The 72,089-nt window shown below is 38.4% G+C and overlaps 4 protein-coding genes, 1 long non-coding RNA gene and 1 other non-coding gene across 12 annotated transcripts in view; 4 read left to right on the plus strand and 2 right to left on the minus strand.

Moving 5' to 3' along the window:
• Nucleotides 1–4,822: 4,822 nt before the first annotated feature.
• Nucleotides 4,823–15,347, plus strand: LOC115218557 (nocturnin). 2 transcript variants are annotated; one of them, XM_036508411.1, is made up of 4 exons: nt 5,015–5,175; nt 12,130–12,316; nt 14,058–14,911; nt 14,954–15,347. In XM_036508411.1, the coding sequence occupies exons 1-3, from the start codon at nt 5,074–5,076 to the stop codon at nt 14,885–14,887; spliced, it is 1,119 nt and encodes a 372-aa protein (XP_036364304.1). In that variant the 5' UTR covers nt 5,015–5,073; the 3' UTR covers nt 14,888–14,911; nt 14,954–15,347. The 2 variants fall into 2 exon arrangements, with proteins under 2 accessions (XP_029644305.1, XP_036364304.1); XM_029788445.2 differs by lacking the exon at nt 5,015–5,175 and adding an exon at nt 4,823–4,977 and having other exon boundaries at nt 14,058–15,347.
• A 3,152-nt stretch (nt 15,348–18,499) lies between these two features.
• Nucleotides 18,500–30,066, minus strand: LOC115218665 (putative uncharacterized protein DDB_G0272516). The gene is made up of 5 exons (XM_029788592.2): nt 29,223–30,066; nt 26,562–27,003; nt 23,527–23,648; nt 21,619–21,754; nt 18,500–19,324 (listed from the first exon to the last, which is right to left on the minus strand). Exons 1-5 carry the CDS (start codon nt 29,828–29,830, stop codon nt 19,157–19,159), a joined length of 1,476 nt encoding a protein of 491 aa, XP_029644452.1. The 5' UTR covers nt 29,831–30,066; the 3' UTR covers nt 18,500–19,156.
• Nucleotides 30,067–35,328: 5,262 nt separating this feature from the next.
• Nucleotides 35,329–52,170, plus strand: LOC115218649 (polyadenylate-binding protein 1-A). 5 transcript variants are annotated; one of them, XM_029788566.2, is made up of 7 exons: nt 35,329–35,469; nt 39,657–39,749; nt 43,155–43,243; nt 44,772–44,878; nt 47,618–47,689; nt 49,383–49,518; nt 51,343–52,170. In XM_029788566.2, the coding sequence occupies exons 1-7, from the start codon at nt 35,455–35,457 to the stop codon at nt 51,431–51,433; spliced, it is 603 nt and encodes a 200-aa protein (XP_029644426.1). In that variant the 5' UTR covers nt 35,329–35,454; the 3' UTR covers nt 51,434–52,170. The 5 variants fall into 5 exon arrangements, with proteins under 5 accessions (XP_029644426.1, XP_029644427.1, XP_029644430.1 ...); XM_029788567.2 differs by having other exon boundaries at nt 47,621–47,689; XM_029788570.2 differs by having other exon boundaries at nt 35,361–35,586.
• On the plus strand, nt 36,134–36,855 carry LOC118765828. The gene is made up of 2 exons (XR_005001712.1): nt 36,134–36,462; nt 36,500–36,855. It is a non-coding gene; the product is annotated as an uncharacterized LOC118765828 (long non-coding RNA).
• A 3,200-nt stretch (nt 52,171–55,370) lies between the features above and the next one.
• The window catches only part of LOC115218619 (protein tumorous imaginal discs, mitochondrial), a 27,420-nt gene continuing 10,701 nt past the window's right edge, over nt 55,371–72,089 (minus strand). Inside the window, exons 3-13 of one of the 2 annotated variants that reach the window (XM_029788521.2) lie at nt 70,665–70,748; nt 69,340–69,448; nt 66,704–66,843; nt 65,037–65,189; nt 64,205–64,352; nt 62,295–62,359; nt 61,379–61,507; nt 59,865–59,980; nt 58,479–58,576; nt 57,245–57,409; nt 55,371–55,754 (exon numbers count right to left, since the gene is read on the minus strand). In XM_029788521.2, the coding sequence (XP_029644381.1) occupies nt 57,279–57,409; nt 58,479–58,576; nt 59,865–59,980; nt 61,379–61,507; nt 62,295–62,359; nt 64,205–64,352; nt 65,037–65,189; nt 66,704–66,843; nt 69,340–69,448; nt 70,665–70,748 (1,173 nt within the window). In that variant the 3' untranslated portion in view covers nt 55,371–55,754; nt 57,245–57,278. The remainder of the gene's footprint in view (nt 55,755–57,244; nt 57,410–58,478; nt 58,577–59,864; nt 59,981–61,378; nt 61,508–62,294; nt 62,360–64,204; nt 64,353–65,036; nt 65,190–66,703; nt 66,844–69,339; nt 69,449–70,664; nt 70,749–72,089) is intronic. The other variant, XM_029788523.2, reaches the window with a different exon arrangement.
• LOC115218710 lies at nt 67,303–67,503 on the plus strand. Its single transcript, XR_003882256.1, has one exon. It is a non-coding gene; the product is annotated as a U2 spliceosomal RNA (small nuclear RNA).

A 72,089-nucleotide genomic window follows, 5' to 3' on the forward strand; every position in this document is an offset into this window, starting at 1 on the left:
TTATCAAATGTAGCAGTGTAATGTTTTTTTTTTTTTAATTGTTATCCATGTCGAGCTTTCACAGTTTCGTCAGTGTTGTTCTAATGTCTTCTTAATCCTTCTTGCCCCTTGTGGAGAATAAGGCCTCAACAGTTGTTTTCCACTTTTTGCAGTCATTGGTGTGTTTCTTGGCTGCTTCGCATGTCAGGCCGGTGGTTCTGAGCTCATCCAAAATGCTCCGCTTCCATGTCTGCTTCGGGCGTCCTCGCTTCCTTTTTCCCCTGCCGGTGCCAGTCAAGTGCTTGTCGTGTCACATTTGAGGGTTCTTTCCGATCCATCTCCATTTCCTTCGTCTAATCTGAACATGTATGGGCTCCTGGTTGGCCCTTTCCCATAGGTCGGCGTTTGGCACTCTGTCGAACCACTTCAGATGGAGGATCTGCCGGAGACATTTGTTGACGAAGGTCTGGATCTTCTTGTAGTTGCTGCAGGTGGCTCTCCATGTTTCAGAGCCATACAAAAGCACAGTAGTTCTAATGTACGCGAAGCAATTGCTCAACAGTATAATTTTGTGGCGACTGTTTGACTTGCAGTGTTTGCGAGGAAAGATTTGCAGAGATATAAAGCATAGCACCTGGTAGGTCACCCCATTGCTGTACATTCTTCATAATCAAACAATATGTGTCCCGTACTGGATTGCATAGTTCGATTATCGTGCAGGGGCCGCCAATTGTAGCGGGTCTGCGTAGTTCGTTTCGTTCTGAGGGCACCATGGCGAGACATAGATAGGCTGGACTCAGAGGTGTAGCAGGTTCTAAGATTAGGAGCAGCGAAACAATTTTAAAAAAGGCGCTGTGACACATACCAAACGATTTTTAACCCATTTCCTTTACATTATGCGAAATATTTCATTAGTTACAATATACGTAATTGTATTCTATATTCATTAATTTCCTCTTTCAGTAACAATGTCAATACGTATGAAACTTACAACTACTGATATAGGTGTGACGTGAAAGAAAAGATGGAACTCCATGGGATCGTCCAGTGTCGAGTGGTTATGACGTCATGGTTTGTTTTGGTTCTTCAGATGTCAGCAGCCACCAACACATCACAAGGGATTGAGCAAACGGTTCAATAACACGGGAGGTTAGTCAAATAAAGTATGAGTCCATAAAGTTCTGAGTTCAAATTCCACCGAGGTCGACTTTGCCTTTCATCCTTTCGGGGTCGATTAAATAAGTACCAGTTACGCACTGGAGTCTATATAATCGACTTAATCCGTTTGCCTGTCCTTGCTTGTCCTCTCTGTGTTTAGCCCCTTGTGAGTAATAAAGAAACAGGTATCTCGTCTGTCTTTAAGTTCTGAGTTTAATTCCGCCGAGATCGACTTTGCATTTCATCCTTTCGCGGTCGATAAATTAAGTACCAGTTGCGTACTCAGGTCGATCTAATCGACTGGCCCCCTCCACTAAAATTTCGGGCATTGTGCCTAGAGTAGAAAAGAATATTTAACAGACGTAACAGAATGATTCAAGGTCCGAGAGTTTCTTGCGTTGGCACTTATCAAACTGGTCGAAGGCCCGTGAGTTTATATATCCAGAACTATATAAATACATAGGCCTTCGACCTGTGGCTAGGTTGACAAGTGCCAACGCACGAAACTGTCGGACCTTGAGTCACTCTGTTACTTCTGCTAAATATTAATAAAAACATACATCTACTAATATTCTCAGTTCCACTGCGTGGCACCTTGGGCAGGTGTCTTCTACTATAGCCTCGTGCCGACCAAAATCTTGTGAGTGGATCTGGTAGACGGAAACTGAAAGAAGCCCGTAGTGTATATATATATATATATAAATGCGGAGTAGACGAAACAGGGACAACTGAAGAAGGGGAATATTCCTTGTGTTGTATGTCTTGTACTTTGTTTTTTCGTTGTTTGAAGATAAGTTCGTTTCCATGTTTTGTTTTTATGTTTTCGTTTCTCATTGTGTTCACCCCCTTTTTTTATGTCCTGTACCCACATATACATGTACATATACATATAGATGTAGGTATGTACATATATGTATGTATATATGCGTATATTTATATATATTTTATATATATATATATATACTCGCTCTGATACTGAGTTGAGTTGGTGCCTTCTGGTATCTCAAAATTCAATATATAATCATTTATGATTATAGTATTCTACGCTGAAGAGAAAAGAAGTTTCGGTAAGATAGAATTATTTAATATTAATATTTAATTCTTATGCTTTCCTAAAAACTTGATTTCGAAACGTACGTCCGTGGATAACTAAAAAAATGTATGATAGATTGCAGTCAATTCATTCTCTCTTACTGTTTGTGTCTGCCTTCCAAATGCTGTTTTTACTGAGATCTCCCTTTTTAGTAGAAGAAATAGCTATAACCCTTTGACTGCTATTTCTAAATTCGGTATGTGGTAAGGCAATTCGTTGCTAAACCCTTATTGCTTAGTATATATATATATATATATATATATATATAATATATATATATATATATATAATATATTATAATATATATATATATATATACAAAATGAGAAAATGGAGAAACAAACCTAAATCAATCATCAACCATCAGATAATACCCAATCAATACTTTATTAAACCATTACATAACAGAAATGACATTATACATAATATATTGCAAATATAACTAGACATGGAAATAAATAGAAAACAAATAACAACAAATAGTGGTTCACTCACTACAGCTGTTTCAGACGTGTTTTTTTATAGATGAATTGAGTTATTACATGATGTGAACAAGAAAAACAAGACCTTTTCATCAGATGAATATACGCAGAAATTAGATATTTAAAAAAACAAAACATTCCAACGAATCCTATTCATCTGATGGAAATGTTTTTCTTTTTTCACATGATGTAATAACTCTTTTCATCAATAAAAAACTTTTTATAAACACGTCTGAACAGTGAGTGAACCACTATCCATCTGTTATGTTATTTGCTTATTACTTACCTTACTCGGAAACCTACAATTAGCGTGGGTCTAGAGTCTATTGAATGCAGTGTGGTGTGCCGCCTGGAGCGGCTCTTCCGTTTGCCGGCCCCAGACCCCACAAAAAACACATACTGCTTACAGCAGTCCTAAAAAATGGTGCTCCTTTAAAAGTGCTGTCCGAGGCGGACCGCCCCTACTATTGTTTAAAGGGGCACCACTATAATAGAAAATATAACGAGATGAGTGTAAACCACACCGATTGACTTTGTTTCCTCATAGCTTCTGAAAAATTATATATATATATATATATATATATATATATATTAATATATATATATATATATGTTTCGAGTTCAGTCCCACTGCATGTCACCTTGGGCAAATGTTTTCTACTATGGATTCGGGCCATGTGAGTGGATTTGGTAGACAGAAATTGAAAGAAGTCCGTCGCAAATATGTATGTATGTATGTATGTATGTGTGTGAGAGAGAGAGAGAGAGAGAGTGTGAGTGTGTTAGTCCCCTCCCCAACATCGCTTGACAACCGATGCTGGTGTGTTTACGTCGCCATAACTTAGCGGTTCCGCAAAGAGATCGATAGAATAAGTACTAGGCTTACAAAATTCGATTTGTTCGACTGAAGGCGGTGCTCCAGCATGGCCGTAGTCAAATGACTGAAACAAGAATACAAGAATACACACACACACACACATGTAGCTTTAAATTTTTCAGAAAGTTATGAGGAAACAAAGCCGGTCGGTGCGGTGTACACTCATGTAGGTATATTTTTTAAATTATATTTTACTCAGTAAATGAGAATTAAAAAAGAAAAAAAACTATTAAAAGAACTTTATTTGTTCCACACTACATCTGAAACAACACAATTACATTACCGATGTAATTATCATAGTATTAATCAAAAATATATATAAAATAAAATAATAATGAAATTATTGTATACAGTGCTCAGGTGCACCACAACTTGTCATATATATACAGTAACAATATCATAAATCTCGGAATTGTAGGAAAAATAGATTGTGCAACATTTAACACTTTCACTGTACAAAAAACCTTCCTGGTTTGCAAGAAGCGAGATTGGGATGGACCTGATCGCCCAACCGTCACTTCCACAACTTAAGGTTCGGCCCTAAACACAAAGGACAGTTTTAACTAACAATAACACATTAAAAATATTTTCTCGGAAAGCGCCGTGTTTTTTTACATATACATCTATATATATATAGTATATATAACACCATAACACAACAGTAAATCGAAGAAACCTGAATACATCCATACGTACACAAGCCCGCTGTCTCAATCTCTCTCTCTCACACACACACGCGCGCATGCACATACATTAACAGTTATATTTATGTCGTGTATAAAACGCAATTTCACATTAAACTGAGAGATTACCTCATACTTTTTAGTAGAGTGAATATTTAACTAACTTTTACAAGGAGAGGATTGACAGGCTTCGAGGAAGTTTTAGCCGAAACTACGAAGTCAACCGTGTTAAAGTTTTTTTTTTATATACAATCTCATCCTCTCTCTTTCTTTCTCCTCTCTCTCTATATATATATATATAACTATTGATTGATCTGAAGCGACTCTGATATAATCATTATAAAGTGGTCGAATTTTTTTCTTTTTACAAGAAGAGAGAGAGAAACTAACAAAAACTGGTAATAATAATGAGTGGGAGGAGGATCACGATGATGATGATGATGATGATGGTGAACAAATAACGCACTTCCTCCTCCGTCGTCGTTGTTTCCGAAACTGAAGCTGTGGATAGAAGAATTGATTCAACCATACGAAAACTGCAGCAATTGCTAAGGACGCCAGAGCTGACCTCCACGTCACTACCATCACCACCACAAGCACCACCACCGCCACCACCACCATCAGTGACGTTGTTAGTTCACCTCTACATCGCTGACACCACTTCTACGCCGACGCTGCTTCTAAAGCTTTGCCGACGACCTTGAGGTTTGTTTGTTTTTTCTTTTCGTCTTCCTCATTGCTTTATTTGTCTATCCCTCTGATGTACACCGAAAGCCGTTTATTATAATCACGGATAACGCTATGAACCGATTATTGCTATCAAAATTAGTGGGATCCTCACTCTATTTCCATAATGTTATTAAGCAGTTAATATCGAAAAGTCTTCGTTCCATACTGATCACAGTAAGCGGCTTCCACTCTCTCTGTATAATATACATATCTATCTTTCTATCTATCTATCTTTCTATCTATCTTTCTTTCTATCTATCTATCTATCTATCTATCTATCTATCTATCTATCTATCTATGATGTTCCCTCCGTTGTTGTTTAGTCCCAGGGCATCCCTGACTAAGCAAATATACAATCATCAAAGACCTTACAAGAGTGACCAGGTCATCTTTCTTTTAGGGTATTGTCCTTTGTGAACAACTAGTATACCTCTACCTTTTCAAGAGAGGTTAGGTTGTAATTTGAGAAAGATTTGGCTGCTATTTCTGCTTCATTCTATCTTTGTCTCTCATGAATGCTGGCCGCTGTTCGCCAATCTGCATCGTAGATTAAAGCAGATAGCAAATATATTTACTAGAGAGCCCGTCACTATAAAAATTAATATTGAATCACCGAAACCATAATTCTATACTATAAAGTATATATATATATGTATGTATGTATGTATAAAAAACAGTGAAATGTTTTATATACTTTGTCGTTGAAAACAGTCATTCTTATATTCAATGAATTTCGTAATATATGATGAGACCATAATATTTATTTGGATAGTTCCGTTGTTCCTGTCTTGGCTATTCGCGATCCATCAAGGGTGCCTGTACATCTCTCGACCGATTACAAATAGTAGCCATATCACACACCACCGTAATTGATATTCTGGTTTTCTTTCGTTTAAATATAGGATGATCACGACTGGATTGCCTTTGATCAGTACTGGCCAGCGCATAAACAGCTTTGCTATCCACATTATTGTTTGTCCCTTTCTTCCCCCCCCCCTCTGTCTCTATATCTATCTATCTATCTATCTATCTATCTATCTATCTATCTAACTATCTATCCATCTATGTAACTATCTAACTATCTATCTGTCTGTCTATCTATCTATCTATCCACCTATCTATCTATCTATCTATCTATCGATTTGTCCGTCTATCTGTCTATCTTTCGGCCGATTGATCTATTTATTAATCGGTCGATTTCTCCATCTAACTTTTTATCTGTCTGTCTTTCTTTCGGTTCTGTTCCCCTCTCTCTCTCTCTCCGTTTCTATTTATCTCCATTGTCCATCACAGTTTACATGTCTCCTCTATTCTGTTGTTATGTCCATTTGTTTCTAATCTGGGTTTTGTTGTTTAGCCCGGGGTCAGTTCTTATAGAACAGTCCTGTGCTACATACATACATACATACACGTAGGTAGTCGGCCGGTCTATGAGGCAAGACATACGGACCCATCTTCTCAGTTATACCACCATATCTCTGCCAAGCCGAGGACCATGTGCTGACTCCGACATGCCTTGAGGAATCGTATGGGACGCAGTGTGACTCTCTGGGACACCATACTACACTCTCTCTATTGTCAAGTTTATTTCTGTACGCTCGTTGAACCCCTGTTCTGACCACAATGGAAACCGGGCGTAGGGGACTCAGACTATGGCAATTCCTTTGTACTTATTGTTTGTGGTGGGCATCCTACTACAGTGTTTGGCACCATTGAAACAATATTGCGGCAATTTCTCTCTGTGTGTGTGGTTGTTTGTCCTGGTTAATTGGGAAAGATTGTGCGCAATCTTTCGTCTCTAGTAGACCTTTCCGTCGATTTCCGTAAAAAAATTTTTTTTTTACATATGGGCTTGCGGGAACTTTTGAAGTAATGAGAGCGAAAGAGACTAAGAGGAAGCGATTGTATGACGAGGAAAGTTCTTTTTAAGTTACCGTGCATGGAAAGCATTGATGTATATGTGTGTGTGTGTGTGTTTGATGGGGTGTGTGAGACAGAAAGTATGTTGTGTAAGTGAAGTGTGTGTGAAGAGACAGAGTAATGTGTGAAAGAAAGAAAAAGATAACTAAAATTTTTTACTCGGTGTATGTGTATATGTATGTATATTACTTCAAAAGTTCCCGCAAGCCCATATGTAAAAAAAAAATTTTTTTACGGAAATCGACGGAAAGGTCTACTAGAGACGAAAGATCGCCAGATTGTGTTTTTAATTCCGTAGTAAAATACTGAAATCATTCGTATTGTTTACTATTTCATTTTCTGAAATGAAAAAGTTAATGCGTTTCGTATTACTGAGGTTTAGTTTTTTTTCTCTTTCACTTTCTCATTCCAAATGACCAAATACAGAAATATAATCGGAAAATTAAACATTTGCTTACGGAATGATGACATTTTCATCTTTGAAATTATTAAAGACAACATATTTAAAATTCTACGGAAACGTTCTACTTTTTTTTTTTTTTTTGTCCCAGAACGTTTTCTCAATAATTTCAATTCAAATGATGGACCAGGTACAGAAATATAAATGTATAAATGTAAAAAAAAATAATTGTGATTACATTTTCAGCATTAAAAAATAAAGAACTAACAAACAAACAAACAAAAAACTCCCAGAAAATTAAAACAGCTTTTCACTTCTTCCGAAAGTAAAAAGTACAAGACTTATTAATGCATTCGTGTGCCGGTTTGCATATCACCTTCGTTATGTTGTTCAAGTATTCTGTTTTGTGGGTGTTGTATATGTTTTTGTGTGAGTGTGTAGCTCGTTTTCCGTGAAGCGACCGAGAGGTGGAAGATTGTTACGACAGCAAACTTTGCCCTCACATGTTCAAGAAGTCTAACATTTTTAGTACTTTTATTGGGCGGAATTCTGGTATAAGCGCACCTTTAAACCCCCTCTTTTACTCTTTTGTTTCAGTCATTTGACTGTGGCCATGCTGGAACACCGCCTTTAGTCGAGTAAATCGATCCCAGGACTTATTCCTTGTAAGCCTAGTACTTATTCTATCGGGTCTCTTTTTGCCGACCCGCTAAGTTACAGGGACGTAAACACACCAGCATCTGTTGTCAAGCGATGTTGGGGGAGGGGACAAACACAGACACACAAACATATACACACACATACATACATACATACAGACAGACAGACAGACAGATAGATTGATAGATAGATATAGATATTCAGGTTAATATAGGGCGTAACAAATATCAGAAAATCAAAAAAAAAATGTGTGTAATAGGTGTAAAACAACTTCCTATGAACGAATATGAAAAAAAAAATTCGCGCACGCGAAAGGGGGGTGGGGGAGAGGAAACTTGCTCTAAACGACTATCATGAAAAAAATGCGCGCTCGCGAAAGGGGGGTGGGAGAGAGGCTTCGGAAATTTCACATCTTCAGTCCACGGCCTTTAAACTAAGAAAAAATAGTGTAATTGGTGTAAAACTACTTGTTCTAAACGAGTATCAAGAACACACACTCACACATGAATCATAAACTCCGTATTTCGCAAAAAAAAAAAAAATAAAGAGAAGAAATTCTGGAAAAAGTGAAGAAATGTTGGATCTCCGCCATGTGAATCAAAATACGTGTCAGAAACATCTTGAAATACTACAGAAATTATGTTACGAAAATGATAATGTATACATACCTCTTTGAGTGGTCCATCGACAATGATGATAAAGAAATGAGTTGGATTTGAACTCAGAATATTGACTAACACAACTACATACTACAAGACTCAAAATATTCAGCCAAGTCACCACCCTTTAACTAGCAATAATAATAACATCAATAACATAACAGCCAAAAGATTTATTTGTTCTGAAAATAACAATCATAGTAAATAAATATGTTCTTTAATATTCACATTCATGTGCACAGTTAAACACACTTACATACAAACAGTCACGCATGCATAATACAGAACGGAACACATAAATGAAGGATGCATTACTTAGTATATATTACATCTAGAGAATTTTGATTAATAAGTCAAATATGCAAATTATAAAGATAATTAATTGCTTTACTAAACAGTGTTGTAAAGGTGAAAAAATAAATTTGGGAAAAAAATACACGCCAAAACTAATTAATAAAGGATAATTAGGGAAGGATTGACACAAAATAATAATTTTTTCTGTCTCTTTTTTTCTGATAAATGCATCTTAATAAGTGAAAAGAATTGCATATATCTGAACTATTTCAAAGAAAAGCATAAATTTAATGTTTAAAATAGCTTTAACCAAGGAATGAGCTCCAACATTTCTTCACTTTTTCCAGAATTTCTTCTCTTTATTTTTTTTTTTTTTGCGAAATACGGAGTTTATGATTCATGTGTGAGTGTGTGTTCTTGATACTCGTTTAGAACAAGTAGTTTACACCAATTACACTATTTTTTCTTAGTTTAAAGGCCGTGGACTGAAGATGTGAAATTTCCGAAGCCTCTCCCCCACCCCCCTTTCGCGAGCGCGCATTTTTTTCATGATAGTCGTTTAGAGCAAGTTGTTTTACACCTATTACGCTGTTTTTGTTTTTGTTTTTGTGCCCGGTTCAGACGCTTTCGGAAATTCCCGATATAAATATTCCGAGGCCTCTCCCCCACCCCTCTTTCGCGAGAGCGCATTTTTTTTTTGTCATATTCGTTTAGAGCAAGTTGTTTTACACATATTACACTATTTTTTTTTTGTTTTGGTGCCCGGGTCAGCTCCTCAGACGCTTTCGGAACTTCCCGATGTGAATTTTCCGAGGCCTCTCCCCCACCCCCCTTTCGCGTGCGCGAATTTTTTTTTTCATATTCGTTCATAGGAAGTTGTTTTACACCTATTACACACATTTTTTTTTTGATTTTCTGATATTTGTTACGCCCTATATTAACCGATATTCATATATACGACGGGCTTCTTTCAGTTTCCGTCTACCAAATCCACTCACAAGGCTTTGGTCGGCCCGAAGCTATAGTAGAAGACACTTGCCCCAACTTTTTTTTGGGGGGGGGGGTGTTAAATTTTCAAAACATTTTTGCGAGTTTGTATTTTACACGGAATTTATACGATTATGTAAAAAAAAAAATGTTTAAGTGTTTGATTTAAGGGTGATTTAGCTGTTGTTTTTAGAACATCCCATGACCACCTGGTATGACCGGTTACGCGGTGTGCTTCAATCCAGGATCCACAACAGGTCGAGTGTATGCACGAATATTTTAAACTTTTTGAATTTGGATTCCGAAGGATTTCAAAAATTATTCTAAAATTATAAACAGAAACAAGCGACAGATTCGGACTGTCCGTATTTTAAACTCTAATTTAAATACTTCGGAAAAGAGTGAAAATTTTAGAATTTATGAGGGAGAGGAATTAAAAATCAAAACTAAGAATTCATTATTATTATATTATTATTATTATTATTATTATTATTATTATATGGGTTGCTTAAACCAGAATTTTACCTTTTGCTGTGCTGCTGTTTTGTAAACAACCTCTGACTGGCTCCCGTGCTGGTGGCACATAAAAAGCACCATGTGAACGTGGCCGATGCAAGCGCTGCCTGAATGGCTCCTGTGCCGGTGGCACGTAAAAAGCACCCACAACACTCTCAGAGTGGTTGGCGTTAGGAAGGGCATCCAGCTGTAGAAACACTGCCAGATCAGACTGGAGCCTGGTGCAGCCCCTGGCTCTTCAGACCTCAGTCAAACCGTCCAACCCATGCCGGCATCGAAAACGGACGTATATGTGACGGGGCTTCTTTCAGTTTCCATCTATCAAATCCACTCACAAGGCTCTGGTCGGTTCAAGGCTATAGTAGAAGACCCTTGTCCAAGGTGCCATGCAGTGGGACTGAACCCAGAACCATGTGGTTGGGAAGCAAACTTCTTACCACACAGCCACGCCTATCTTTACGTTCTGAGTTCAAATTTCGCCGTAGTCGACTTTGCTTTTCATCCTTTTGGGGTCAATAAAATGAGTAACAGTTGAGTACTGGGGGTTGATGTAATCGACTATCACCCCCCACCACCACCACCACAAATTTCAGGCCTTGTGCCTATAATAGAAAGGATATTAAATGTTAAACTATTTTCTTAATCAATTAAAATTTGCCAAGTGATAAATGTTCATACACATACACACATATATACACGCACACATGCGAACACACTCACTCTCTCTCACACACACACACACACTGGGGCATATATACGTGGAATTTTGTCAGTGAAGAGGTCGCGGTCTCAAAGCGACGAAAATATTTTGGCAAATTAAATTTAAATGTTGAAATGAATCTAATGGTTTTTGTGTGTTTCTTAAATGGCTTACAAACACCTTCCACGCTGCAATTGTTTTCGTTCCAGCACACGATCTCAGATCAGGTCACTTGCTATGCAAGTACATCTCCGTAAATATTTTCTTAATTCTGTATGAAAATGTTTTTTTTTTTTTTTTTTTTTACCAAAATGACCAGCAACTGTTTTCATGTCTGTCCAGTTGAATGAATGTCATCTGCTCGTTTCATTTTAAACACTGTTCTTATTCTTTTATACTTTTCCTTTTATTAAACTATTTCCCTTGTGTATTGCAATAAATAAGTGAATACGAGTAAGAAGATAAACAAAAACAAAAAAAAGCAAGTGTTACAATAAACATTCTCTTCCCTCTGCTCAGTACAATAAGCATTCTATTCACTACAATCGTCCTGTTGTTTGACGCTATCATAAAGTGTATTGAATATATGCCTTAGTGTGTATGTGTGTGAGTGAGTGTGTTTGCACGCATGCGTGTACGTATGTGTGTACGTGTATGAACATTTATCCCTACAATAAATACAGTATTTCAGTTTGTTTGATTTAAAAAAACTCAAAACTTTGTGGCTGTGTGCTAAGTAGCTTGCTTACCAACCACATGGATCCGAGTTCAGTCCCACTGTGTGGCACCTTGGGCAAAGCCTTTTTGTGGATTCACTTGACAGAAACTGAAAGAAGCCCATTGCGTGGTGTGTGTGTAAAACAGGTAGAACATATGGGCTAAATGGGGCCAATTTAAATGCTAAAGGGTTAATTGACAAAATACAAAACCATCTGTAAATATAACAGTATGTACAGACATTGATATTTGTTTATTCCTGTTACACTCTGCAGGTCCTAATCATGCCTGACAGCCATGATAAATGCCAAGAACTGTTGAAGAAGATCCAAGATGAGTGTAAAAGCAAAGGTCTTCCTGATTTTATGAAAAGGGAGTTCACCATGTTGCCAGCAACTACTGAGCAAAACAGTTCAAATATTCCCAAGATACGACTGCTGCAATGGAATGTTCTAGCACAAGGTAAATAAAAATTCTCTATTAGCTTCTGTCTTATTTTGTTCTTTATTGAAATTACTCTTGCGCTCCATACTTTTTTTTAACTTAAATTAACCCTGTATTATCTTGTAGTTTTGAGATTTCAAAGTTGTGATTGTATATTTTTAGAATGACATTGCAGTTAGAATGACAAGAGTTAAGTATACTTAAAATTAGATGGCCCGAACACATAAGCAATATGGAGCTATGGCAAAGAACAAATCAAGTTTCGATTAGGGAGAAAATATTTAAGAAAAAGTGGAAGTGGATTGGTAGCACAATTAGAAAAGAAACACCAAATGTAGCGAAAAGTGCTTTACAGTGGAATCCTGATGGATATAGAAAGAAAGGTAGGCCTAAGAACTCGTGGCAAAGATCAACACAAAAAAAAATTCAGAAGCTGGCTACCTGCATGGTTCTTGGTCTCAAGCATTTGCCTTATGAAGAAAGGCTGAAGACGCTCGACCTTTATTCTCTAGAAAAACGATGACGCCGTGGTGATCTCATTCTTGCTCACAACATCATAAGCGGAAAGTGTAACCTCTTAAAAGAGCTGTTCTTCACTCCTGCTCCAGAGCGTCGGCTGTAGGGTCACTCCGAAAAGCTCTATCTGCAATGATTTCATCTCAATCGAAGGAGAGGGGCTTTCTCCATCCGGGTTGCAGATCCGTGGAATAAGCTGCTGGACGAGATAGTGAAGATGCCGACGACCGCTCGGTTCAAAGTCTCTCTTGACCAGAAATGGCCTGAACTCTTTGCATGAACACCCTCCCTATACATACTCCATGTCCCCCTACATAGCCTTGCTTTTTGCTTTTTGAGCCAAAAACTTAACTTAACTTAACTTAACTAAAAGGAACTAGAGAAAGGGGGACATTCATAGCAGAGTATAAGTACAGAAGCGAAAAATTATGCGACATGGAATTCTACTATAAGTGGCCTATACTTATATAAGTTGGAGGGTTAAAGGCAGGGAAAAAAAAATTAGCTTCTGTTTCTCTTTTGTGTGTCTGTTTCATTAGGCTGTAAGGACATCACTGCCAGCTTCTTTACAATAGTTTGATAATTTTAGGGTGGATGTTATTGTTGTTTAGCCCCAGGTCAAAACCTGACCCAACACCTCTTTGATTGAAAGTGTTCCAGCTATGTTATTATTGCCTTCTCCACCCACCCCCAAGACTACTGTATCCTGGTTTTTAGAATAGAAGCATTATATCCCTGTGTATTGTAAGACATAACCAAAAGGGTCTCTCTCTCTCTCTCTCTCTCCTGTACTTTCCTTCTTGTTGCCACAACAGCTAATCTAAACAATATTCTTTTCTATTCTAGGCGCAAGGCCTGAAATTTGGGGGAAGGAGCTAGATGATTAGATTGACCCTAGTATGCAACTGGTACTTAATTTATCGACCCTGAAAGGATGAAAGGCAAAGTTGACCTTGGCAGAATTTGAAACTCAAAACGTAAAGACAGATAAAATGCCGCTAAGCATTTCACCCAGTGTGCTAACATTTCTGCCAGCTCACCACCTTACTAATATAAACAGTATTGTTAGCCTGGCGTACTAACAGAGAGCTTATAAAGTATTTTACCTGGATTAATAATGACTCTGTTTTATGTATATATAGATAGACAGACAGGGATATAGACTCGGACAGATAGCTAAGAAAGATTGAGTTGTTTTTACTGTTACATAATTCTGTAATCACGTTATTTTTCTCTCTTTCAGCATTGTCAGTAGGAACAGACAATTTCATCCTGTGTCCTATGAGTGCACTTTCTTGGGATACAAGAAAACTTCGCATCCTTGAAGGTATTCTAAACAACAATCCAGATGTTATCTGTTTAGAAGAAGTCGATCACTACGACTATTTATCCTCACATTTGACATCTGTTGGGTATTCTGGTATTTTTCAGCCTAAACCAGATTCTCCTTGTCTGTATTTAAGCAACTCTATGGGACCTGATGGTTGTGCCTTATTTTACCGAAAAGATTACTTAAAACTGTTGGATTTCCAGAAAATTGGTCTTAAAAGGAAAGATGGGCAGCTGATGAACCAAGTAGCCATTCACTGCTTGTTGAAGATTATTTCTGGTGCTGAAGAAGGCAAAGACAAATTCTCTGTAATTGTCACTCATTTGAAAGCAAAAGAAGGCTTTGAGAAACTACGTTACGAAGAGGGTAATTTCATCTTGGAGTATATCCATGAGAACGCCAAATCATGGCCAGTTATTGTCTGTGGAGACTTCAATGCAGATCCCATGGAGGAAGTCTACAAATCTTTCTCAAAGAATGATCTTCAACTGTTTAGTGCCTACACAAAATTGTCAGACGAAGGCAGTGAACCATCATACACAACGTGGAAAGTGCGTGATTCTCCGACAGGACCAGTAGAAATTTGTCGGACAATTGACTACATATGGTGCAGTCAGAAGTCTTTAGAAATTCTTTCATTGCTCGATCTCCCCAAAGACGAAGATGTTGGACAAAACCGTCTGCCTTCACATTCCTACCCATCTGATCATCTTTCTTTAGTTTGTGACTTCCAATTGATCTAACATCTTCATTGATTCATCATTGCCTTCTTCTTCTTCTCTTCCTTAACATTTCTCCTTCTTCATTACCTCTTCTGCCTCATCTTCATCATTAATTTGTTTTTCTATTCCTCATCTTCTTTCCTACTTTTTTTCCCTTTCTCTTCCTTCTTCATTTCTCTCCTTTATTTTGCCTTCTTCATCTCCTTTTTGAATCTCACCGTCTCCCATTTCTCCAAATGTGATATACATATATTTTACAAGAAACAAATTCTAACAACACAAAATTACACAGAATTAATTTAAACAATTGAAATCACTGACACAAAAATAAAATTAAAGTAACATAAAAAAAAAATATGAAAAAATACTCACCTAAACTCTCCTGTACAGTTTAACACAAACAATTTTATCAAGTAAATATATACTGTACATTTCTAATCATATTATTCAGAAATTTATAAATTTTAACTTTTGACTCCTATTTTGCTTGTCTATTTTTATTATTTATCTTAAAATTTACCCATCATTCTATTGCAGAGTTTATCTTTTTTTGACAAGAATTTTGTGTGTTTGTAGTTGCTTGTTTGTTGTTGTTTAAACCCATATCAGTTCTGATTCAGCAAACTGCTTATGTTGACACTTGTGGGGTATGATGCCTTGTAAAATTAGATTTGATTTGGTGGAGCCATTTGATATATATATAGATTAATCAAATAGAAGCACATGTATGAACTGCTAATTTAACAGTAACTGCCACAATAATAGTTATAGATAAAATTTCTTGATATATATATATTGGTGAAAATGGTAAGATAACAAAAGAAAGAAAGAGACCTCAATATTATGTAAATAGAGGAATTTATCTGTAAAATAATATGTGACAATTATTCAGTAGCCAAGATAAAACTCTGAGTTTTGGATGCCGAGGTGGAAATCCACACCACCATCTCTTCGGTGAGATAACCCAAGAGATGGTGGTGAGGATTTCCACCTCGGCATCCGAAACTCAGAGTTTTATCTTGGCTACTGAATAATTGTCACATATCATTTTACAGATATATATATATAGATATATATTTTAAGCACGTGTATTAAATGTTCATTTAAGGGTTAATATGTAACTGTAAATACCTTGCAACTGCTGCGATAATTATTAACTGGTAATTGAACGGTAAATGTATATTTTTATATACCTTGGTCTCTGTGTTATCACATTATGTCTTATCACATAAAATGAAAGAATATTCACTTTTGACATGTAACACTGAACCAGTCTAAAAGATTGCTCCAGGCCTGCATTAGGCTCCATGTACCCTAAGTAATGCACATGTAAAATTTGAATGAAATTGGTTGGGTAGTTCTCAAGTTTTAGGGATTCACACATACAGACAGACACACATACACAATCTCAGTTTTATATATATATGATGGTATCATGATATCAACACCAGATGTTGTGTCAGCTGCTGTGATTGTAACTAGCTTAATGATAACAGAGTTCAGAATTAGATTAGCTTTAAATAGTATGATTTACTGTTAAAACAGCATCGTAACATCTTTGATGAATACTTGCAAGTCATCTTACTTACTTTAAAGACTACATTTACTTAGTTTAGATGGCTTTTGATTAGAAAAAGCAAAAAATAAACCACAGAGGTCAGCCAGGCTATGAGTCGGTAATGAGGTATAAATAATGCTGAAGAACTATTAACGTAATTGGCTTTCTCTCTCTCTCTCACTCTCTCCATATCATAAAAGGAGATAACTCTAATTTTATTAGGTTTGTCTTCTTTGGTTACAATATATTAACTAGAGCAGTGGTTTTTCAGCCATATTTTGCCCATGGACCCTCTCTGATTCAAATTTTACTCTGCTGGGCTCCCATAGTTAAAAAAAAGTCTCATTATATTTTTGTCATTAAATATTATTAGGAATTATATTTAAAAATTGTTGAAACATTTTGTGTACTGCAAAAGCATAAACAATTTATTGTAGGTAAATTTTAACAGCAAAATCTTATGTGAACCCTAGTTGAGAACCACTGAATTAGTGTTACCTGTCACATGACAGTTACGGTTGAGGACCTACTTTTAGCACTGTAGGTGGTATCAGGTATTGGTATATATATATATATATATACATATATATATACACATACATACTGTGTTGTGTTGTGACCCCTTTGGTCATGAATGACCATGGGATTGCACCTAGTAAGTTACCCTCCGAGGCACAAGTCTGGGCAAGGTTGTTTTTTTAAAGAAGACCAGCAGTCGCCTAAGCATACCAGTCTCCCCTCTCAACGACACCGATGTTATCCAAGGGAAAGGCATAGGCCAATACAGCTTGGCACCAGTGACATCGCAGCTCATTTATTAACGTGCAAGTGGCTGAACACTCTACAGACACATGTTACCCTTAACGTAGTTCTCGGGGAGATTCAGTGTGACAAGGCTGGCCCTTTGAAATACAGGTACAACAGAAACAGGAAGAGTGAGAGAAAGTTGTGGTGAAAGAGTACAGCAGGGTTCACCACCAGCCCATGCCGGAGCCTCGTAGAGCTTTAGGTGTTTTCACTCAATAAACAATCACAATGCTCGGTCTGAGAATTGAAACTGCAATCAGGATTTATTATTCTTTGTAAACCTAGTATTTATTCTATCAGTCTCGTTTGCCAAACTGCTAAGTTACGGTTATGTAAACAAACCAACATTGGTTGTCAAGTAATGGTGGGGGAGACAAACACAGGCACAAGGACACACACATTCATACAACAGGCTTCTTTCAGTTTCCATCTACCAAATCAACTCACAAAGCTTAGGTCAGCCTGAGGCTATAGCAGAAGACACTTGCCCAAGGTACCACATGGTGGGACTGAACCCAGAAGAGATATATATATCTGGAGCGCAAAGGCCCAGTGGTTAGGGCAGCGGACTTGCGGTCATAGGATCGCGGTTTCGATTCTCAGACCAGGTGTTGTGGGTGTTTATTGAGCGAAAACACCTAAAGCTCCATGAGGCTCCAGCAAGGGGTGGTGGCAATCCCTGCTGTACTCTTTCACCACAACTTTCTCTCACTCTTTCTTCTGTTGGCCTGCTCGCTTAGCCAGCGGGGTGGCGTCATTTGAAGACTAAAACAATGTAAAGCGCATTGTGACCAGCGATGTGTGGCAACATCTGATAACCTGGTCGGTCACATGATCACGGCGATATATATATATATATACAAAAAAGTAACAAATTTTCAAGGTTTTTTTTTTTCAAATTTTATATGTAAAATATATTTAAACAAAAAAACAAGAACAATAACAATTATACTTTTTCTTCTTCCATCCTTCTTCTCCAATTTCTTTCAGCAAGTAAAATAAAAGTTTGTTCTGTATATATAAATCTTTCAAGTTAATAGGATCATTGATATCAGCAGAAGTTAAAGTACCACAGACAACAACACACCAAAATACAGTCACCTCAGTTGCAGTTCATTTCGGATATATATACCAAAATAATATATTTATATCCTTGAGGTTTAAAAGGGAGGTAGTGGTGGTGGGCCCTCATTTTTGGCAAGAAATTGGTGTGTGTATGTGTGAGGAGGGGTTGTGTCATAAGGAATTTCATACAAGAAAAGTTACCCTTTTTTTTTCTTTGCTTTTCACTGGAAGAATAATTTAAATAAATTTTCGTTTCTTTGGTAAAAGTAGAGAGTTGTGAGAGTGTGTGTGTGGTTTCACACAGACTCTTGGGAGACCAACAAAGATCTGAAGAAAGCCCAAATTTGAGTGAAGGGTAAATATTAAGTGTGAGCACATTTGTGTGTGTGTATGTTTGAGCTGCCTTAAGGTTACACATTCAAGATATCAGTAAAGATATGTGATGAAAGCTTGTTACTCGAGTGAGAGTGAAGTTTAACTGTCTCTCTAAGCTGTGCGATGCTCACACTTCTTGGGACATCAACGAGCAAAGAGACACAAGGAAACCTTGACACTTGAGTGAGAGTGAAACCTATCTGTGTTGTTAGCTGTATGATACACACTCTCACTGGGAATGAAAGACCTGAGAAAAGTCACATGCTTAAATAAGAGTGAAGCTTAACTATCTGCTTGCACTTACACTCAAAAGATAACAGAGATAACAATTAATATGAGGTAAGCATGACATTTGAGTGGGAGTAAACGTCTGCATATATATATATGTTTAATAGTCACACTCTTGGGAAGTTGGTGAGTAAAAGGAAACACTTGAGTGTGAGGAGTGGTTTGTGTCCAGAGGTTTAACAATGATGGTGACAGTCTCATGATATATGCGAAGCAGGAGTTGTGGGCGATGGTGACATCTGGGGAAAGGACGAAGTTACACTGGGGTTCTGCTGGATAAGTTCTCTGTGGCAGGAATAGCTGTGAGGGCTGATTTGAATTGGAATATGGTGTATCAGTGTTGGGTCCATCACTTGGAACACAAGCTGTTAAGTAAAGAAAAATAATTGATTTATTAATTAATAAACAATTAATTATAGCAAAACATTTTCTTTAGCCTGATATAAAATCAACCAACAAGAACTATAGTTAAAGAAGGGTCTCAAGACAAATATAAATGTTGAGGGCTTATTATCAAACCCTAGGTCTGCCTGGATTGAGCTGAACTATAGTTAGAGTCTACGTTACTCCTTAGGGGCTCATAGGGCCAGTTTTCTGGTTTCCCAGGTGTAGGTATTCCTTCCTGGAAGGGGATGCCAGTCTGTCATAGGATTACTCATTCTTACCAGCTGAGTGGACTGGTGTGATGTGAAATGAAGAGTTTTGCTCAAGAACACAATGGATCACCCAGTCTAGGAATTGAAACAACAATCTTACAATCGTGAATCCCAAACCCTAACCACTGGGCCATGTGCCTCCATGACCTGAACTATGATAAACAGCAATTCAGCCATGTACATCCAATCTTTTATTCAGGTATAGTGTATGCCTATGACTACAACAACCAGTATGTCCTTCTCTGTTTAAGATAGTAGTGTGTGCCTTGAAAGAGATTTGGCTGTTATTTCTAGCACAAGTTTCTTGCATTAGCTGGTAATATTGGGTGGTAGGTCTGACACATTACTCAATTTAGCACCTCCACTTAGACTTGCATGACTGTAGCGGGAAGGATTGAAGGTAAAATTAGAATTTTAACTTAAATGTTAGATCAGTGGTTCTCAACCAAGGGTCCATATGGCCCTTGTGGATCCATATAAGATTTTGTTGTTAAGGTTTATGTGCAATAAATTAATTAAACTTCTACAATACAGAAAACAATTTTTATACAATTCCTAACAAAAATATTATCAGGAATTATAATTCTAAAAATATAATTATAAATATATAATATAGTTCTAAAAATATATTATTGTGTCTGGGGAGAGTCATTCTCTTTTAGTGCTTTATTCTATAACACACTCATTGGTTTGATTTCCACTCATTTACTTAATTATTTATTTATTTATTCTTAAAATTTCTGTTGCATCTTGCATCTTCTCAATAGTTGTTGACTCTGTCCGTTATCCGAGCTGTGTTCTTTTTGTTTGTTTGTGCGCATATGTGTGGGTGTGTGTGTGAGTCAGTGACTACTGAAAAGGTTGCAAGACGCAATGAAAATTTTAGAAAAAATAAATAAGTAGAGTGGAAATTGAACTGGTGAGTGTATTAAATAACAAGGCACTAAAAAAGAATGACTCTCCCCCAGACACAATAAAATATGCTTCAACACACAAATTCACATAAAGAATCTTGCAAACCAAATCCCAAAACGATCTAAAAATATAATTATAAAAGATGATGGTAATATTACTACAATTCTAAAAATATAATTATAAATCATCATCATCATCATCATCATTTAGTGTCCGTTTTCCATGCTAGCATGGGTTGGACGGTTCAACTGGGGTCTGTGAAGCCGGAAGGCTGCATCAGGCCCAGTCAGATCTGGCAGTATTTCTATGGCTGGATGCCCTTCCTAACGCCAACCACTCCGTGAGTGTAGTGGGTGCTTTTTACGTGCCACCCGCACAGGTGCCAGACGGAGCTGGCAAACGGCCACGAACGGATGGTGCTTAATATATAATATAATTCTAAAAAAATGGTGCTTGGTGACAGGAAGAGCATTCGACTGCAGAAAATCTGCATCAACAAATTCTGTCCAAGAAGTGGACGATAAAGCAGTGATGATGATGGTGATGATTTCTGACACTACACCATTGTATTGTAATGTTTAATATACTCTGTTTCACTACTTATGGTTCATCATATGCATGCACACATGGACATCTATGCCCAAAGAATGGAGACCCTAAGGCAGCGAGCTGGCAGAAACGTTAGCACGCCGGGTGAAATGATTAGCGGTATTTCGTCTGCGTTACGTTGTGAGTTCGAATTCCGCCGAGGTCGACTTTGCCTTTCATCCTTTCGGGGTCGATAAATTAAGTACCAGTTATGCACTGGGGGTCGATGTAATCGACTTAATACCTATGTCTGTCCTTGTTTGTCCCCTCTGTGTTTAGCCCCTTGTGGGTAATAAAGAAATAAGTATTTCATCTGTCTTTATGTTCTGAGTTCAAATTCTGCCAAGGTCGACTTTGCCTTTCATCCTTTTGGGGTCGATAAATTAAGTACCAGTTACGCACTAGGGTCGATGTAATCGACTTAATCCCTTTGTCCTTGTTTATCCCCTCTATGTTTAGCCCCTTTTGGGCAATAAAGAAATAAGACTGGAGACCCTTACCTCAATGTAGGGATAAAAAGCTGACTGGTCTGTGATTTTGAAATAAGACTCTGTATCAAACAGTAGCTTATACACTGTTGTCTTAACGATTTTTTGTCCAGCAAGGAATGCAACATGACCATCAATGCTACTGGCACTGTAATTAAAGAAATACAAACATGTCAAAAAACAATCAGAACCATCACTACCGCACTGATCCTTTCTTCTAAAACATGATAAGCCATGTGGTTCCTCAACAAGAAATCTGTTCTGCTTTGGCCCTCTTCTTTTATACTTCAATCCAGCACTGGATTAACCTTTAACCCTTTAGTATTTGCATTATTCTATCAAAAGTAATGCTTATTTATTCACATTCTTTTAAATTAATCCTGCATTATCTTGTAGCTTTGAGATTTTGATGAAGTAACTGTTAATTTTTAGAATTACATAGTAGGGCTGGTGTGAGAGGCCAGATCTGGCCAATTTGAACATAAAACAGGGGAGAATATTTTGGCTGGATATGGTCGGTTTAAATGCTAAAGGGTTAAGCAAAATAATCATGTGCTTAGGGAATCAAGGAAAGGAGGGCACCACAGAAAGGGTTAATGGTTTATTGTACAAAAGAAATAACTCTAACCTTACTAAAATAATATTCCAAGTGATTTATATGATTGAAATATAATTTTGAAGTGTTCATGGTGTCATAGAGAGGATCTGATCAAAGTAGGAGAAAACTTGTTAAATATAAATAAAGTGGAAGAAAACAAAAATAAACGTTATTTTCAATCTGTTAGTTTTGTTTCATTTTGAAAAATAAAAATATATTTTATGGTTTATTATTGTTTATATTCTGAATTACATATATATGGTGGGCACCAAAATCTTTTAAGTGCTCAGGACCTCTGTGGATCTTGATCTGATCCTACTTGAAACACTCCTTTCCTAGTATAAAACCACCTCTCTTGGGGACCATAGTATTGCAAACTGCCTTGTGACCCCTCTAGTGCTTGTGGTATGAAAAACACACCTAATACACACCAAAATGGCTGGTGTTAGGAAGGGGATCCAGGCATAGAAACCATGCCATAGTAGAAAGTGTAACACACGCAGTTCTTGAACCCATCGGATCCTGTCAGTGTCCAACCCATGCCAGCATAGAACAAGGACGTGAAAAGATAATGATGATGATGTAACTTATTGATATTAACTGATATTTAAGGAGAGTGTTGTTATTGAGGGAACAGAGTAGAGATACAGTTGACAGAAACAACTTGTATTGTATAACAGCCCTTTTTCTTTTATTCAGGCCCCAACTTCATCTTTTTTCCTTCTTCACAGAATGAAGGGTTAAAGTAGGAAAAAGTTGAAGTGAGGAAGTATAGTCTAAACTATCCCCTTGTAGTTTAGACTATGAGCATCATAATCATCATCATATTATCTTAACCACTGCTATATTTTTTTGCCTATTCTACATACTTGTGGGTTAAGATGGTTGGCATCTCTTACTGACACAAGTACAATGTCTTTGTAAAAGAGAACAATTTTTTTTAACCATTTCAATTCTGAGCAATTAGGGAAGAACATGAGGTGAAGTTACAGTGTTTAGCTTTCAGTTTATTTGACTTAATTCAATTCAAAAGCAAAGTCTAGACATGTATGGACTAGCAAAGACCAGTTCAGACTAAGCCAGACAAATATGAACCAGTCCAGACTAATCTAGACCGGTACGAATCAGTCCAAACTAAACTAAACTGGAACGGACCGGTCCAAACCAAACTAGTTCTGAGTAGATCAAACCAGTATGAACCAGTCAAAACTCAAACTAAACAAAACAATGAGTATTTTTTTTTTTACTTAGAATGTTCAACTCTTTTTTTGTTTTGTTTTGTTTTTCAGAAACTGCACTTCAGTGTTAAACAAGTTTCTTACCTTTTCTGAAGCAGTTTCCAAGATCGCTTCTCAATCTGAATAAATAATAAGACAGGTACACCAGTTGCAGGCAGACCTTTGGAAATATCAAATACATGGCTAGAAATTGGTGAAGTTATTTCCTGCAAAATAATGTTGTTATGTAAGGGAATTAATGAGAATTGTAATGGGAGAAAAAAACAAAACAAAAGGAGATATATGAAGAACTGAGAGGGAAATGAACAAAAAGAGAGAGAGAGAGAAAAGGGGAGGAGGAAAGGATGGAGAGAGAGCAGAAAAACAAAGAGAGGGGTGAAAATTGAAGTCTAAAAGATAGAAAAAGAGAATTAAAAATGAAAGAAATGTCATTTATATTTCTTTTACATCCATTTTCCCCAATCTTTTTATCCAATCTGAATTGGTTACAACGGGTATTTTTATAACCATTCTTTGCTGGGATAATTGGATACGACAACCTAAAACACATTCGACCATGAAATAGCAGTGGAGCCTGTTTAGGTTTGGTTTGCTATCAAGGTGAAACAGAGTTATCTACCTTGCTCAGGGATATAACACAAGCTGTCGTACAGTTTCATATACCTATTTCTTTACTACCCACAAGGGACTAAACACAGAAGGGACAAACAAGGACAGACAAACGGATCAAGTCGATTATATCGACCACAGTGCGTAACTGGTACTTAATTTATCGACCCCGAAAGGATGAAAGGCAAAGTCGACCTCGGCGGAATTTGAACTCAGAACGTAGTGGCAGACGACATACTGCTAAGTATTTCGCCCGGCGTGCTAACGTTTCTACCAGCTCCATCGTCATCGCATCAATATCATAATCATATCCACTTTTCCACGCTTGCGTGAGCTGGAAGGAATTTGGTGAGGCAGATGCCCTTCCTGTTGCCAGCTTTCACTTGTTTCCAAGCAAGATTAAATTTCCCCATGGCCAGACATATTTTCACAGAAGACTAGACACGAAATAACAGTGACACGTGTGTACAGTTATTGAGCAATGTCAAAACACACACACACATACAACAGGCTTCTTTCAGTTTCCATCTACCAATCCACTCACAATATATCAACATCGTTTTCACGTCCACTCTTTCATGCTTGCATGGATTGGACAAATTTTTTCAAGGTAGATTTCTATGACCAGATTCCATTCTTGTTACCAATCCTCATCCGTTTCCAAGTAAGATAATATTTCCTCAAGTCTGCCGAGCACAATCAGCACGAGCGCCAGACATGATTTCATTAAAGGTTGCAAAGGAATTACACTACTTGTATCGATATTATGAGAATAATTTCCTCTCTTCTATCCATTTGCTCACCCCTAAATTGTCTCCAGACAAGGGACCAGGCCTGAATATTTGCAACAAAGTAGATTATATGAATGGCACCCAAGGACCAAGTAGTGGTGTTAAACCAGGGGTTACAGACAGGAGCGGGCATAACTGTTTACCAGGCCCCTTTGAATGTGTTAACATATAGAGTGCAGGCCCCTCAGGCAGTGCCCGATTGACCGACTGCTCAGTCCAGCCCTGGTTTCAGATGAAATTTACCAGCCAAGAACAAGGAATGTTTCTTATCACAGACTTGCACAGTTTTTGTCCAGTAAATTTCAACCATGGGGTCTTGCTTTACCTATAGTTATGGCAGAAGACAATTACTTATAGTGCCATACAATGAGATTGAACCTGAAACCATGTAGTTCCAAGGCAAACTTCTCAACCACACCTACTGCCATTACCTCTATTTATCCCCCAGTTTCCCACCACCCCTGTACCTCTCACTTAATCCCTGTCACTGTGCATCTCTCTTGCATTCTACCTCTGCACATTTTGTATCATCTGTACTGCCACTTTTTACCCCTGCCTCCAACTGATATTTGACTGATCACACCTCTGCCCGTGTTCACCACTCACTGCATTCCTCTCTATCCCCATTTCTAACCATCTGCCACTCTCCTTTCACACTCACACAAACCTACTTAGCTACCCATTTACCCTGTCCAATCCTCTGAATCACTCCTCTTACATTCGCTCTTCCAGTAACTTCTCTCTTTTCCAACTAAGGTAACCATGTATCTCCCCTGCATCAAGACACCTGATCCTGTCTTTCTATCATACTTTAACTTCTCATCACCTGGCATAAAGCCACCTGCTTCAATTACAACACCTCCCTCATTTGAAAGGCGGTCTCTTGCAAGTTCTTGGTGACCTTACTGGTACCAATGTCACGTAAAAAGCATCTACAACTCTCTGTAAATAGGTTGGCATTAGGAAGGGTATCCAACCATAGAAACCATGTCAAAGCAGTCACTGGAGCATGGCACAGTCCTCTGGCTTGCTAAGTCCTGTCAAACTGTCCAGCGTATGCAAACATGAAAAAGTTATGTGCTGTGGAAGGATTCTGGTCCCCGCAAATAACTAAAAGGTGGACTGACTCATTGTTATAAAACAAAGAACTGTGTGCAATTAGCAGTTGGTGTTGGTAGCAGTTCATTGTGAGTCTCTGATATAGTGTTGAGTCTTGTGTAATAGTAATAGTAGTGTGGTGTCTAAATACTTTCTCCCTCCTGCTTCATAAAAAGCACCATTTGAGCATGGTCATTGCCACTGCCATCAGAGTGGTCCTATGCTGGTGGCACGTAAAAAGCACCATTCGAGCATGGTCGATGCCAGTGCCACCTGACTGGCCTCGTGCTGGTGGCACATAAAATGCATTTACTATACTCTTGGAGTGGTTGGTGTTAGGAAGGGCATCAAACTGTAGAAACCTTACCAGATCACATTGGAGCCTGGTGCAGCCTCCTGGCTTGCCAGTTCTCAGTCAAACTGTCCAACCCATGCCAGCATGCAATGCAGACATTAAACAATGATGATGATGATGATGAATACAAGGATATAAAACTATGTTAAATGGTGACGACGATGATGATAGTGATGACAACCAGGCCTATCACAGATCTGCTGATATTAAAGGACCAAAGGAAAGCAAAGCGGAAGAGAACCAGAAGCACAAAAATGTTAGTATACCATATCTCGTGTCCCTCGTTTCTTTTTCTTTGTGTGGCCATCATTACAGTTGATGATGTTGTTGTTATTATTGATATTGTTATTATTATTATTATTATGAATGTTGTTGTTGTGGTTAACCATGTTGCTGGTGTTGTGATTAAGTGGAGGGCTGAGTTCTTTTTTGCGTTTGGCTTTCAAGTTGTTAATGTCCCTCGTTGTTAACTGTTTGCCAGTCACATTGCATATATACTCTCGGATGTTCTTGGTCTTCATTCCAATGTCTATTAGCCGGTATGTCTCCGTGAGGACGTTGGGTGACAGAGACTGCCTGCGGTTCTCAGGGTACATGTGACCCAGCATCTGATGCGAGTGGTTTAAATTGATGGATCGTATCACCATTCTCTGCTTCTCTCGGTCAACTGATGCAGCAATTAGAGCAGGACATCCAGTTTTATATGTTCTGAAATTCAAAAGGGAAAACAGGTTATTATTATTATTATTATTATCATTATTATTATTAAGGCAGTGAGTTGGCAGAATTGTTATCATGCTGGACGAAAAGCTCAGTGGTATTTCACCCATAGCCACATTCTGGTTCAAATTCTGCTGAGGCTGACTTTGCCTTTCATCCTACATGATAAATTAAGTACCAGTGAAACACTGGGGTCAATGTAATCAACTCGTCCCCTCCCCCAAAATTTCAGGCCTTGTGCCTTTAGTAGAAAGGATTATTATCATGTTGTTATTATCATTATTATTGTTATTCAGTAGTCTGTGATTATTGCAAATGAGTATTTCCAATATTCTCTGAAAACCGTCTGGCCATGGGGAAATATTACTTTTTTGGGGAAGTAGGTCGGAGTTGACAAGAACTATATAAAAAAATCAATAAAGTCTGTTCGACCCATACAAGCAGAGAAAAGAAGGTGTTAAAACGATGACGATTCATATTACACTTGCATGGAGTTGAGTGCAATGCAGTGGTTGAGAGAGGAAATCTCTTTTATGGTTTACTGTCTGAACTACTTTTGTAACTTGAGAAGTTTTCACTACGATTGTAGCAGTTGAGAGAATGAGTTGAATATGGTTCATATGCTGAGGTGGCGTTTTCTTAACAGTATAACTCAAACTCCAGATTGGAGACATGCAGTAACAATTAAGGTCGGATGGAAACTTTATACATGATAATTGGTTACAAATTTTGGCTCAAGTCCAGCAGTTTCGGGGAGGAGGCTAAGTTGGTTACATCGACCCCAGTACGCAACTGGTATTTATTTTATCGACCTCGAAAGGATGAAAGACAAAATCGACCTCGGCGGAATTTTAACTCAGAATGTCCAGACGGTCGAAATGCTGCTAAGCATTTCGTCCGGCGTGTTGACGATTCTGCCAGCTCGCCGCCTTGTTTATATATGATAATTAAGATCCCTTTTTTTTTTTTTTTAACATTAAACACAAACTGAAGACAAGTGTGGTAACAGACCAGGTTTAGTGAAACGAGAGTTCACGTAACTAGTAGCCTTTCCTCACACAAAACCCAGGCTAAACATTAGGCGAGGATCAGGACGAAAATGAATGAAAGATTATCAAATATGCCGATCTTTCCAAACATTAACGCTAGAACGAAGAGAATGGTGATAACGCAACGTGAAACAAATCAAGCCAGAATCAACATACCTAGGATCAAACACATCTAGAACCATTCCGTCGCTCACATTATTTAGACATAGTGTGTACAGGACTACGTTATCGTACTTGTCCTCTTTTTTAAAATAATTCCATTTTGCCAACGTTTGTATTTACTATTTGATAACACAGATAACAATTAGTTTCTTTCAATTTACTGTTTCACTTCTGTATGTATGGTAGCTATCTGTTTACATACCTGCGTATCTATGTACTAATCATAAAGAATATCCACCAGTCTTTCTACACATATAGCAACATGTCAAAATGATAATAAATGTATCTGCCTATCTACATAACTATAGATTACACATACACACACAACAACAACACATAACTATCTACAACATTTGAAACGTATTCGTAGAAAATTTCATCAAAACAAATATCCATTTTTTTCAGAAAATTATTAGAAAACAGTGTTGGGTGTGAAGAACACACGTCTGTAATCACACACACACAGTATTGACAATAAAACCTTATATTGACATCCATGCATCGTTTTAAGGGTAAAGTCAACAACGAGTGATTAACAAGTGAGAGAGAGAGAGATAGGGACAGAGAAAGAGAGACAACAACAGACAGATATAGATTGATCAAGAAGAAGAAAACACCACATGAGACATCTCCCACTAAAAAGAAAAAAAATCGTTTGAGTTGCAACTACATGATTCCAGGTTCGATCCCACTGCAGGGTATTTTAGGCAAGTGTATTCTGTTTGATACAGCCTCCGGGTTCACCAACACCATCGAATGAAATTTGCTAAACGAAAACTGCGTCGGAACCCATCGGAGGAACCGTTCTTGTTTTGTATGGAAGTGTGTGTGTGTGTTTATGTTTACGTTAGTCTAAAACCGGTGTTGCTTATGTTGTGTCGCTTTATGTTCCGTAACTTAGCAATTCAACAATAGGGATTGATAGACGAAGTACAGAGGTCGATATGATAATTGAAACCAGTAAAAGAAAAGAATATAAAGAAATGGAGGAAATACTTTTGGTTGGGTCGTATGCCAGGCACAGTCCGTCGTCTCGAGTAACCAAACTGTTTACAAACATATTTGACGTATTTGTATTTGAACTTCTCGTCTAAAGGTTCGACTTTGACACATCGGGATCGGTTAGCTTTGGCAATTGTTTGACAGTCATGGATGGTGAACACAGCATTTGTCAGCTTGCAGACAGCTGCTATAGCAGAAGACAGGGCAGAAAAGTCTTCGAACTCGTCCCCAGCATTGAGTAAATCTCGACAGGCTTCGTTTGCCCCAATCTCAATCAGGGCTTTGCTCACAAGTAAATCCTCGCTGATTTTGTCCGAGCACTGCTCGTGTTGATGTTGTGGTTGATGGTGGTATTGCTGTTGTTGATGATGATGTTGGTATTGTTGCTGTTGCTGCTGTTGTTGTTGTTGTTGTTGCTCTTGTTCGAGTGTGGTTGTAGTCAGGACAGTGGCCGCCAGAACGTCAGCGGCCGAGGTGGATGACAGTTGCTGTTGTGGTATGACCACCAGTTCGGTGACTGCTGTTGGAGTTGCAGTCGACTGTTCGGTGGTGAGAAGGCTTACACTCTCAGCCACTACATCTTGCTCACCTGTCGTTGCCATCTTTGCTTGGCCAGGGTCCAGGAAGAGCCCTGGTCAAGGTAATGCTTCCACTGAAGGTGCAAATAAGTGGCCTGGCTGTGAAACTGCTCCAATGATCAACCGGTGTGGAACAGGGATGAAGAGTTCCTCTTAAAGACATTAGAGAGAGAAAACAAGAGTTATCCCACGTTTACTTCCGGTCCGTTTACAGCGCAACGTAACCGGGTCATTTCATCCTCGTTGTTTATTTTCTCCTTTTCTTCGTAAATTATTTTATTTGTTTGTAAGTTTTTATAAATTACTTTTCTTTTTGCTTCTAAATTGGTTTGTTTAAGAATTTTGTTTGTAAATTTTATTTAATCAGTGTGTGTGTGTGTATTATGTTTATAGATGTTGGTTCGAGTCGCACGGACGGCCTTCAATTTTTTTCTATCCAAAAGGACTTTTGACGCAATATTTACACTATTGTTTATAGTTTTATGTGATTTGAGAGCCACCATTCCCAATGATAATTAAAATAAATTACTCATGAAATTAACAAATTAATTCTACTTAACATGTTTGAAATTAATAAAATTAATTAATCGAAATCAGCATTTAATTTTTTTAAATTAATAAATCGAATTCATATCAGTAGGGAGAAAATACCTACGGTGTATAAAGTGTATATGAATTTATATTTACGCAAAAGGCTTACCTAGGCTAATAACTTGAATAACAAGACGTGCGTGTGTGTCGTACTTATTCATGTACTGGTGAAGACTGCTTGGCTGACGAAATCTAAAAAAGACTGAAACACGTCTAGAGTTGTCGCCTTTCTGCTCAAATCACCATTTCGTTGCCCATATTCTATACTAGCTGAAACAACCGGAGTTACCTGAGTTAATGACTTAGGGAATTAACAGTAACATCACAAAGCTCTTTATTTGACTTATCTTTTCGAAAAAGAAAAAAAAAACACTCGGCGAAATTTCGGACTAAAAACACTTTGTACACCTTTTTCTTTATCTTTTAAGAATATATTTTTGTTTCATATATAAATTCCAAACATTTGTTGGTTCAATTCTGTAAAAATTTGTCCTCAAATTCAAATTTTTTTAATCCCTTTTCAGTTTCTGCTTAAACGTAATTCTTACTCTAACTCAAAATTGTAATCCTATGTGCTCACACGAAACCCTAACATTGAATGCTAACCTTCAGCGGAACGAGAATGAGTGTGATATGAAAGATGTATGTGTGTGTGTGAAGAGTAGTGCTTTTCAACCGTTTTGCTGGAGCAGAACCCCAAGGAAACATTCCACTGGCTCGAGGAACCCCTGTGCAATAATTTAATAGTCTTATACATACATATCTGCACAGGAGAATTAAAAATTACTGCCGATTTTAACAATTTTGTAACGTCTTGCGGAACCCCTGGACTGTACTGGCGGAACCCTGGTTGAAAACCACTGGTGAAGAGAGAGAGAGAGATGAGAAAAAGAATGAGTTTGGCTTAATCACAAACAAAGTTGTAGGATTAAGTTACCGAACGATGGGGAGAAACCTTAATTCTGAACAGCACAGCACGACGAGAAGGACAAGGAACCAGACAAGTTTTAAGTGGGAATGGAATGACGAGAAGGAGGTTGAATTCCTACCCATTACATCAATGTCTGAATCAATCACAACCCAGAGATTGAACTCCCATCCATTTCTTATACCCACCATTTAACCAACACTTATCTCCACTCACTTATTTATCTGTATCGCAATTGGAAGTGAAAATTAAGACTCTTAAACTTAACTTTCCTACTGTTTTGTTGCAAGAGCAATACGCTACATGCACGTCGAATAATATGGACAGTTTTATGGTACAAAGTTTTTGTAGCGCTCTGGTGTTTTTTCACGGTTCTGCCTGATCTTGTGATTCTTTTGAAGGCTGGCGTGGAGCACTTCTCATGCGTCTGGCCATTATTTTGTGCTTCTGCATTTTATCAGGAGAAGCATTTGTGATTTCTTTCCTTGAGTCAAGTTGAGTAACATGTTCTATGGAGTTTGTAGGGTCTGTAACTTGTTTCCTGGAGTTTGTAGGGTCTGTTGGATGGTTGTCTGTCTCTATATTGTTGGGCGATCTGGCAGGCATTTCCATCTGAGTGGTCTGTTTATACTATCTGTCTGTGCCTATGCTAGTATCTCTCAGTTCCTTTTGTTTCTCCGCAAATCTCCATGTGTTGTTTTCACACTGAAAGACCTCGGTTCTTTACATTGTCTTGCTTTTTCTCCAGGTATTCAACGTTTGTTGCTTTTTGTCAAGGACCCGTACAGCTTGTCCTTTGTGCGACGGAGGTATTTCCATCTTTGCGTACTAATCATATGTAGTTTTCATTTGTATTTTCAATTCTTCAAGACGTTTTCTCTGTCTTTGAGTTACATGAGAATAGCTCCAGCATAATGGCACAAGTGTTGTGATCGGTCTGCTCAACAGGATCTCGACGGGCGGCGGCATCTTTGAGTTTAATGGTGTGGCTCTTAGATTCAAAAATGCATTGTTTATGTCTTCTTTGCTTTGTTCACATTTTTGGATTGTCTTTTTAATTGTTTGTACCTGTCTCTCTATGAATTCGTTTGATTGGGGTATCTTGGTGATGTTGAATTCCCCATTTCTGTGTGAATTGTCGATATGGTTTTCGTGTATATTGAGGACCATTGTCGCTAAAAATTTCATCATGTCTGACGAAGAGAGACACAGTCTTTTTGAATTCCTCTGCGAGATTTCGGGTTGATGAATGTGGCATTTGTCCGAGTTGAATACCAATCCAGATTCCTTTGCTTTTTTCATGAGTCTTTGTAGATTTCTTTCATGCTCTTCTTCGTCTTTGCCATGGACAGTGATGTCATCAGTTATTCCAGCAACCCTTGAGAGTTCTTCAATGATTTCGTCCATTCTAGCTTGAAAGATATTTTGAGATACCTTTAGACCAAATGGCAATCTAGTCCAACAATATCTTCCAAATGGGGTCCTGAAGCTTGTGAGTAGCTGACTTTCTTCATCCAGATGAACAGATCGCTGAAAGTGCTAGAACCAGCAAACTGAGGGTTCAAGCTCTTCCACCGATGGAATTTTGTGGGGGCATCTTTTCAATGCTTGATTAAGTTTTTGTGGGTCGATGCAGATGCGAAGTGATCCATCTTTTTTTTATGGAATATGCCATGCTTGAACACCAATCTGTATATTGTTTCACAGGCTTGATGACACCCGCCCCTATTTCTTCCATCTTCTGGAGTTCAATCTTGGGCTTATGTTTCAGGTGAACTGAGCATTTCCGAGGTGGTTCAAAGAAGGGTTCCAAACATGCTTTTATGTATAATTATGCGGGTTCTTTGAAGCTGCCCAGGCTGTCGAAAAGATTTCGGTATGTTTCTTTCAAGCCTTCGATTGTTCTGAAATCAGAGTTGAATCCGTGACATGATCACAACGTATTGCGATTAATTTCATTGTCTTACATGCTGGTAATCCGATTAATTTCGATTCGATATATTTATCTTGTTTTACCGCTGTCACCATATCGTGCCATACAAGCACTCCAATAATGCGATGCAGAGTGGTTGGTTGTCTACTTGATTGCTGCTCCCTTAGCCACCGAGCTGACTCTCTTTTATCCGCGACAACGTATTTAACAATGTGAAACTAAGTTCATTTAGTTTCATATCATTACAAGTTCAATGCCAACTTGCTAAAGCGGTTATGAAAGGCTATCAAGACCAAACACCCAGAAAAACTGATGAATGGGGGTCTTGTTTCATTAGGACAGTGGTTTTTCAACCAGGCTTCCGCCAGTACAGTCTAGGGGTTCCGCAAGACGTTACAAAACTGCTAAAATCGGCAGTAATTTTTAATTCTCCTGTGCAGATATGTGTGCATAAGACTATTCAATTATTGCACAGGGGTTCCTCGAGCCAGTGGAATGTTTCCTTGGGGTTCCGCTCCAGCAAAAAGGTTGAAAAGCACTGCATTAGGACAATACTTCAGCACACAAGTCCTTGGTTTCAATGGCTGCTGTGACTGGCTTTGAACTGGTTGATCACCCTCCCTATGTCAGTGATTTGGTTCCATCTGGTTATCATCTGTTTCCCAATATAGAAAAACACTCATCTAGGCACCAGTATCACTGTGATGATGACGGCTTATCTGCTTTTTGACCAACAGAATAGCTTCTTTACCAGTGCAACCCAAACATTGCATCTACTTATGGAAGTGTGTGGACAGCAAGAAGATCTACGTTAAAAAATGAACTTCATTTGGTCACATTCCATTGAGAGTGTCTTGCTCAGATTATGAACAATTCAGCCGACCCTCATAATAATAAAAATTATTATTATACCTGCATTTGTTTTAATGTTAACATTGAAAATAATCCACATTTTCCACAATAAAAAAATTTGGACTTGGGTTTGCACCCCTCCTAAGCAAATTTTGTTGTTGGGCCACTGCATACACGTGCAACCTTTTTCAAGAAGCGAGCTGCATGAGACACCTCTCATCATCAAGAGAGTCGCACTACTGTAGAAGATTAAAGGCAATTTTGGATTTTTTCCTTTTGAACGGCAGACAATTTCTAGTTAACTAAACACTTTAAAACTTCGTATACTGGTAGAATGTGTCAAAATAAAACATTTTTTTCTCTTGGCTTTCTTGAGAAAATTGTAATTTGTTTGTTTAACGTAGTTTAATTTTTCGAATTTTAACCAATCCTATGCTCTCTTTTGAGCTAAAATCATTTGCTGCGTCTAAAACTGAGACAACATCCTGTAACTAACCCTCAACCTAAACCTAACCCTAAATTTTTTTTCTTAATTGTTACGCGTGTAAAAAAAAACTAAAGCAATGGAATTAAATTAATTTAACAATTAATAAAAAAAAATAGGGTTAGGGTTAGGGTTAGGGGGAGGTTTAGGGTTAGTTACAGGATGTTGTCTCAGTTTTAGACGCAGCAAATGATTTTAGTTGAATGGAGGTAATCGATTGGTTAAAATTGCCGAAATGCTCGGATTTTCAGTGGAAATATCTTACAAACTATTGAATTTTCTCAATAAAACCAAGAGAAAATGATGTTTCATAAGCACATTCTACCAGTATACGAAGTTTAAAAGTGTTTAGTTAACTAGAAATTGTGTTGACATCTGCCGTTCAAAAGTAAAAGATCCGCAATTTTTCGTTAGACGTGCCATTCTGAAAGTACTGCAGGTCGCAGTCTACTCATGGTTGTCATACACGTTACACAGGTGATGTCATTCTAACACATCTGTTCATCTAGATCAGTGCTTTTCAAACTTTTTGCTGGAGCGGAACCTCAAGGAAACATTCCACTGGCTCGGGGAACCCCTGTGCAATAATTTAATAGTCTTATGCACACATATCTGCACAGGAGAATTAAAAATTACTGCCGATTTTAGCAGTTTTGTAACTTCTTGCGGAACCCCTGGACTGTACTGGCGGAACCCTGGTTGAAAACCACTGTTCTAACACATCTGTTCATCTGGATGAAGAAAGAAACAGACAACGAAGTAAATAGTGACGTCATAACCACGTGTTCTGCACTATATGGTGGGAAGTCAACATTGACTTACATATTTATGCTTGTAGAAAAGAAAACCGTAAATATTTTATGCAGCATAACAAAGTAAAGGAAAATTACGTACGATATAATCGGAATCTACATCATTTGAAAAGTTTTAACAGAAAATTTTATTCAAAAATATCCCTTTTACTGGAGTTTAGGGGAGCGCACCTTCAGTAGGTATATACTTACAATTGTCTATCCGTGAGTGTGTGTAGAGCTAAAAAATATTTTAGCAGCGTAGAATCTACAATATTTTTGTTTTCCCTTTTCGTTGTACCTAGAAAACTTCTGAAACTCTTCCAACTTCAGCATGCTTTATCCTAGTTTTGTTCCCCCCCCACCTCATTTCTTTCTAATACTGTTTTTTATGTCGTGTATAAGAAAATACGATGCCGAGACGAAGCTGGAAATGTTTATATATTACTCTTGGGCGATCTGCACACATTACTCTGTCTCTTCACACACACTAACAGAAGTACTTCACTTACACAACATACTGTCTGTCTCCCACACCCCATCAAACACACACACACACGCGCGCACACACACACACACATGTACATCAATGCTTTGATAACTTCAAAAGAAATTCCCTCGTCATAAAATCGCTTCCTCTTAGTCTCTTTCGCTCTCATTACTTCAAAAGTTCCCGCAAGCCCATATGTAAAAAAAAAACATTTTTTACGGAAATCGACGGAAAGGTCTACTAGAGACGAAAGATTGCCTTACTCTTGTATACAATACTTAAACATACACACACACACACACATTGCGAAACCGTGTCGCTCAACGCGTGTAAAAGATTACATCTTGTTCCTCCGAATCCGAAATATCACTCATCTTTCATTTGTGTGTTCGTTCAAACACACTTGTCATATAATTATGCCCTTCCTTAATTGTTGTTTCGTCTCAGATTACGATCAAAACAATCTCAGCCTTGACCGTTAAATGTTGTTAACGAGTCCTTTTCTAGTCTAATTCTGTAGTGCTGCTATTTCAGAGAAATTTGGCTGCGCTTTTTAGCAGGTCAAGAAACCGCGTGCAACAAGGCTTGTGTCGACGTTTTACGAAAAGCGGGCCGAATAAAAAGAAACAACAGGTCGCACTACTGAATAAATTGAAAGCAGTTTGCCGTTAGGTGCAGCATTCCGAAAATGCCGTGGACTTCCTGAATGGAACATCCGACGGTGTTGGAACTTCTTACAAAATAATGGCATCGATATGTGGTTAAGATGCTCGCTTTGCAATCACTTGGTTTCGGGTTCAGTCCTATCGCGCGACACTTTAGGCAAGGGTCTTCTGCTGTCGCTCTGGGCCCCGTCACCGCTTGACACCCGTGTTGGTTTGTTTATCGACGAAAGTGACCGATAAGAATCAGTATCGGACTTAGAAGTAAGGGGCTACTTCTTCGGATCCCCCGCTCTTATAACTTTTGAACCAGTAATTATTAGGTTTTCCCAAAAGTTCGTAAACACTTGCGAAAATTGAATTTTTACTCGCCAAGTACTAACAAAAACAACAAAAATTATTCCTCAAAATAAAGACCATTATTTTCCAAGACTTTCTACGAACTTTTGGGACAACCTTATAAAAAAAAAAAAAAAATTCAGGTTCATGTTTTCGATATCGGAGATTACGATTTAGTAAAAACAAAAAGAAATTAAATTTTAACCCATCCCCGCCAATTTATTTACAATTGACAAAAACGTGCTGTCACGCACAAAACGACAGCTTCCAAATCCTATTTCCTGTTTGGGTGAAAATTATCAAACTTTAAGCCTCGAACTTTTTAAAAACATTTTTTTTTTCCCGGAAAAAGTGAAACGACTCCAGCAATTTAGCTTTGGAAATGTATTTTATTGTTCCAAATTTTAAAAATTTTCGGTAAACTTCAATTCTTGACATGCTGGTAGCCAAAACCAACAATATACATTAATAGAACCGCTAGAAGTTAGTGTCGAACATACAGCGAAGTTGATTTAAAAGGTATATAAAACACAATTTAACTTCATTATTTAATTACGAACTTTATTGATGTCAGTTGCTTGACTCAGCAGCAACAGTTGAATTGACAATTACGTTTTGCCAAGATTTTGAACTGTTGAGAAGTTTGTTGCACGTGTAACAGAAATATGAAATTGACAAAAGAAAGTTTGAGATGGAGATGTAGAAAGAAAAAAAGGAATCTTTTCGGTTTGAACGGCAGTTTTTTTCTAGGGGTGTCATATGAAATTGTCACCCATAATTCTGACCCTAGTATCGATCTATTGCGTTTCAATCTGTTTTAGGGTTAGAGGTGGGGGTGAAGGGGATACTCTTTTACTTGTTTCAGTCATTTGACTGCGGCCATGCTGGAGCACCGCCTTTAATCGAGCAACTCGACCCCAGGACTTATTCTTTTGTAAGCCCAGTACTTATTCTATCGGTCTCTTTTGCCGAACCGCTAAGTGACGGGGACGTAAACACACCAGCATACATATATACGATGGGCTTCTTTCAGTTTTCGTCTACCAAATCCACTCAAGGCATTGGTCGGCCCGGGGCTATAGCAGAAGACACTTGCCCAAGGTGCCACGCAGTGGGACTGAACCCGGAACCGTGTGGTTGGTAAGCAAGCTACTTACCACACAGCCACTCCTGCGCCTTTTTTTTTTCTTCAGAAATGTAAATATACCCATGCTGTTTCTTAAACGAGGAACATATTCATACGGCACAGAATGTTTCGCATGGCCTTTTTGGCGAAGTTTCAACCGAAACTGTGCCATGTTTTTTTCACCTCAATAGACGTTTTCAAAATTTTTGATTTCTCCTCCTCGCCAAATTTTTTTATTTTTTAACTTATTTTCGTTTTTTTTTTTCAATCTATGTGGGAAAATACGTAGATTAAGAATATGGGGTGGGGTGGGGGGAACAATTTTTAATGAAAACCTCAAAAATTGATCCACACCCAATCCCGCTGTCTAAAAGTGAAAATGAACGGCTGTTTAGTCCGTTTTCGCATGCGTCAGTTTATAAGTGTAACAGCAAAAAGACCACAGCATGTGAAGCCCTCACCACGAAATTCGATATGCGAAAAATAACAGCTAAATGTCTGGAGAATTTTTAGTGCTTGTGGGTATGTTTGTGTGTATCCTCATCTTGCCATTAAGGTGACAAATTTTGTATATTTCCTATCTTGCTCTTCTTAAATTCCAGAGCACTTTCTCAAATTTCCTTCCCATCCTGCATTCTTCCCTCCTGACCACTTCAAGTTTCTCAGGTTTCCAACAAAAAATGTACTTCTGGCGTAGTATTGTATGTTGATGACAAAAAAACTGTATTTTTTTTTTTTTTGCTAGAGATTACTCTTTTACTTGTTTCAGTCATTTGACTCGGCCATGTTGGAGCACTGCCTTTAGTCGAGCAAATCGACCCCAGGACTTATTCTCTGTAAGCCTAGTTCTTATTCTATCGGTCTCTTTTGCCGAACTGCTAAGTTACGGGGACGTAAACACACCAGCATCAATTGTCAAACATACACACACACGTATATATATATTTATATATACGACAGGCTTCTTTCACTTTCCGTCTACCAAATCCACTCACAAGACTTTGGTCGGCCCGAGGCTATAGTAGAAGACACTTGCCCAAGGTGCCACGCAGTGGGACTGAACCAGGAATCATGTGGTTGGTAAGCAAGCTACTCACCACACAGCCGTATATATATATATAACGGATGTTAAACGATGATGATATATATATATATATATATATATATATGTATGTATATACACATACACACACATATGTGTGAGAGATTGCTAGCCACTTCACATTCTTTATGTTCTCTCCTTGTTCCTTTCTGTGGAAGAGTGTAGGCTCGAAACGTTACTGATTTTTTCACTTCCCGAGCGTTATACTAATACATCTGTTTGTTATCTACACCACCTCTCTTCATCTTTTGTTTTTTTGTGAATTCTCCCCATATATGTATATATATGTCTATATGTATACTCACGTTCATACATACATACATACATATTACTGAAGAGAGAGTGTGTGAGAGTGAAAGTTGCAAACCAAACTGGAAGTTATTTTACAAACTGATTTTTATAGCATTAAGTTTTTTCCAACTGTTATAAATGCTTTATTCTTTACACGAATCTCTGAGAGTATAGTTCCCTTTAGAACTACCCTCACTTCACATCTTGGCAACTCTTTGTACCTAACTAGTTCTGTTTTGTTCCTGGACATTTCTTTTGTAGAGTGTATTAGCAGTAAAAGACAAGATTATGATGAACTCCAAACCTGAAGTGTATTCCTGCCATATTAAATATTTACCAATTTCTGTAACCAAGGTATTTATTTGAACACATTTGTTTTCTATTATCTTTTTCTTATTTCAGTCATTAGACTGTGGCCACACGTACACAAACATACATATATATATATATCTGACTGGCACCTGTGCGAGCTCTCGCCAGCTCGCACAGGTGCCAGTCAGAGCTGGCGAACGGCCACAAACGGATGGTGCTTTTACGTGTCACCGGCACGGGGCCAGGTGATGCTGGCAACGGACACGAACGGATGTGCTTTTACGTGCCACCGACACGGACCAGACAGAGCTGGCAAACGGCCACGAACGGACGGTGCTTTTACGTGTCACCCGTTCGTGGCCGTTTGCCAGCTCTGTCTGGCCCCGTGTCGGTGGCACGTAAAAGCACCATCCGTTCGTGGCCGTTCGCCAGCTCTGACTGGCACCTGTGCAGGTGGCACGTAAAAAACACCCACTACACTCGCGGAGTGGTTGGCGTTAGGAAGGGCATCCAGCCATAGAAACACTGCCAGATCTGACTGGGCCTGACGAAGCCTTCCAGCTTCACAGACCCCAGTTGACCCGTCCAACCCATGCTAGCATGGAAAGCGGACGCTAAATGATGATGATATACACACATACACGACAGGCTTCTTTTAGTTTTCATCAACCAAATCCATTCACAAGGCTTTGGTCGACTCAAGGCTATAGTAGAAGACACTTGTCCAAAGTGCCATGAAGTGGGACTGAACCTAGAACCATTTGGTTGGGAAGCAAACTTCTTACCACACAGCATACAAACTGATGTAGTACATAATGTAAACATTCAAACATTGCTGTGAATCTTTCCAAATCCTTCTGCGTTTCACATGCAGTTTTTGGTCTTCCGAATTTGTCTTGGAGTATAAGTCGACCTACCTTATTTGACTGTAAATTTTGATCTGCAAAATTTGATTTGTATGCTGGAAAATATAGTTTTTGTTTTAAAATTCTTTTACTCTTGTAACTCTGTAATTATGCTGAGACATTATCTTGAAGGGCTTTACTCTGTTGTATCCACCCTGTATTAGCATCTGTTTATGAAAGTGGCAGGTCCCTACAGGAAATGACTTAGACCATGACAACCCTTACCAGCATAGAAGGAAGGGGTAAATGATGGTTCTTATTTTACCTATTTTATTTCTCTTTTACTCTTTTACTTGTTTCAGTCATTTTGACTGCGGCCATGCTGGAGCACCACCTTTAGTCGAGCAAATCAACCCTAGGACTTATTCTTTGTAAGCCTAGTACTTATTCTATCAGGTCTCTTTTGCTGAGCCGCTAAGTTACGAGGACGTAAACACACCATCGGTTGTCAAGCGATGTTGTGGGGACAAACACACACACACAAACACACACACACACACATATATATATATATATATATATATATATGACAGGCTTCTTTCAGTTTCCGTCTACCAAATCCACCCACAAGGCTTTGGTCGGTCCGAAGCTATAGTAGAAGACATTTGCCCAAGGTGCCACACAGTGGGACTGAACCTGGAACCATGTGGTCAGTAAGCAAGCTACTTACCACACAGCCACTCCTACTGTTTATTATTATTATTATGGCTAGGTTCCAACCTGGGCCACAGCAACAAAGTCCTCAGTCCATCATCTCTGCCTTGCAGCCCTGGATACATTCCAGGCCAGTGTCTGCAATCAAGTTGGTGATGTGTGACAATATTTTTCTCATCTTACATCACTAGGCGTAGGAGTGGCTGTGTGGTAAGTAGCTTGCTTACGAACCACATGGTTCCGGGTTCAGTCCCACTGCGTGGCACCTTGGGTAAGTGTCTTCTACTATAGCCTCGGGCCGACCAAAGCCTTGAGAGTGGATTTGGTAGACGGAAACTGAAAGAAGCCCATCGTATATATGTGTATATATATATATATATGTATGTGTGTGTTTGTGTGTCTCCCCTGCAACATCGCTTGACAACCGATGCTGGTGTGTTTACGTCCCCGTAAGCTAGCGGTTCGGCAAAAAAGAGACCGATAGAATAAGTACTAGGCTTACAAAGAATAAGTCCTGGTGTCAATTTTATCGACTAAAAGGCAGTGCTCCAGCATGGCCACAGTCACATAACTGAAACAAGTAAAAGAAAAGAAAGAACTATGAAGTGGGTTCCAGAAAACTAATTTGGGTGCTTCCAGTGTAGGGTGACGTACATAGTGAGCAGATAGTCGCAGCCACCAGTTCCTTGATCTTGCTGACTTTTGGTAGGTCTCTATAAAGGCATTCATTTGTTATATGTTGCTACTATTTCACATTTAGGGCCATTTGTAGCATCCTTGTGTATCATCCATTTAGCCTGTTTGATAATTTCTTAATCATGAGCACTGATTAGTGAATGGTTTAGTTACCTTTTTGACACAATGCGATGCAACAAGACATACAAACTTACAGAGAGAAGCAAGACTTCTGATGCATATGAAAGATGATAGTTGAGTGAAGAAGTATAAAGGAATCCAAGTTGAGGAAGCCTATGGAAGAAAGAAGCTATGGGAAGATGTGGTGAAAGCTAATGACATTGGTGAAACTACAGGAGTTGGAAGTTCTTCATCATCCACCATACTCACCTGAACTTGCCCCCACTTTTGCCATTTCAGCTGTAGCTTGTCCAGCCTGGAACTGTAAAAGTCTGGCAATCTAGAGTCAATAAAATCTTGCAAGGCCTGTTTTACAGCATTGTCGGAATTAAATTTTTTTCCCATCAAAAAGTTATCCAAATTCTGGAATGAGTGGTAGTCAGTGGGGACAAGATCAAGTGAGTATGGTGGATTAAATCCTTTTTAAATCCTTTCTGGTAATTTTCAAAAGGAATAAATTAATACTGTTCAAAATATTGTTTTATCTCAGAAATTTTAGCAACAGTTGATTCATTCATTATTTGATTCACAGAGTTTTTCTTGTCAAAAGCATCGAACAGAGGTAGGGGACACATGCTATGTTGCTGAGTGAAAATGACAGTCAAGAAGCCCTTGCATCATGTGAACAGGTTAATTTCTTTTGATTGTTTCACATGAGGTGCCCAGCAATAATGAGAGCAGCCAGTATAATATATTTTTGTTTTTTTGCAATGGTTCTGATATTCCATTTGGTGGAATTTTGGTGAATGATCACCAGACCAAAAGTTCTTTCATTACAAAACATGAGATTAGTAGCCTGAAAAATTGTTATCCTCCTCATCATCATCATCATTTAATGTCTGTCTTCCCTGCTGACATCAGTCAGATGGTTTAACAGGAGTTGGCCAGGCAGGGGACTCCACCAAGCTCCACTCTTTTGGCATAGTTTTTACAGTTGGATGCTCTTCCTATTATTAAGAACAGTTTGTCAGAGACGTTTGGATAGATTAAATATTGCATTTGATTGTGAAAACTATTGTTATGTTTATTTCAGAGTCAAGTTGCAGATCTCTTCTCAGACTATGATGATCTTTTTGAAATCTATATCAGTGAAAGAGTGATGGAACATAATTACACGTTTGGGTGAGAGAAACACTCTTTATTTAAAGATGGGGAACTTTATGTATTTATTGAGGTTTGTTAGTAAATGTTGGACAGATGGTTCAAATTGATCCATTTTGATATGGAGCATAGATTGGTTGAGAGGGTATATATATATATGTAGGGTTACAGCGGTTACTAATCATTGCAGTTGAAACATATGTAGGTCTATGTAAAGCTGTATATATTATTATTATTGTTGTTGTTGATATTATATACTCCAGGAAACTTGTATGGTTATGGTAATATATATTTCTTTACTACTCACAAGGGGCTAAACACAGAGGAGACAAACAAGGACAGACAAAGGGATTAAGTCGATTACATCGACCCCAGTGCGTAACTGGTACTTAATTTATTGACCCCGGAAGGATGAAAGGCATAGTCGACCTCGGTGGAATTTGAACTCAGAACATAACGGCAGACGAAATATGGCAACGCATTTCGCCTGGCATGCTAACGTTTCTGCCAGCTCGCCGCCTTATGGTTATGGTAATATATTCAGAATTATCCAATGGAATATATCTATAAATTCTTATCTTATGAGAATATTATTGTATCTATTAACTGTGGAATAACCTATTTTGAATACCTAACTGAGAGCAAACTGGTAAAGGTTTGGAGTAATCCCTTACTATTTACAAATATATCTGTAGAAGAGATATCATATGGTTCAAAGTTCTATAAAAAGCAACAGCCAGAAACAGGTGAGGGGAAAAACAAATAAGGTGTATTAATTTGACACTGAGGAAAAATGAAAGAAATCTTAGATGTTTTAAGCCTTCACACTTCTACAGAAAAAAATGAAGAAAGAAAATGTATAAAGAGAAAGAAAACCAAGAAAAAAAGCATGCCTGGATTAACAGCTGTGCATGTTGAATTGTTATATATATATATATATATGGAGGCGCAATGGCCTAGTGGTTAGGGCAGCGGACTCGCGGTCATAGGATCGCGGTTTCGATTCCCAGACCGGGCGTCGTGAGTGTTTATTGAGTGAAAACACCTAAAAGCTCCACGAGGCTCCGGCAGGGGGTGGTGATCCCTGCTGTACTCTTTCACCACTCTTTCTTCTGTTGGCCTGCTCGCTTGGCCAGTGGGGTGGCGTCATTCGAAGGCTAAAACAATGCAAACGCATTGTGACCAGTGATGTGTAACAACATCTGATGGTCTGGTCGGTCACGTGATAGATATATATATATATATATATATATATTGTCCAAATTTACAGAAAACAAAAGATGAAGACAAGTGTAGGAACAACAAGCAGGGGTATTAGTTTAAGGTCGCTTGGGAAGAATGGGAAAATCTTTTACGTTTTGAGCCTATGCTCTTCTACAGAAAGGATTATGAGGTAAAAAATGTATGTATGTATATGTATATGTATAAAGTGACAGAGAAATAGTTTGATGAAATTTTATTTATAGTTTTGCAGTGTCTGTGCTACTACAATGTCCTCAAGATGTCAAGGATATCAACACCAGACTCTTCTAATTGTTTTATTTCACAGTTTTGTCAGGTTTAAGAGCCAAGAATCAGCCAACCATGCAGTGAAGTCTGTATCGGGAAAAATGGTGAATGGACAAAAATTGCTTGTCTCTCATGCCAAATCTTCAGGTAAATATTCAAACACCTTTACACATCTATCCCCTTCCCTGTCTTTCTCTTTGCATCCTCTTAGCAAGACAATTATCTCTCTCCCTCTTTTATACTTTTTAACCTTCTCATAAACTGGTACAAAGCCACCTCCCTCAATACTACTCTCCTCACCCATCAATTGAGGGGTCTTTGTATTGCTAGTTATATGGTGACCCCTACTCGTGCTGGCACCACGAAAAAAAGCACCTACTACACTCTGTAAAATGGTTGGTGTTAGGAAGGGTATCCATCTGTAGAAATCATTCCAGAGCAGACAACAGATCTTGGTACACTTCCTTGGCTTACCAGCTTCTGTGAAACTGTCCAACCCATGCCAGCATAGAAAGCAGGTGTTAAATGATGACAATGATGATGAATCTTTTGTTTTATTTGTTTGAATTATCAGTCTGCTGTCATAATGTAGCATTGCTTTCAAAAGCTTTTAAAACATTATATGCACTCCACCATTTACCGTAAATCCTCGAGTATAATCCGCATTTTTTTCCCAAAATTTAAAGGTCAAAATCTCTAGTGCATACTATATACGAGGTTAAGAATGAAAAATATTTTCTAAGCAATGTCCGAGTCTCTATTTGCTGTCCGGCAATGTTTATTCAGACGCATTTGGTGATGCCGGGCGCGAAAATACCTTAAGCTAAGCCTGAAAGCAATGAAGTCATAAAAGAATCATCCATAACTTGCAGTAAGCAACATTTATTAAACGTTATTACTGTTATTTTTTTATTTTCTGCAAACAAAATGCACAAAAAAGCTACACATTTGCATTATGTTATATATACAATAATAATAAAGGACTTTACTGTATACAGTTTTACAAACCAAGGACGTTATATAGACCTCCTTGACTCAAGTTAGAGAAGGGGTGCATATTATACACAAGGTTTAGGTTTTTCAGAAGTACAGGCCCCTAAAAATCCCCTACGTATTATACTCAATGATTTACAGTATCTCTTCTTAGTGATGTAAACATCTTCTTTCATTTTGCAAGCTGGATTTGATGAATAAAGTAGATATCACAGGCCAGATGGGCACAATTATCCCTAAAATCGTTACAATATAGGTCTAAGTAAATGGATAAAAGGGTCAATACATAACTTTTATTAACAATAAAGGAAGGAAAGACTGTGAGGCATTAGTAAAGTTTGTATGCAGAGATGTGTAGAATCTCATTCACATGGTAACTATGCAGTCCTCTTTTCACTCATTTGACTGTGGCCATGCTGGAGCTCTGCCTTTAATTGAGCAAATAGACCCCAGGACTTATTCTATCGAGTTTCTTTTGCCAAACCGCTAAGTTACAGGGATGTAAACACACCCGCATCTGTTATCAATCGATGTTAAGGGGACAAACACAGACACACAAACATATACACACACATACATATATATGATGGGCTTCTTTCAGTTTCTGCCTACCAAATCCACTCACAAGGCTTTGGTTGGCCTGAGGCTATAGTAGAAGACACTTGCCCAAGATGCCACGCAGTGGGACTGAAACTGGAACCATGTGGTTGGTAAGCAAGCTACTCCTACGCCTATAAAGTCCTATTAAGTAAAAATCCTTGGAGTGAGAATTGAGATAGAAATTATTCAAATAAATGCATACAGTTCCAGAGAAGACCCAATGCTTTCATTATTATTGATATCATTAGAATCCATTCAGACGAACAAAATCTTTAAAAAGATCTTCTGTATGGTTTGGTGTTAAATGAAAGGGAAAATAGGTCACATGTTTTAGTACATGAATTTATAAGTTTCTATTCTATTGGTTAAAATAACAAAAGTTCCCTAAATTTAGAAGTCAATCCATTCACAAACCCTAGGGTTCATTGTGTCCAGTCTTTGATCCTGCTTCACCTTGGGAAGTTTTTGGTGCTAGGAAGTACATCAAGCCATTGAAACCATGCTAAATAAAATGTATGAGACATTGTCTCTGATCCATGTAAGAAGGCAGTAATAAATGTCAACATAAAGTCACTGATTTTTAATACCGGATCAGCTGACCCTGTCAGCACAGTAATTGATTGGTATTTATTATATAAATATTTGCCAGGATGAATAAGGTCGATTGTAGCGGAACCTGAACTTCAGCTGTATAGAGAAGGGAGGTGAATATAAAACACTGTAGCTTATTTACTCTGGGAAGGGCATCCAGCTGTAGAAACCATGACAAATCAGACTAGAGTCAAGTACATCAAAATCAAATGGAAATTGTTGTTGTGATCCTCGTGCTGGTGGCACATAAAAAGCACCATCCGAAATCCGAACATGGCTGATGCCAGCGCTGCCTTGACTGGCTTCCGTGCCAGTGGCATGTAAAAAACACCAACCGATTGTAGTTGTTGCCAGTGCACAGGTGGCATGTAAAAAGCACCCACTACACTCTCGGAGTGGTTGGTGTTAGGAAGGCACCCAGCTGTAGAAACACTGCCAGATCTGACTGGAGCCTGGTGCAGCCTCCTGGCTTCCCAGACCCCAGTCGAACCGTCCAACACATGCCAGCATGGAAAACGGACGTTTAAACGATGATGATGATGATGAGTCTGGTGCTGCCTTCCAGCTTGCTAGCTCTGGTCAAACCATCCAACCCATGCTCAGCATGGACAATGGATGCTAAGTGATGATGATGATGTTACACTATCTCTGCTACTCCACTGTCATCAGTATTGTAACAAACTTTTGCCTTTCTTGTTTTAGCAGTAGCGACCGACTCTGACCCTTCCAGTTTAATAGTCAGTTCCATTAAGAAACAACTTAAAGAAGAGTTTGGTAAGATTTTCTGTTTTACTACTTTTGTTTAACCCTTTCATTACCGTATTTATTTTGAGATGCTCTGAGTTTCTTTCAATTGTTTTAAATATGATAAAGAATTTAGTAAAATAACTTAGTTACAATTTAGATAGTTTTATGAACATAAATTGTGACTAAGGTTTGGTGGAAGATTTTAATTCAAAACTTATGAAAACAAGCCATTTGTACTACAGAGCCAGATTCAACTGGGTTGGTAACAAACTGGTTAAGTTTTAATTTAAAAGAAGATATTTTCTGAAGTTTTTACAAATCAATATTTACTTCAAACCAAAAAAAAAAAGTTATAAAGACTTGTTGATGGATTTTTAAAGATTAAGTTGGATACATATGTAAAGCTGTTGATGATGATGATTGCAGTGACATTGAAGAATTCATTCATGCATTTGTTTGTTTCTTTAATGTCTGTTTATTTGTGGGTTGGACAGGTATTTGCTTCATGCAGCATTCTATAACCAGCTGCTCCTATTCTTTTATTTTTACTTAATTCCTTAAGCCCAACTGATTTGCTAACCCATAGCTGGTCCCTTGACAGATGCTACTACTCCAGGTCAGTGTAGACCTATGAACAATAGTGTCTTAAGAGGTAGTTCCATATTCCTCAAAACCCTGGAACTTCTAATACCGGATGCAGTTTAATGTCATACCAACACACACACACACACTCTCTCTCTCACACATGTATACGTACGCATACGACAACCTTGGTATAGTTTCTGTTTACCAAATGCACTTATAAGGCATTATTCAGCCCAGGACTACAGTAGAAGACAACGACCCAAGATGCTGCCAAGCAGGACTGAATCCGAAATTTTAACATTCTTGTGTGGTTAAGAAATTTACTTCTCTGCCATCAGAAACTGTACAAAAGCAGTTGTATACATGTATACATGTGTGTGTGTTGGTATGACTTCAAACTTCATCCAGTACTAGGACCCTGGCTTAGGAATTCCAGGGTTTTGAGGATTGTGGAACCAGGGTTGGTGACAGGAAGAGCATCATGAGAAATGGACACTATATGAACGAACAAACACATGTACCACCACTCTGTGTGCATGTGTGTGTGTAAATATGCATCTCCAATCATAAAATCCTGCTTCGAAATCAATTCCTGTTCAAGCTTTGCTAGGATGAACAAATGGATATTGAAGAAACAAATGAATGCACACACACACACACAGATACTTATATATGTATGTACATTATTTACATTTGACGGATATTTGTCCTTGTCTTGTTTGTTGTTAACACAATGTTTTGGCTGATATACCATTCAGCCTTCATCAGGTGTCTTGGGGAAATTTTGAACCAGGGTTCTAATTCCTAAGATATTTTTCGATGTTATTATTATTCAGTTCACTGCCATATACCCACGGGCATTTGGCATAGTGGTTAAGAGCACTCCGAGTTCAATTCCAGGCAGTGACCTGAAAAACAATAATAATAACAACAACAACATCGAAAAATACCTTAGGAATGAGAACCCAGGTTCGAAAGTTCCCCAAGACACCGTTCCTCAAGGCTGGATGGTATATCAGCCGAAATGTGTTAACAACAACCAAGATGAGGACAAATATCCATCAAATGTAAATAATGTACATAATTCCTCATCTCTTAAATATAGAACTATATTATATATGTTTGTTGTTTACAGCTTCAACAGATAAGGAAATTAATGAACTTCTGGAGGAGGCTTCTTCTAAAAGGTGGACGAAAACGCATCACTCGGCCTCAGAATGTGCTTTTTCTTTGGAACTGACCGATATTCTTACAGACACAATGGACTACAAGTAAGGAACCAAACAGCTCTAATTGATTAATTGATGTTGTTGAGCCCCAGGTCAGCTCTGATCCAGCAGGCCAATAAAGACATTCCAGCTGTGACCATTCCTTTTATTGAAGCTCATTATCTACAACTACATTATGCAACGTCTTTTTTTTTTTACTACTTTTTACTTAAGTTGGGTTGAGGGATATTGGCTGCTATTTCTAGCAGGTCTAGCGACCATGTAGAGGTACTCTCATTGGGTGGAAAGCTTGTGGTCCCCAGATCTAGTGCTAATATGGAATTGTGCAATAGGTCAGTGAACTGGCAGAATTGTTAGCATGCTGGGCAGTGGTCAGTGGTATTTTATTTGTCTTTATGTTTTGAGTTCAGATTCCACTGAGGTTTACTTTGCTTTTTGTCATCTTGGGGTCAATAAAATAAATATCAGCTAATCACTGGGGCTGGTGTAATTGACTTACTCAGCTCCCACGAACATGCCGGCCCTGTTCCAAAATGTGCAAATGGCAGACACACACACACATATGCACAGACATACACACACACACACATATGCAGACATACACACTCATGCATGCACACACACACTAGTGTAAAAGGCCAAAATGCTTTTGCAGCTCTTAGTTCTTTTACATTCTGAGTTCAAATCCTCCTCATGAATGCTTTTTTTTTTCTTTTCCCCATTCATTCTTTGAGATTGATGAATACCTTGTATGTACTGGCATCAATTTAATCAATTGTATTCTTTCGCCAAGAGTTCAATACTAGTCAGAGCCAGTTTTCTTCCTTTTATTTATCTGTTAGCATAAGTGTGTGTTATATACTGGAGTTAAGTTCCAGTGAGTTTACTTTTCCTTTATGAATGTGAAATTCTGGAATTTAATCTAACTGGTCTGTTCTGAGTTCAATCTCTGATGGAATTGCATTTGTGTTTCATTTTTTTTCTAGGGTGTTTCTATCCCTTTGTCACACTCTAACCTCTCATCACTTGGCACAAAACCACCTCCTCCAATGCAAAGGATCTTTGCCTTGCAGGTGATTTAGTGACCCTGCCATTGCTGGTGCATCCAGTCCACACTGTAAAGTGGTTGGTGTTTAGAAGGGCATCCAGCTGGTAAAAACCATGCCAAAACTGGCCTTGCTGGTGTCATGTAAACTGCATTCAGTCCACTTTGTAAGTGGATGGTGTTAGGAAGGGCATCCAGCTGTAAACCCCCTGCCAAAACAGTGAAGCCTGATGCAATCTTTTTCCTAGCCAGCCCCTGTCAAACTGTCCAACCCATGCCAGCATGGAAAACAGACATTAAATGATGATGATGATGACTTCTGAGTTAATGGTGGTGATTGTGTGACATCAACTTCCATCACTTATACCTCTTCTTTGATTGACATTGATCCCTGTTATAGGACAACTAACTTCACCTCCTTTGTTTTACAACAAAGAGAATGTCAATCCCTCGTTGATTCTTTTAGAAAAATCTATATGTAAGAGAATATTGTAACAGGTGTGACAAATTCACATCTAGGAATTAACATATGTCATATTTTATCATAACTCTGGTCACATAAGATTGGTCTTTGATGTTACAATTAAAAACTGACTATTAATGTTATTCATGATGTATAAGTCATTTAAATATTATTGTATATGTCGTTATAATGCAGTAATACTAACTTCATAAGCAATTCACTAAGGTTCTAAGTAAAGTCAAACTCAGTAACCAAAGTCATAAGTAAAGTAATAATTTAGTAAAATAATGATCTTAGTAATAAGTAAAGAGTTATTTTCTTTTGATGTCTAATTTTTGTTTCTATTTTCTTCCAACAGATACTGGAATGAATTTTTCTCAAGACAGAAGGAAATCTCGCGGAAATTGAAGATGATTCAAATGCAAACGTCAGCTAATGGTTCAAGATGAAGGAAAGAAATGATGATGGAACCGTGGAAAATAACAGATTGGCCTGTTGTTGTTGAGAGGGCAGAGAGAACCCGAGATTGTCCTATTGTCTCAGAGAGCATAAGAGACTAATTGATTTTCTCTATGAGGACAAAGAGAGTATAACAGATTCATTGACCTGAAAAGAAAAAAGAGAGAATGACAAAGTGATTCTTTGTTCCAAAGAAGGAAGAGAGAATATTAACAGATTGAACCATTGTTCATAAGAGGAGACAGAGCATAAATCTGATCTGTTGTACTTCAGAGAGAATATGATAGACACAGCAGTTCTTCCAAAAAGAGAGAGAACGTATTATAGACTGACCTTTTACTCCTGAAAATGGAGAAAATATAACGGATTGAGTCATTGTCCCCAAAACAGAGACACAGAAAACAAGCTCACCAAGTGTAGCATGACCTGCAGCAGTACCATGTCCCACAGAAGTAGACTGAGCTGAGAGACAGCAGAAATGTAATAAAGCTGAAGTTAGACGTGGCTGTGAGGTTCTTCATCGCAAATATGCAATATCCCAGATACTTATAATGGTGAGGATTAGTGACTGTTTAATGTGGTGGAATATTGCACAGGAGAAACTGTTATATTGTGACGATACCCAGAAAGTTGTTGAAAACTTGAGTCCAGTCTATTTTCATCACAAAAGTGACCATAAGTGAACAGTTTTGTGTTAAATAGTAATAAATATATTGTTCATTCCAAACCTCTGTTCTCTGTGCGTTATATTTTCATTAAGCTAAGACAGCATGGAGTCAGTTCTAATCCATTTATTGTTGATCATAATGGAGTTAATCATGTGATATTTACTAACTACACATGCTAGCTTGAATTGGATACATCTTCAGCACGACATCTTTCCATTTATTGAAGTCCTTTGTCACCTCTTCATGCAGTTGAGCCTCTTGAGGTCAACTTGTATCATTTTTATTTCCATCTTCCTCTTGGATTGCTTGGCACATTTTTTTATCCAATCGTCATCATTCATACACTTCAGTGTGGTGGCACATGGCCTAGTGGTTAGAGTAGTGGACTCGCGAGTTCAAATCTCAGACTGGGTGATGTGTGTGTTTATGAGCGAAATACCTAAGCTCCACGTGGTTCCAGCAGAAGGTAATGGCGAACTTCTGCTGACTCTTTTGCCACAACTTTCTCTCACTCTTTCCTCCTACATCTTGCAGCTCACCTGCGACGGACTGGTGTCCTGTTCAGGTGGAACCTATACGCCAAGAAAACTGGCCCTTATGAGCTAGGCATGGCTCGAATAGGAACAAAAATGCACTTCACATGTCCATACCAGCTCAGTCTTCTCTCTTGCCCATTACACAGCTAGTTCTACTAATACTCAGGTTGTGCTTGTTCACACATCTTGTGGAACATGCCTCATTTTCTTTCCACCCTTTACTTATGTGCCACTTTCAAAACCATGTGTTTCATAACCATGGAATATCATAATTGGTACAGAGGTGTCATACAATCTACATTTCATTCGCAAACAGAATCTCTTCCTTACCAGCATCAGTATTAGTTTCCAGGAATTTCTCCACTCCATTCTTACTCTGGCAGCTATAATTTGTGAGCAGCGAGCTGGCAGAATCCTTAGCGGTATTTTGTCTGCTGCTACATTCTGAGTTCAAATTCTGCCAAGGTCGACTTTGCCTTTCATCCTTTCAGGGTCGATTAAATAAGTACCAGTTATGCACTGGGGTCGATATAATCGACTTAATCCATTTGTCTGTCCTCTGTGTTTAGCCCCTTGGGAGTAGTAAAGAAATAGGTATTTCGTTTATCTTTACATTGCGAGTTCAAATTCCGTCGAGGTCGACTTTGCCTTTCATCCTTTCGGGATTGATTAAATAAGTACCAGTTACACACTGGGATCGATGTAATAGACTTAATCCCTTTGTCTGTCCCCTCTATGTTTAGCCTCTTGTGGGCAATAAACAAATATAGAAATACATATTTTGTGACACTGATCTTTTACTGTTGATTTGATCATCAACTACTAAATAACCTTCCAGCATATTTTGGAAACTCCTCTTGAATTCTTTGATTCAGTGAAAGGTTTAGGTTGTCTTGTGTCTACAATACACAAAATATTTTAATTTCATTTTTTTACACAATTCCAAATATTTAATTATAAAAATAGGATTTTTTAAAACATAAAATGGTTATGAGGATCCACCTGAATGAAATAAGAATCATAGGGATCCCATAGGTAACGAAATGGTTTGAGAACCACTGGTTTAGTTCTTATTCTATTACCACTAAGTTCTATTACCGATCAAAGCCTTGTGAGTGGATTTGGTAGACGGAAACTGAAAGAAGCCCGTCTACCATATATATATGTGTGTGTCTGTCACTCCAACATTGCTTGACAACCAATGCTGGTGTGTTTACATCCCCATAACTTAGCAGTTCAGCAAAAGAGACCAACAGAATAAGTACTAGGCTTACAAAGAATAAGTCCTGGGGTCAATTTGCTCAACTAAAGGCGGTGCTCCAGTCATCCATCAAAAACTTTCTCTCCATGACCATCCTGCCTTTCATACATTACTATACCTTGGGATACATTATCAAGTGTTTCTAAGACAGGATATTTTGCTGCTTCTTCACCAGGTCTGCTCAGATTAGGAGCATTTACAATCAAAATTATTCTAGCTTTGACCATTTCATCTTCTTATGTTGAAACATATTGTATTTTGATCTCTATCATCAAGTATTTTTTAAAGACAGTTGGAATATAAAGGAGATGTGGCTGCTAGAAATAACAGCTGCTGAATGAATTTTATAGAATAGTAATGGTGAATCTAGAACATGCCACAGATTTCTGAATAACGATGAATGTACTTGGAAAAAAAATCTCCCTGCAATCATCATTTGATGTCCATTTTCCATGAGCTGGATGGTTTGACAGGAACTGCACCAGGTTCCATTGTTTTTATATGGTTTCTATAGCTGGATGCCCTTCCAAATGCCAACCACTTCAGAGAGTGCACTAGATGCCTTTTATGTGGCACCAGCACCAGTGGTTTTCACATGGCAATATCAAGTTATAAAAACTTTAGCTTGCTAACCAACCACATGGTTCCGGGTTCAGTCCCACTGCGTGGCATCTTGGGCAAGTGTCTTCTGCTATAGCCCCGGGCTGACCAATGCCTTGTGAGTGGATTTGGTAGACGGAAACTGAAAGAAGCCTGTTGTATATATGTATGTGTGTGTTTGTCCCCCTAGCATTGCTTGACAACCGATGCTGGTGTGTTTACGTCCCCGTCACTTAGCGGTTCGGCAAAGGAGACCGATAGAATAAGTACTGGGCTTACAAAGAATAAGTCCCGGGGTCGATTTGCTCGACTAAAGGTGGTGCTCCAACATGGCTGCAGTCAAATGACTGAAACAAGTAAAAGAGTAAAATATGTATATGATATTTCAAGAACAGGATTATTAATGAAGTTAGTAATTATTAATAATCTAATGATAGAAATTGAAATTTCAACAACACCCCCGGCTAAAAAATGGTTTGCCATAACTAATGTAGAAGTATCCTTATTGGTTCATTTCATAGATATCATTTTCTTGTGTTTCATTGTCTAGTTGCCTGACAGCTTACCTTGCTGACTATTTCTGCCTCTTTATCATTGTATTAACATTCCACATATCTATTTGTCTATCAATTTCATTTTCTTTATAATGCTTTTTATTTCTTCTGTCCCTTTCTCAGCAGAACCACTGCTTTCCCATTCCACATTACTACAGAATGACAGAAAATGGGAAATAAGCAAGAAAGAAAAAAAAATAAAAGACATATGACTAGGTGTTTTATAGAGATAAGGACAGGTGTTTAAGTGGATTATCAAGATAATCACCCTAGAAATAGACAACTATAAAGTACAAAACAATTATCCATCACATTTTCACCTTTCAAGACAAGACATTTTAATGTTGTCTGGTGTTTTATTAACATAACAATATTAGTACAGCTCCCTTACTGTCATCTCTTGCTTGACTCCATCTCCACCAACTGCTCCTCCTTCTCGGTGCCTCGGACAAAATACTAATTAATAGGGCACAAGATATTTTGGAGAGTTTGTTTTGGGTTGTTTTTTTTCTATTTTATTTAAAAAATGAAATTATTGTCTTTAAATAATAGTTATCTTCATTATTATCTTCCTCCACTTCTTCATACAGCATCTTTCTTGTTCATAGGTTCACTATCGTCATCATGCGAGTTGCTGAGAACCTCTCTAATGCGGCTAACCAGACCATCGTCGTCGTACATTGATCGGGACCCTACAGAAAAAAAGAAAAACAAAATAAACAAATAATAAAGTAATAAAAAAAACTGTACGCACAGCATAATTAATACCCCCCACCACCGGCTTCTGTAACATCACCATTCTCCCACTAATACTGAAGTTACCTTCAATAAACTTAGCCTGACTACAACACTTAGGTATCCACCACCTGATACAAGTGCTAAACGAGAGAGAGAGAGAGAGATAACTAGTAAACTTCCATAGGGGCCACCAATACCAGCAGAAATCTGATATATAATGTAGTAGTCTAATAATACCAGGCACAAGCAGAATGAGCAACAGATAGTAGCCTCATCTCACTGAATGTCCAATAAATAACATAATATTCTAATCACAGCAGGTGTCAATGAAATAACAAATGTTACATTGAGGCTTTACTATTTAAAGCAGTGGTTCTCAGCTGGGGACCATATGGCCCTTGTGTGTGTGTGAGAGAGTTCTAGATACTATTCTTAGTTAAAGTTTATGAGCAATAGTTTATATTTCTACAATACACCAAATATTTTTTGAAATTTTTTCCCTAATACAATTCCTAATAAATATTCTTTTCTACTGGATGCACAACACCTCAAATTTGGGGGAAGGGATTAAGTCTATTACATCAACCCTACTGCATAACTGGTACTTATTTAATCAACCCCGAAAGGATGAAAGGCAAAGTCGACCTTGGCGGAATTTGAACTAGAAATGTGAAAACAGACAAAACATTTTGTCTAATGATTGTGCCAGCTCGCTGCCTTAATAAAAAAAAATATATATAATTAGATTAAAAACGGATATTTAGAGTGATTTTAGATATATTGTCTTAATGAAAGACAGGATGGTCATGGATGGAATATGTTTAATCATAAGCCTGCTGGGTAAGGATTTATCAGGGATTAAACAAATGAAACACTGGATTATGAAGTCCTAGGTACACTATGTTGGATAAAAGACTGGATGATTATTCATGGTTAATGAAGAACATGATGATGTGGTGTTCATGCTTTTTCCAAGGACATTAGTTATATCTGTAATGTCTGTAAATGAAGGGAAGCAGCTGTGACTGGGAGATGAAATTGGAAATGGTAAAGTTTGGTGATGAAGAATTTGGCATTTTGCTAAACTAAGTTTTCCAAAAGTTGATACTCTCTTTCACCACATCCATTTACACCCATCTCACTATACAAACCCACCCTATCACCATGGATACTACCATCTACAGACACACATACCCACAAATTAATTTCATCCTGACTTACAACCCTGTTTATTTTTCCTACGTCACACCTGTCTTATATGAAATACTGGAAAATTTTAGGTGTTAGGGAAGAGCTGTGACAGGGGCTAAGGGCTAACACAAAGCAATGACCGAAGGCCCCCTTATCAACAAGTGATAATGCTAACAAACAACAAGAGAGAAGGAGAGACTGAGGGCAAGAGTCAGAGAGAGATGAAGTTTGAAGGTGAAAGTTGAAAACTAACCCGGGTATTGGAGGTCAGGCTAGGTAACATCTAGTTAACCAAATATTTTACGTTTCAATTTGCCTAGAAAACCATTATCATGATCATGATCGTCATCATTAGATGAGGGACTAGATTTAGGGGCTGATCCCTTTCCTGATATATTTTCTGTGTTTTCCTTCTTATCTGAAAAGAGAGGAAGTGCACAGAATTATTTGTATTATTGGTATTAATGAGAACAAGTTGGTGTTTAGTAATGGGAACAGGCCTTCAAAGGAGGAGGACTATAAAAAAAACAACAAAAAAATGTTAATCGTGCAAGGGGAAAGTGGGGGGAGGGGTATTGAGCACCTGATTGATTTATTGAGACAATGTGTGTGTGTGTGTGTGTGATGATCATAACATCTACTTTTCCATGCTTGCACAGGTCAGACAAGACTATATGTTGAGGGTAGAGTTTTCTAAGTCTGGATGCCTTTCCTGATGCAAGCGCTCACCTGTTTCCAAGCAAGGTAATAACCTTCCAGTCTAGTGAATAATGAACAACATGAATAGGGTTGCAATTAAGAACTGGAAACAAACGGCTGTTTAACATGTCAAGTGTATACACAACAGACTTGTTTAACTGAATGGTTTAGAAAACAGACTTATCAAAGACCACAAGATTGTCTAACTGACGGGCATAGACAACAGATGTCTAACCAAATGACAAGCAGACAGCAGACTTGCCTCACTGAATGTTATAGATAATAGATGTCTAATCAAATGGTATAGACAACAGACTGCCTAACTGAGTTGCATGAACAACAGACTTATTCAACAGGCTTCTCTAACTGAATAGTATAGGCAACAGATTTGTCTAAATGAATGATATAAACAGCAGATTTGTCTAAATGAATGGTATAGACAAAAGACTTGTCTAATCAAATGGATAGGCAACAGACTAGTCTAACTTAATGGTATGTAAACAGGCTTGTCTAACCGAATGATATAGACAACAGACATGTCTAACTGAATGTTACAGAAAACAAACATGTTCAATCAAATGTTGGAGACAACAGACTTGTCTAACTGAATGGTACATAAGCCACTAAACCCTGACTTGTCTATATCAATACTAGACAACAAACGTCTCTAATTCAATTTCCAGTCCATATATTTACACTTCACCAACAAAATCGTAAGAAACCAGACCTTAAATGTTACCCAACTAAACAACAGAGTCCAAAGAAAGATAAAGAACCAGGGTACTTACCAGAGGTAGTTTTCACTACTTCATCAATGGTACCATCAACACCTTTTTCATTTTCAGCGTAGGCAAGTAAGAGAGACTTTTGTGATTGAGTTAACGATCTGTAAGAGACAACAGTCAAAAATATTTTATTTAGATACAGGCACAAATGTTGGTTGTTTAATTATTAAGGTCTTCTACGCCTTCATCTACAGTACCAACAACAACAATAATAAGGATAATCATCTGTGCCGATGGCACGTTAAAAGCACCAACCGATCGTGGCTGATGCCAGACTCCCCTGGCACCTGTGCAGGTGGCACGTAAAAAGCACCCACTACACTCGCGGAGTGGTTGGCGTTAGGAAGGGCATCCAGCTGTAGAAACACTGCCAGATCAGACTGGAGCCTGGTGCAGCCCCTGGCTTCCCAGACCCTGGTTGAACCGTCCAACCCGTGCTAGCGCGGAAAACGGACGTTAAACGATGATGAAATACTGTAAAACACTAGATCATGCATTCAATGTCACTACTTCCATCATAGATGTGAGCAGTGTGGGAGGCAAGCTGGATGTATGCATAAAGAGAAACTGTGGCTACTTAACACACAGCCACTTCTATGCTAAGTGAATATAATGAAACAACAATATAGCAAAACTCAACTCTTCATATTGGTAAATGTAATTCCTTAATTCCCACCAGAGAATCTATTTTCAAATTCACTCAAATGAAGATTCGTGAACATTTTCCATTGACAGTCTCAACACTTTTCCAATTTTAATTATCGTCTTTTTTAAATGTATCAAGGATCATTTTGCTGATAATGGAATAAACTATAACAGAGTCTTTGTTCAATTCATGAGCATGGCTTGCAGGATGGCCTGCTGTGCTAACCTTGGATCGTAGAGTGACCCGCTGTTCTTGAGGAGACCTATTGAGTCAAGTACGTCAACACCAACATCAAAATGAAAATCAAATGGAAATTGCAGTTAAGATACCTGTGCCGGTGACACATAAAAAGCACTGTCTGAATGTGGCAGATGCCAGCATCGCCTGACTGGCGTCCGTGTTGGTGACATGTAAAAGCACCAACCGATCGTGGCCGTTTGCCAGCCCTCTCTAGCCCCTGTGCCGGTGGCACGTAAGAAGCACTCACTACACTCACAGAGTGGTTGGTGTTAGGAAGGGCATCCAGCTGTAGAAACACTGCCAGATCAGACTGGAGCCTGGTGCAGCCTCCTGGCTTCCCAGACCCTGGTCAAACCGTCTAACCCATGCTAGCATCGAAAATGGACGTTAAACAATGATGAATATCAACATGCACAACACATATTCCAGCAGAAAAACACTGGAGAATGGTTTTTCTGCCAGTAATAATAATAATAATAATAGTAAAATTTATGTATACTTACTTAGGTATAGAAATATGTATATGCACAATATGATCACCAAAGCCTGAACTGTTCACTCTTGATATTCCTTTCCTTGGTAGTCTAATATAATCATGCGACTGTGTTCCTGCTGGGATCTGGGACAAGAAAAGAAGAGAACCTCAGGTGAATCAAACGGGACAATAACAATGGTGAGTAAAGTGAATGGGAAGGTGGGTGGGAGCTAGTGGACATTCTGGTATTTTATCATGGTTAAGAAGAGGGTGGTTTCTATTGGGTTGGTGCATAATCATTGCAGCTTTTTTTCAACAAAAACAATAACAATATTTAGCAAAAACATCTTTAAATGATGGTCTGACAATCTACCAAGCAAATGGGAAGCAGTAATTGAAGTAGATGGTGAATATGCTCCAGAATAATTGTTTAAAGATGATTTTGTTACATGTTGCTATTGTTTTTGTTGAATAGATTAATAGAAAGAAAGCTGCAATAATTATGCACCAATCCAATATATTATCCTTTCTCTTGCCATTCAGAGTGTCACCAATTCATTGATGAGCTAAACTATGAAAGACTTACACCATCAACCATAGACCTTCATCATTATCATCTAATGTCTACTTTTCCATGTTTGCATGGGTCAAATGAAATTCATTGAGGCAGATTTTCTACAGCCAAATGCCCTTCTTGTCCTCAACCCTCACTTGTTTTGAAGCAAGATAATATTTCTCCATAGCTAGACATGTTTTTTCCAGAAGACTAGAAACGAACAACCTTGCCTAGATGATGCTGCTGCTGCTTAATTATAACCATCAATGATGCCAAGACAAAGGCACACATGCATACACATCATATATATAAATGGGCTTCTTTCAGTTTCTGTTTGCTAAATCCAATCCCAATGCATTGGTTGAACTTGGACTATAGCAGAAAACACTTGTCAAAGGTGCTGTGCAGTGGGACTGGACCCAAAACATGGCTGGGATGCAAGCTCCTTAACCACACAGCCACCGCTGGGATGCAAGCTCCTTAACCAACAACCCCTCAAGTCAATGCAGGATGTTAGTGGCTGACATCCAGTCCTTAACTAAGGCACAGACACTCGTTTACCTAAAAAATTGCAAAAGTCTTACACTCAAGAAATATTGGTTGGGGCAAAGAGAATATCACACACATTAAAGAAAGTGATAAAATGGCTCTAGTAATCACTGGATGGTGGAGGCACAATGGCCCAGTGGTTAGGGCAGCGGACTCAAGTCAGAGGATCGCGGTTTCGATTCCCAGACTGGGCGTTGTGTGTGTTTATTGAGCGAAAATACCTAATGCTCCCCGAGGCTCCGGCAGGGGGTGGTGGTGACCCCTGTTGTACTCTTTCGCCCCAACTTTCTCTCACTCTTTCTTCCTGTTTCTTCGATGGACTGGCGTCCTGTCCAGTTGGGGGGAACACACACGCCACAGAAACCGGGAAACCGGGCCCATGAGCCTGGCTAGGCTTGAAAATGGCACATAAATAAAAAAATCACTGGATGACTTACTTTCAGCGAGAGTTTCTCATAAATTCCTGCGATCTTCTTGGAACCACCTAGAACTGCCTGTGATAAACTGATGTGAACATTACTGTGAATATCAGCACCATCACGCCAAAACTGTTTACTTTTGGAAACCTGAAACATAACATACAGACAAGAAGTAGTAGTAGTAGTAATAATAATAGAAGTGGTGGTAATTCTAATTCTAAGCTTTCCATGTTCCCAAATGATTAAGAAATTTGATTCCCAGCTATGAATCCCTTGGTCCCCCCCCCACCAGCAAGGTCAGTGCTTTGAGTTCATATCTTCCAACACAGCCATGAATCACATGATTCTAGATGCAAGATGAGGGAATCGTCGACTGAATTAAACCTGTAAAGTGTTGACATCTGTCACCATTTGTCACTGGTATTTAATTTATCGACTCCGAAAGGATGAAAAGTAGAGGCGACCTCGGTGGAGTTTGAACTCAGAACATAAACACAGATGAAATACCGCTAAGCATTTCACCCAGAGTGCTAACGTTTCTGCCAGCTCGCCGCCTTTAAAAACATTCTTTTCTCCTCTAGGCACAAGGCTAAAAAGTTTTGGGGAGGGGGCCAGTTGATTAGATCGACCCCAGTATGTAACTGGTACTTAATTTATCAACCCCGAAAGGATGAAAGGCAAAGTTGACCTCGGCGGAATTTGAACTCAGAACATAAAGACAGACAAAATACTGCTAAGCATATCGTCTGGTGTGCTAATGTTTCTGCTAGCTCACCACCTTAACAATACCCAGTATTACTTCACTACAAGTGGTGCACACAGACCAAGGGTCATTAATATTAATTCTCTCTCTCCATCAAGAGTGACTAATGTCAAAAAACAAAATAAAAAGCAGAAAATTTATAAGTTAAAACAAAAGTTCCAATGAACTCACCTTAAATGTAATGAAAATTTCCTGAGTCCCAACTGACATCCGCACCGTTTGACCATCTTCCACACCTGAGGACAGACAAATACGTTAGTCATTTGTTTTGCTTTACATTCAGTTTTTTTCTGTGTTAGTGAAGAAGGAGCACGCCATCGGTTACGACGACGAGGGTCCCAGCCGATACGATCAACGGAACAGCTTGCTCATGAAATTAATGTGCAAGTGGCTGAGCACTCTACAGACATGTGTACCCTTAGCGTAGTTCTCAGAGAGATTCAGTGTGATACAGAGTGTGACAAGGCTGGCCCCTTTGAAATACAGGTACAACTCATTTTTGTCAGCTGAGTGGACTGGAGCAATGTGAAATAAAGTGTCTTGCTCAAGGACACAACGCATCGCTGGGAATTGAACTCACAACCTTATGATCGTGAAGTGAATGCCCTAACCACTAAGCCATGAACCCTCATATGTTAGTACAGGTTACATGAATATATATTAATGAGGAAGTGTTTTACAGCTGGTGACCCTTCCTGTTGCTAACTCTTAATTGTTTTTCAAGTAAAGGATTCTGTTGACAGGGAAATGTCAATAAGTCTCAGTACTTGTAAACAGTCATTTAGGCACACACACATACAAAAAAAAAGTGGGCTTTGTTCAGTTTCCATCTACCGAATTCACTCACAGACCATTGGTTAGTCTGAAGTCACAGTAGAAGGCACTGACCCAAAATGCAACTGAACCGGAAATCAAGCAGACTTCTTAAACACAGTCATACACGGAGCTCCAGCATGGTTGCAGTCAAATGACTGAAACAAGTAAAAGACTAAAAGAATACACACATATATAGGCAGACTTAAGTGGTAGAATTTGAAGTGATCTTTGTTGGCAAGATTCAGTTTATAAAATTCAAAAGACAGAAAATACTCAGTGTTAATATATGTTGATGGTAAGAAAACTAACATTATGGAGTTATGTCTTTTCTTTAGAGACTGAAATGTAAGCAGGCTGCAAAAAAAGACAGACCTGGTTAACCCTTTTCTAACCAAATTTCTACTGAAATACACAGCTTTTGCTTCAATTAAATTTGAAAATAATGAAGAATTTAGAAAAATAGTGATTGGTGTTTGGGCGTGGCCGTTGCCAGTACTGCCTGACTGGCCTTCGTGCCAATGGCACATAAAAGCACCCGCTACATTCTCTGAGTGGTCGGCATTAAGAAGGGCATCCAGCAGTAGAAATTCTGCCAGATCAGCCATCTGGTTCACCAGACCTCAGTCAAATTGTCCGACCCATGATAGCATGGAAAGCAGATGTTAAACGACGATGATGAATGATGATGATGTTTGGAATTTAAATTAACATGAAATTTTGGTAGAAAATTTTAATTCAGATCATTTTAAAAGAGAAAGCTTGTATATCAGAACCAGAGATAGTCTTGGGAAGGTTGGTATTAAAAGGGTTAACAGATGTTTGTAGGTTCTAATCAAAGACAGAACTAGTGAAACTTTTTAAATCACCACACTTCATTTATTTTTTTTGTGTCAATTTTCCTATGCTAATATGGGTTAGGCGTAGGAACCCCTTAATTTTGGGGGCTTAAAATTTAGAAAGAAGGTTTTGCAAGGGATATAATACTATCTATGTGTATGAAACTCCCATATTTTTTTAACCTAATTTTTGACAAAAAAAGGGTTCCTTATACACATCAAAATATAGTACATATGATTAAGGCATTATTTTAAAGCTGGATGCCCTTCAACTAAGGGATTATCTCACTTGTCTTTGAAAGGATAGAATTACTTGGTAATTTGTTAACTGGGAAATTCAACAAATGGGATCATCCAGACTGGTCAACTATCAATTCTTGAAGCCTAAAACAACTACTACTACTCTGCTGCTGTCACCACCATACTTACCCGCAGGTACAGGAACTGTGAGCTTTTTCCGTAGAATCATCTGACCTTTGCCCCCACATTCTGTACAAGGATGGCTGATAAGGACCTTTGTACCATGACACTTCCGACAGGTAGTCTGCATTACAAATGGTCCAGTGCTAACCGTTTCCTGTTACAAGAAAGAAAGAAAGAGAGAGAATGGTGAAGAGTGGTATTACTCGAGGGTTCAAGGTCTGTAGCACCTCCAATATACAAGGCAAGGACTGAACACACAACTACATTCTCTAAAAGGGGAAGATATGAGGGTGTGCTGAAAAGTTCCTGGTTTTAAGGGTATATTGCAAAAGGCCTGGTTGGAGGCCCAGCATTTTGAGTTCTTTTACGAAGCCTAGAAAAACTGAAAGACTGCTGCAATAAGTGTGTGAACATGTGTGGGGAATATGTTGGATAAAATCATAATTAACTGGTCATACTGTATTTTCTTTACCTAAAGCCAGGGATTTTTCAGCACCACCTCATGTATAAATATAAATAGGTGTATATGTAGTAGGGGAGGGAACAAGGAGAGAATGTGAGAGAGAGAGAGTGAGAGAGAGAGAGTGAGAGAGAGAAAATTGGTGCTTGTAGATCTGTCACTCTGGTGGCCACACACACACACACAGTCAGAAACACATAGAAAAATAGAGACACAAAGAAGCACATACAGACACACACACACACGCACAGAGAGGCAGAAACACTTAGAAGCACACACACAAAGAGAAACACATAGAAGCACACACAAACACACACTGGCAGAAACACATAGATGCACCCAGAGACATATTCAGAAATAAAAGCTGCCTGTACTCACCACTCCAGTTCCGTTACAGAAATGGCACCTGACAGGTTTGGTGCCAGGTTCTGCCTTCTTACCACCACACTTTGGACATAAGTCTTTCACATTGACACTGATGTCTTTGTTGATGCCGCGTGCAGCCTCTTCAAATGATATATTCATGTAAAACTAGAGAATTAATAAAAAAAAAAAAGAAAAAAATCAGAAACAGATATCAACTAAAATACACGTTGTGACATTCATGCCATTTCCAATACATTAGTAAATAACAGGAAATAGGTGAAAAGGTTAAGAACTCCTTTGGTAGGTATCTTCTAACAAGTCTACAGATTGATTAATATCATGTCTTGTAAGTGGATTTGGTATATAGAACCTGTATAGAAGCCCAACCTATATATATATTTATATATATACATATATATATATATATATAAAACTTATTACTTCCTAAAGACAGCACGTGCTTATACCTGTCTCCTCTCATAAGCTCGTCCTCCTAGCGTTCATAATAATTTTTCTATCGTCTTGGCTTAACAGCCCTCACCGTTTGTTTTTACTATCTTGTTCTCACTGTCCTGTTCTTGTTACCACTTTCACCCTCTGCAAAAAATCCCAAATTTTATTTAATTTGCTTTGCAGGAAGGACTGTTTCAACGAAGTCGCGTATTGTCCTTGCCTTCAAAACGCAGAGTAGATGAAACAGGAACAACTGATGAAGAGGAATATTCATTTTGTTGCATATCTCATTTCTCTGTTTGTTTTCTTCGTTGTTCCAAAAATTTTCATTTTCTATGGTTTTACTTTTATGTTTTTGTTTCTCATTGTATTCAACATTTTTTTTAGATATCCTGTACCCATATATGCATGTATATATACATATACATGTAAGTATGTACATATATGTATGTATATATGCATATATTTATATATTATTTATATTATTATTATATATTGATAAAAATGGTAAGACAACAAAAGAATGAAAGAGAGCTTGATATTATGTAAATAGAGGAATTTATCTGTAAATGTAATATGTGACAATTATTTGGTAGCCATGATAAAACTCTGAGTTTCGGATGCCGAGGTGGAAATCCACGCCGCTATCTCTTCAGTTATCCGACCATCGGAAAAATACTATGAAAAATGACCGTTATACAAAGGGAAATTACTGTGTGATTGACCGTTATTAAGACAAAAGAGCTATTAGAATGACCGCTAAGTGAGGGGAGGGAGTAAAGGTAAGGGGGTAAAAAGGTTCATAGTATTCGCGTAAGCGTGCATGTCCATACCTACACAGGTCTATATGCGCACATACACAAGAAAAAACAAGGCTAAAGGCAAAAATACAAGAAAATGTGTAAAAAAAAAACAATGGATTAAAATATGTCTATACACGCACATACTTGCATTAAGACTAAGAATAAGAAACCCCATATTTTTTTAAACTTAATTTTTGACAAATAAAGAGTTCCTTATACACGTTAAATATGGTATATATATTCATTCCATGATAATGATAAAAGCAATATAGGTAGAACATCTCTCAAAATCTATCAAATGACAGACTCAACCTCAGTGGAAACTAAATTTAAAACAGACAATAAGACATCATTTACTTCTTTACTATCAATGGTGGTGATGATGATAATGATGATGATAAAGGCATTATAAATTTATTTTACCTCGGAAGCTGGTGCAAAACCGAATTTTGATTCTTCAAAATCTTGAAAATTACCAAAGCCAGACATTTTAAAGCCAGCATCACCAAATATTTTTCTGAACAGTTCTTCAGGGTTGATTGTACTTTGGAAATTCTCAAAACCTTAAGAGAGACAAGAAGACACAATATAAAAAAAAAAAGAAAGAAAGAAAGAAAGAAAGAAAGAAAGAAAGAAAGAAAGAAAGAAAGAAAGAGAGAGAGAGAAAGAGAAAGAGAAAGAAAGAAAGAGAGAGAGAGAGAGACAGATAGAGACAGAGAGAGAGAGAGAGAGAGAGAGAGATTGTTTGGAAATATAATTACTCAGTTCTAAAGGAAGAAGGAAGGATGTAGTGGCTGAAAGGTTGGGGTGGTGGACTATTGATGCAAAATAGATGAAAAATGTTGAGAGTCACTGTTGTTCATCTGGAAGTTGAGGAATTCTATGTAGTGATGTGATCCCATCCACCAGGTGTTAGGCATCTCTTTCAGGAAATCACTGTCCAACTCTTGTTAGATGGCTATTTATCTAAGCCATCAATCTACACCTCACAGTGACTACTAATCTGTTAAGGATTCCAACCAACCCCATCAGTGAAATGTAGAATATGGCTAAGATCAAAGTGTAGTATCTGTTCTTATCAGCTTAATATCTGATACGGTCCCTATTTGGGACCATCGATATTAAACTGATTTTAAGAACGAGGCGAAGAGTTAGGGGCTTGCACTGCTTTTGCCACGGGTTGGCCTGGTATAGCAGTACTTCCAGGATTCAGCCCATCTAAGCTACACTCTCGGAATGGTTGGCGTTAGGAAGGGCATCCAGCTGTAGAAACTCTGCCAGATCAAGATTGAAGCCTGGTGTAGCCATCTGGTTCGCCAGCCCTCAGTCAAATCGTCCAACCCATGCTAGCATGGAAAGCGGACGTTAAACAATGATGATGATGACCTGACCAGACAAACTGACAGGAAGATGATGGTGTGAGACAGTTGATCAGATTATAGGTTCAACTTTATGAACAAGTTAATCTTGCAAGGTTAATACTGACACAACACAATACAGAAGGATTAATACCCAGTCTTTTAAAAGCTAAATCTGCCAAAAACTGCCTGCCTGGTGGCACTATCTGTCTCATCTCTTGAACAGAAAGGCCTCCTGTCAAATCATACCATCATTGGTATTTATTTATGTATTGGATTAGACTGGATTGCCTATGTCCTGTCCACCGCAAGACAAAGGCCTCAGTATGTTCGATTATACTGGTTTGATGAGCCTACCCTGCCACACTGGCTCAATGTGGCTTGACAGAGGGATACAGGTTTTATACTTTTACTCAAGAGTAGTTAAGTCAATTAAATCAACCCCAGTGCTCAAATAGTACTTACTTTATCGACCTTGAAAGGATGAAAAGCAAAGCTGACCTTGGCAGAATTTGAACTCAGAACATAAGGGTGAAAATACCACTATGCATTTTCCCTGGCATGCTAATCATCCTGCTGCCTTAGTATTTGCTTATGTATAAGAGATAGAATCTGGGGAATTTGCTTTCTTCTATTCACAGATGATCTACTTCCCATCAACTTGAACAATGTCCATGCCTACATAGAAGATGCAACCCTTCACTTTCCTCCTGTATTCAAGTTTCATCCACAGACAGCACAATCATCTCAAGGTGAATTGGCGATGATTTTGTGACCAAAAACCTCAAAAACATCTTCTATCTTACAACAGGGTTTGGTCAATCTTGTCTTCAACAACAAAACACACACACACATATAAACAGAACATTATCACACCACTTTCTAAACATGAGCAGTAGTTAAGCAGAACCGTTGCGATTACTTCAAATGCTTAAAGGCAGCAAGCTGGCAGAATCGTTAGCATGCTGGGTGAAATGCTTAGTGGCATTTCGCTTGCTGCTACATTCTGAGTTCAAATTCGGCCGAGGTCGACTTTGCCTTTCATCCTTTCAGGGTCGATAAATTAAATACCAGCTGCGTACTGGGGTCGATCTAATTGACTGGCCCTCTGCCCCAAAATTTTGGACCTTGTGCCTAGAGTAGAAAAGATTTCTTCAACTGCTAGGATTCTCTTATCAATGAAGATGTCTCATAAGAAACGCACATACTTAACATAGTAAAGACCATGTTACAAGGATTTGTCTTTCCCTTCAGAGCCAGAAAACACTTTGATTCCCAAGAATGACTAAATACCTTCTACAAAGCTCAGGTGAGAGTCACAATGCAATACTATTTCCATAACTGGCATGATGCTACTGATACACATGCAAGCATTCTACACCGTATCTAAAGAAAAAAACCACCAATCAGATTGGCATGAACTTTCTCACAAGCACCCTCTATCTGGCTCACAGATGTGCTGTCCCCATTTTGCCTTTCCTGTCAGTATTTCAAAGGACCCTTTTTAGAGCTAACTGCTTTCTTGTCCCTTGCACTCGTCTCTCCTACTCTCCCTGCTCACATTCTGTCCAATTTATTAGCGCCACATGAATCAAACTGAATAGATTTTTGTCTTTCCAGAACATTTCACCTCTGAGGATCTCCTCCAGTCTCCAACTTACAAACATTCAAGTGGGATGTTAATGGTATCAATCTCCTTACCTGATTGCGTACTACCGAATCCATGTGATCTTTGACTGCCACCAAAACCACTCTGTCCAGACATTCCAAACAAGTCATACTGTTTCCTTTTTTCAACATCTCCGATAACCTGTGAAGAAAAATACAATAAGATTTCATTTATCTTTGACACAAAGATATGTTTCGCAGGCAGGGTGACATAGATCCAACCACAGTAATTAACCACAACAGATGAGCATGCAGGGGCAAAGATTTATCACTAACTAGCAGTATCGCCTGGTGTTGCTTGGGTTTGTTTCGACCCTTTAGAATTGGAATTTTTGAAAAGTAAAAATTTTGCATTATGTAGCTTGTTATTCTCTTTAAGTGAACATTTTTCTGGTTGAAATACAACGAAAAATGGTGACACAGCAGTAAAAAAGTCGTAAAAATAGGGATTTTCATAGAAGCAAAGCACCTTTTTGATGTAAATCATTTTTGGTGTTAACATGGTCCGATTTGAATTTTATCTTCTACGGAATGAAGAGCAAGCCTTCTTCTATCATACTCTCAATTTTGGTCAACTTGCGCCATAGGGTCTCGGAGGAGAGTGTTAGTTGAAGGCTACCAAACCTGCCACACACAGACAACTTCAGCTTTATATATAGAGATTAGTTTATCATCTCTAGCTGTTATATTCACTCAAGGTATAACCCAGGGGTCTCCAAACTTTTTAGACCATCGATCCCTTCATGGAATCCTTGACCTCCACCTCGCATCAACCCCCCCCCCCAGGCATGTACAAGAAAATAAATAATAATAATTAAGTAGATGTGCATTTATTGACTACTTGAATAGTTCCATTGACCCCCAGGGGTTGATACTGACCACTTTGGAGACCCCTGGTTTAACCCTTTAGCATTCAGATTATTCTGTCAAATGTAATGCTTTTGCGTTCACATTCATCATCATCGTCATCATCATTTGACGTCCACTTTCCATGCTGGCATGGGTTAGATGGTTTGACATGGACCTGACTAACAGGGAGCTGTCTAGACTCCAGTTGTCTGTTGTGGCATGGTTTCTACAGCTATAATAGAAGACACTTGCCCAAGGTGTCACACAGTAGGACTGAACCCAGAATCATGTGGTTGGGAAGCAAGCTTCTTACCATACAGCCATGCCTGTATATTTTTAGAATGGCATTGAAGGGTAGGTGTGACAGGCTGGATCTGGCTGGTTTGAACATAAACACAGGTAGCCTATTTGGGCAGGATATGGCCGGTCTGAATGCTGAAGGGTCAATAGGCATTGATTTAACATGACACAACGTAATATCACATCAAGTAAATTGTGTAAGAACTTACCTCATAGGCTTCGGAGACTTCTTGAAATTTCTTAGCAGCGGTAGGATCGTTCTTGTTGACATCTGGATGATATTTCTTGGCCAACTGCACAGTAGATAGAACAAGAAATGAAGGACATTTGTGCATATGTGCATGTTGAATGAGTGTGAGTGCGTGTCTGTGTGTGTGTGCGTGCATGCATATGGTAACCTGAGAAATTATGACTGTTCCCATGAAGTTAACAGCATTCACTTAGGCTCTTTACACCTCCCCTTTACAGTGATCATTTATGATTTTGGTGAGAAAGAAAGACAATAAAAACAATATCTCTTTTGATCATATCATATCACGATTCTCTCTCACACACAGTCTTGCTGGTGTTTTGCAAATTTAAAACAAATAAATTAAGAACTTATTAAATATTGAAACACTTTTGTGACTTTTAGCCCACTCTGTATATATATATATATATATGGATACAAGCATCCCCCCCCGTCCAATGGACGGTGCTGAGTTGTCAAATATTTAAACCAAATTTACTCAAAACAACTTGCCCGACCGTCCCATAGGCCTCCCCTTTGAGAAACACTGATCTAACCTAAAATTGAGACACCAGCAAAAGAAGAAATATCTCTTTTGTATCTTACTTTTTTGGTCTCTTAAATATACTGCCTTTTGTGGCATTATTTCAAGCCAGCCGGCTTTGTTTGCGCAAGCTGCACCTGCATTTTTCACATGTATGCATAGTTTCGATCGCAACAGCTGATGTACTTGCATGTACAAATGCACACTCCCACGGCTTTATCGATCGCATTCTCAACTGGAATCGATTTTTGTAATGTTTTCAAGATTTATACACGGTATCTACATATCAAATTTGAACGCAATTGGATGGAGGATGCCCGAGATCCTAGAAGACACACACGCAGACAGACAGAATGGATTTTATATAAAAGATGTGCGTGCACGCATGTGATTGTGTGTATTTAATCATCAATAAGTGTGACTAAGGATTCCAAAGCACAATTAAATTTTTTCCTTAGTGGCACTCTTAGTGACAAATTTTTCCTTTATAGTTTTACATTGTGCCTAGTTGGTTACCTTCATTTTTATATTTTTCTCTTTCTCTTTTACTTGTTTCAGTCATTTGACTGCGGCCATGCTGGAGCACCGCCTTTAGTCGAGCAAATCGACTCCGGGACTTATTCTTTGTAAGCCCAGTATTTATTCTATCAGTCTCTTTTGCCGAACCGCTAAGTGATGGGGACGTAAACACACCAGCATTGGTTGTCAAGCAATGCTAGGGAGATAAACACAGATACACAAACACATACATATATACGGCTTCTTCAGTTTCCGTCTACCAAATCCACTCACAAGGCATTGGTCGGCCAGGGGCTATATAGCAGAAGACACTTGCCAAGATGCCATGCAGTGGGACTGAAC

Source organism: Octopus sinensis, linkage group LG13 (genome assembly GCF_006345805.1).
Source record: "Octopus sinensis linkage group LG13, ASM634580v1, whole genome shotgun sequence".
Classification (NCBI taxonomy): domain Eukaryota; kingdom Metazoa; phylum Mollusca; class Cephalopoda; order Octopoda; family Octopodidae; genus Octopus; species Octopus sinensis.

Bases quoted from the DNA above. Each gene is read 5' to 3' on its own strand.
- LOC115218557 (XM_036508411.1), top strand. From the start codon at position 5,074: ATGAACCGATTATTGCTATCAAAATTAGTGGGATCCTCACTCTATTTC. The intron at 5,176-12,129 runs GTAAGCGGCTTC...TACACTCTGCAG, and splicing joins TTCGTTCCATACTGATCACA to GTCCTAATCATGCCTGACAG. The intron at 12,317-14,057 runs GTAAATAAAAAT...TCTCTCTTTCAG, and splicing joins ATGGAATGTTCTAGCACAAG to CATTGTCAGTAGGAACAGAC.
- LOC115218665 (XM_029788592.2), bottom strand. From the start codon at position 29,830: ATGGCAACGACAGGTGAGCAAGATGTAGTGGCTGAGAGTGTAAGCCTT. The intron at 21,755-23,526 runs GTAAGAAACTTG...CTTTAATTACAG, and splicing joins TGGAAACTGCTTCAGAAAAG to TGCCAGTAGCATTGATGGTC. The intron at 19,325-21,618 runs GTAAGGGTCTCC...TTTACTTAACAG, and splicing joins CTTTTTATCCCTACATTGAG to CTTGTGTTCCAAGTGATGGA.
- LOC115218649 (XM_029788566.2), top strand. The intron at 43,244-44,771 runs GTGAGAGAAACA...TTTATTTCACAG, and splicing joins GAACATAATTACACGTTTGG to TTTTGTCAGGTTTAAGAGCC. The intron at 49,519-51,342 runs GTAAGGAACCAA...TTCTTCCAACAG, and splicing joins ACAGACACAATGGACTACAA to ATACTGGAATGAATTTTTCT.